This window comes from Ovis aries, chromosome 15, assembly GCF_016772045.2.
Source record: "Ovis aries strain OAR_USU_Benz2616 breed Rambouillet chromosome 15, ARS-UI_Ramb_v3.0, whole genome shotgun sequence".
Classification (NCBI taxonomy): domain Eukaryota; kingdom Metazoa; phylum Chordata; class Mammalia; order Artiodactyla; family Bovidae; genus Ovis; species Ovis aries.
Window position 1 is genome coordinate 78,445,641 of NC_056068.1, and position 63,466 is coordinate 78,509,106.

Here is a 63,466-nt window from a genome sequence, read left to right on the forward strand (position 1 = left end):
TTTATATCCTGCAACTTTACTGTATTCATTGATGAGCTCTAGTAATTTTCTGGTGGAGTCTTTAGGGTTTTCTATGTAGACGATCATGTCATCTGCAAACAGTGAGAGTTTTATTTCTTCTTTTCCAATTTGGATTCCTTTTATTTCTTTTTCTGCTCTGATTGCTGTGGCCAAAACTTCCAGAACTATGTTGAATAGTAGCGGTGAAAGTGGACACCCTTGTCTTGTTCCTGACTTTAGGGGAAATGCTTTCAATTTTTCACCATTGAGGATAATATTTGCTGTGGGTTTGTCATAGATAGCTTTTATTATGTTGAGGTATGTTCCTTCTATCCCTGCTTTCTGGAGAGTTTTTATCATAAATGGATGTTGAATTTTGTCAAAGGCCTTCTCTGCATCTATTGAGATAATCATATGGTTTTTATTTTCCAATTTGTTAATGTGGTGAATTACATTGATTGATTTGCGGATATTGAAGAATCCTTGCATCCCTGGGATAAAGCCCACTTGGTCATGGTGTGTGATCTTTTTAATGTGTTGTTGGATTCTGATTGCTAGAATTTTGTTGAGGATTTTTGCATCTATGTTCATCAGTGATATTGGCCTGTAGTTTTCTTTTTTTGCGACATCTTTGTCAGGTTTTGGTATTAGGGTGATGGTGGCCTCATAGAATGAGTTTGGAAGTTTACCTTCCTCTGCAATTTTCTCATGTCCAACTCTTTGCGACCCTATGGACCTTAGCAAGCTCTCCACTGTCCATGGGATTCTCCAGGCAAGGACACTGGATTGGATTGGACTTTAACACATTTCAATATTTCTTGCTTTGCCATCATGTCCAAATCCTCTCCAGGTCTTCTTGTCTACCTGACATATGTTTCCATGTGTCTGATACAGTCCACATGCTCTACAGCAGTGTAACTTGTTCAGTTCAGTGCAGTTCAGTCGCTCAGTCGTGTCCGACTCTTTGCGACCCCATGAATCGCAGCACGCCAGGCCTCCTTGTCCATCACCATCCCCCGGAGTTCACTCAGACTCGCATCCATCGAGTCCGTGAGGCCATCCAGCCATCTCATCCTCGGTCGTCCCCTTCTCCTCCTGCCCCCAATCCCTCCCAGCATCAGAATCTTTTCCAATGAGTCAACTCTTCGCATGAGGTGGCCAAAGTACTGGAGCAGCTTTAGCATCATTCCTTCCAGAGAAATCCCAGGGTTAATCTGCTTCAGAATGGACTGGTTGGATCTCCTTGCAGTCCAAGGGACCCTCAAGAGTCTTCTCCAATACCACAGTTCAAAAGCATCCATTCTTCGGCGCTCAGCCTTCATCACAGTCCAACTCTCACATCCATACATGACCACAGGAAAATCCATAGCCTTGACTAGGTGGACCTTAGTCGGCACAGTAATGTCTCTGCTTTTGAATATGCTATTTAGGTTATTGAGCTGTAAATGTCCATTGTTGAATATAATTCAGTAGCTATTTGTGGTTTATCTATGCTGTAACTTTTCAGTGTTCACTAAACTAAAAATTCATGGATCTTTTTTCTTTATTGATTCTTTTTTATGGCCGATTAATCTACGACCAAGTAGAAAATAACACTGCAATGAAGAAAAGATGGTTTCTTCAATAAATGGTGGTGGGAAAAAATGGATAACTATGTGCAAAAGAATGAAATTAAAACATTCTCTATCACTATACACAGTAGATTAAAGGTCGAAATGTAAGACCAGATACTATAAAACCATTAGAAGAAAATATAGGCAGAGCACTCTTTGATATAAACCACAGCATCCATCTCCTAGAGTTATGGAAATATATACTACTCTTTCTTATCCCACATTGTCCCAGGCAGCCTTAAACTTGATTTAAGAAAAATTGTGTTGAAGTAATTATAGGATCACAAGAAGGTTTCAAAACGAGAACACGGAGACTTCTGTCCATTTTAGTGCTCCTAGAGGTAAGAACTTGCGTAAAACAGTACAATATCATAACCATGAAATTATCTTTGATACAATCCACTGAATTTGTTCACACTTCACTGGACTTGCACGCACTAATTTGTGTATCTTCATTTATATAATCACATACCCTCCTCAAAATTATCATCACACAGACTCACTTCATCATCACGGATATCACTCATATCGTTTCTTCATAGTCACACCCATTGTCTCCTCTTATTTTTATCTTTAACCTAAATACTAAGCAGCTTTCATCACTATAACTTTTTTAAATATAAATTTATTTATTTTAATTGGAGGTTAATTACTTGACAATATTGTATTGGTTTTGCCATACATCAACATGAATCCATCACTATAATTTACCCATTGAATAATTTTATAAAGGAAATACCACTTGTAATCTTTCCCAATAGGTTGTGTTCATTCAGCATAATTTTAATGAAGTGCATTCATACTTTTTGTATATCAATGCCTGTTCCTTTTTCAGGGCTGAGTATTATGACATGATGGCACACCTTCTTCACTCATTGAAAGGCATGTGGGTTGTTTTCAGTATTAAACTATGTGAAGTGAGTAAGTTTACCAACTCATCAATTTGTCTTTGGTTTTGTTACTCAGCACTCTGTACTTTTCAGTATACTGATCTTGTTTATGTATTTTTTTATTTGTTTGTTTCACCAAAACATTTCATTTTGCTTGGGGCATTTAAGTGCCTTCTTAGTTTCTACTCAATTATTTTATTGTATTAATATTGGGGATATTTAAATGGTATGTGTATAAATTACTTTCTTAATGTGAAATATATTCTTTTCTCATTATGCATTCTTGTTTCCATATTTTGCTAGATTCAATTTGATACAATATTGTTTAGAATTTTGGAATATATGTTAAGACTGATAAACTGTTATTTTTTTCTTAAAATAACTTCTCCTGCACTTTTATAACAGAAAAGCTTCCCAAGTAGAGTTAGGAAATGTACCTTATCTTTAGTTTTCTGAAAGAATTAGAAGCCATTTGTTTACTTCCTTAGCCCTAAACATTATGTAGAGTTTTGCAATCAAGGCACCTGAATCAGATTTTGGAGTGGAGTTATTTTAACACAAGTTTATGTTTGAGATCATCTTAATTCTTGATTTTTTAATAGTGTGTCTTAGTGTCCAAACACATCTATATATATATATATATATATATTTAAATTATATCCTTTCATATGGTTCTGGCCTTAAGCACAAATTGCTATTTCAAAGAAATATTGGTGTTGGTAAAGTTTCCTTGTACTTTCCTTTCTATCTAACTTTACTTATTTTAAAAAATATTATTATTATATTATGCATTAAATTATATTGACATCAAAAATGTCCATTCAAATTATTCATTTGTGTATAAACTGCTATTTTTCAATGTTTGCATTCCATGAAAAATTAGCCAACTTGCTTAAATAACTGATATGTTTACTGAATATGACAAAGTAGCATAAAATAAATGAAATATATGATATATACACCTAGTCACAGTTAATTTTTAAAATTCAGATATTAGAGACTATATCTTTCTTCATTATGAAAGTTATAGTGTTAGTTGCTCACCCTGTCTGATTCTTTGTGACCCTATGAACTGTAACCCGTCAGGCTCCTCTATCCATGGGATTCTCCAGGCCAGAATACTGGAGTGGATTGCTGCTCCCTTCTCCAGAGGATCTTCCTGACCCAGGGATTTAACCCAGGTCTCCTGTACTACAAGCAGATTCTTTACCATCTGAGCTACAGGAAAGATCATGAAAGTTATAACTACTCATTTAAAATGTTTGGGGAAGAATATATAAACAAAAATATAAAATTAAGCATTTTAATAATCTCAATAGCCACTACCATCTAATGTTATTTTACTGTGTTTCTGTCAACATAATTTCCTAGAAACAAATTTTTTAATTCACTTATGTGTGTATTGTTCATACTTTTTTCCTAATTAAAAACCAACTGTAAAACCTGTTGTAAAACCTGTTTTAAAACCTGTGAGTAATATTTATTTTATGTTTGTGTGTGTGTTAGTTGCTTAGTCCTGTCCAACTCTTTGTGACTCCATAGACTATAGGCCACCAGGCCCCGCCATCCACAGGATTCTCCAGGCAAGAGCACTGGAGTGGGTTGCCATTTCCTCCTCCAAAAGGAACTATAGAAAGAAAGAAAGTGAAGTCATTCAGTCCTGTCTGACTCTTTGTGACTCCATGAACTGTAGCCTACCAGGCTCCATCATCTACGGAATTTTCCAGGCAAGAGTACTGGAGTGGGTTGCCACTTCCTTCTCTGTATTTTTATATGACATTATACGTATTTCCTTGATGCTGGGTATGATTGAAGGAAAAAGGAAAAGAGGATGAGAAAGTAGTAGATGAGATGATTAGGTAGCATCTCTGACTCAATGGACATAAATTCGAGCAAAATCTGGGAGATAGCAGAGGACATAGGAGCCTGGTATGCTGCAGTGTATGGGGTTGCAAAGAGTTGGACATGACTTAGCAGCTGAACAGCAAAAACAACATACACATAATTATTTTATTTCAATGAATATTATTTATTGAAATTTTTATGGTCAAAAAATTTTAATATAAATTTATTTATTTTAATTGGAGGTTAATTACTTTACAATATTGTATTGGTTTTGCCAAAAATCAACATGAGTCTGCCACAGGTATACACGTGTTCCCCAAGAATGTCATTTATTGAAATTTAATTGACTACATAGAAAATTCTACTTCTTTGCTGGTGGACAAAGAAGTGAGTCTACACCCTCCTTGATGCAGAGAAAATGTCTTGAATGTTAAAAATACTAAAAGTAAGCAAAGAATGGGGTTCTTTAGTGAGGATTTGGAGGAAGTTAGTCCAGGTATCATATGATATATATCAATTGCTACATTTCACATTACACATTCGCTATAAATACAGCATAGACAAAATCATGAGAATGCCTCCTTTTTACTTCTTAAAAGAGAACCTGAGTTTGCTTTTAGCACACTTTGTGGAAGAACATGAAGACTAAAATGGAGTGAATGCGCTAACACAAAACACACACAGGTACACAAACACAAATTGATACTTTAAAGTTTATTCCAAAGACTGACTATCCTAAAAGACATTTCATTCTCCTTTTGTACCTACTGTTTTTCATCATTCCTACATAGCTTACTCACCTTGACTGCTCTTATGGTGTATGTGTCTTAACTCATTCCACCGTACTCTAAAATTGATTTCATATTTTGCTTATATTTCATCTCTTGTCAAAGATGGCAAATATTTTTCCTGTTTTTTTCTTACACTAATAAATTTATATCACATAGAAGTGTGAATGGCACATAGAAGTTATTCTCTAAACGTCTAAACTGTTGTGTTCATTTTCCCCTCTGAAAACAAAAAAAATGAGATATGAAGTCCTTAACCTAATTTGTAGCAATCACATTGACACTGATCATTAGGAAAAGATGCTACATAGTTTTCTCCACATCTTCTGTAGTGCATAGTTTACATCTTTGTTTCTTAAGCTATAAATCAAAGGATTCAACATGGGAATAACAAGAGTGTAAAATATAGATGCCACTTTATCAGTGTCAAAGGAATGACTGGACTTGGGTTTAACATACATAAATGTCAAAGTCCCATAGAACACGGTGACCACTGTCAGGTGGGATCCACAGGTAGAAAAAGCCTTCCGCCTACCTTCGGCGGATTTCATCCTGAGAATAGCTGCAAGGATGAGCAGGTAAGACACAAGAACTATCGCCAGGGTGAAAGTCAAATTAAAAGCTGAGAAAATCATTATCATAAGTTCAATTTCATGTGTGTTTGAGCAAAGCAAAGATAACAAGGGGAAATTGTCACAGTAGAAATGATTGATGACATTATAGCCACAGAAGAATGAATTAAAAAGCTTTATGGTAATCAACAGAGAAACGAATGTGCTATAGACATAGGGGATCGCCACCAGCACTTTACACACCCTTTGTGACATGATGATTGTGTAGAGCAGAGGGTTACAGATGGCCACATAACGGTCATAAGACATTGTCGCCAGAATAAAAAGTTCATTAATAATGAACATGATGAAAAAACCCATCTGTGTAGCACACAAATAATAAGAGATTTTATTCTGATCCACAACAAAATTTACCAACATTTTGGGGCCCACAGCTGTTGAATAACCCAGATCAGTAAGAGCCAGGTGCCTGAGAAAGAAGTACATGGGTGTCTGTAACCTGGAGTCCACCTTAGTGAGGATGACCATGCCCAAGTTTCCCACCACTGAGGTCACATAGATGATGAGGAAGAGCCCAAACAATGGAGCCTGCAGCTCAGGGCGGTCTGTGATTCCCATGAGGATGAATTCACTCAGCACCGTTCTGTTGTGTTCTTCCATTTTATCAGAAAACATATGCTGGATAAAGACCTCAAAGTAGTAAATAGTGTTGTGTTTTAAATCCTGGTGATTCTTTTAGCATTCAAATTTAATATAAATATAATAAATTGAATTTTAAAGTTTAGATTCTATTAAAATGACTGCCTCCTTGAAGGAAAGCATACATTTATAGAAATAGAAACGGTTACAGAGAGAGCAATACAGTTGGAGAGAGGGCTAGGTTTGTCATTTTCCAATGGGAAAAATTAGTTCCCCAAAGAGCATTCAATAATATCTTGAGGCATTTTGATTGTCACCAATGGAGGAAGCAAGCTGCTGGCTTCAAATGGTTATAGTCCAGCAACACTTCTAAGTATGATACTGTATTATGGTATCCCTCAGCCAGAAAGAATTATTATGCTTCCCTTGTGGCTCAGATGGTAAAGAATCTGCCAGCAATGCAGCAGACCTAGGTTTGATCCCTGAGTTGGGAAGATCTCCTGGAGAACGGAATGGCTACCCACTCCAGTATTCTTGCCTGGAGAATTCCATAAATGGAGGAGCCTGGTGGTTAGAGTCCCTGGGGTCACAAAGAGCCCACAGACAAATACTTTCACTTTAATAGGCTTTCCTGGTAGCTCAGATGATAAACAATCTGCCTGCAATGCAGGAGACCCTGGATCAATTCCTGGATTGGAAAGATCCTTGGAGAAGGTATAGGTGAATCACTCCACTTTTCTTGGGCTTCCCTCATGGCTCAAATGGTAAAGAATCTGCTTGCAATTCAGGAGACCTGGGTTTGATCCCTGGGTTGGGAAGATTCCTTGGAGAAGGGAACAGCTACCCATTCCAGTGTTTTGGCCTGAAGAATTCCATGAACAGAGGAACCTGGCAAGCTATAGTCCATGGGGTTGCAAAGAGTTGGACACAACTGAGCAACTTTCCCTTTACTAAAACGCCAAATGGCTATTTTTGACAAACACTGACACATGTGTAGATATATAGATTGATATAAAAGTAGATAAAAGAAGCAGAAAGGAAAAGTATTAACATAACCTTTATTACTTGACAACTTTTCAATTATATATTATATGCTATCAATTCTGTAACTATAAATCTTTAATTTGTAAGCTGTCTAAGATGCAAGCATGTTTTCATGTGTACAATTATGTAAGTTAGTTCAGGTGTCTGGCATCCGTTATAATGCACCTGCATCCATGTAGCTGTGGTTTTTGGTACTTACTGTACAGTACTTTGTACTGCAATACAGCATATTTATTTCTATCCCAGGATAGAAGCAAATATACAAACAGTGGTGATGGGTGCTATAAACCTATTACAGCTCAATACTATATAGTCAATTGCGTTAGTTGGGGACCTAGGGTAATTTTGATGATGAAAAAAGAATATGTTAGCTCCTCAGTCTTGTCTGACTCCTTGTGACCCCATGGACTGTGGCCCACAGTCTCCTCTGTTCATGGGATTCTTCAGGCAATAATACTGGAATGAATTGCCATTCCTTTCTCCAGGGGATCTTCCAGACCCAGGGATAGAACCCCAGTCTTCTGCATTACAGACAGGTTCTTTACCATCTGAGACACAAGGAATCCTACTGGCAAATCAAACTTGCAAACACGCTCTCAGAAGGAAACCCATTATTATGTAGAGGACTTACTGTAATTATAATCATCCTTACATAATTACAATCATATAGTATAACATAGTCATGTTCTAACTGCATAAATTTATAAAATTCTATTTGCAATTGTGTGTAGATACATTTAGTAGCCCCTGTATTCAAACATATTTATATGAAAGACCTTATGTCTATTGATAGTACAAGATGAAATGATTAATACTCTTGACTAATATTGGACAGAGGTGTAAAAGTAAGGAAATTCTATCAAAAGTTACTAGACATTTGTCTTCATATAAGGACATTTTAAGAAATATACATAGGTTGATATCTGTTATTCCTATATTTTTGTATAAACAAAGGAATAATTTGGCAAGTGTAAATTTGTGAATATCTTTATATACATCAGCAAAATCAACCCTGTTTCTTGCAGGGTTGCTGTGAAAATAATCAAAAATAAAATATTTCAAGATATTCATGGTACCTTAAATACCCTCAAAATCAATTACATAGGAAATTTTTGTTGTTTGTTTTCAACTTCTTAGTAGAGACAGCAGGTTACCTAAAATAGATTATGCTTACACAGGTATTTATAAATTCATTTTTCTGTGATCTAATTTTTTTGTCAGAATTATCATGATGATGAATAGGTTGATACCTGTGTTCGGGTAACAGGTCCCAATTCCATGACTACAAGGGGACTGTCATTTCTTTTGAATAATATATGGACTACCTTACCTCATATATGTAACGTATATTTACCTAAAATTTTGCACATTTCTTCCCCCAAGATTATTTTCAGTGTAACTGACATATTCCACATTGTTTGTAACATGTAATATATATTTTGTCAAGGAGGAACCAAAGACATTGTAAGGAATTTGAGCAAATCGAGAGAAAGTGATGTCACTGGAATTTGTTTTATATAATGAAATTTTATAAACATTATTTTTGGATAAAGACATTGTCTACCTTATATAAAAAATAAATTTTAAATCACTATTTTGTATAACAGGATACTGGCAAAATAAAATACATGTATGTGTTAGTTGCTCAGCCATGTCTGACTCTGTGCTCCCATGGACTGTAGCCCACCAGGCCCTTCTGTCCATGGGATTCTCAAGGCAAGAAGACTGGAGTGGTTTACCATGCCCTTCTCCAGGGAATCTTCCAGACCCAGGGATAAAATCCAGGCCTCCCACATTGCTGGTAGATTCTTTACCATCTAAGCAACCAGGGTCTACCCTCATATATATACTCTTTGCTGCCCCATGAACTGTAGCCCACCAGGCTCCTTTGTCATGTAATTTCCTAATTACAAACAAAATAGTAGTGTCAGGAGTTTCTGAATTTTAATAATTGAAAAAATATTTTATTAAAAAATAAAAATATTTTATAATGTTAAATTATAAATATGTTTGTAGGAAATAAACACACCACAAGTAAATCTTGTGTACAAGGCTGTGAGCTTCTGATATCATGTCCTTGCATACATTAATTTCTTATGTCAGAAATACTGAGCTACAATTAATTTTTTTAATTAATGAAAGAAGGCATAGAAGTCTTGTTTAGGTGCAATTTTGAAAGGCTAAAGAATAAATAATTACACTGGCAAGTGTTGATTTTCCTGTAAGATAATTAAGGACTGAAAAGCTTATTAACAACATCAGAATTGTATGGAAAGCATCAAATTACTTTTTCCTATTTGCTATCTGTGTTGATTATCTGATGATTCATTTTTAAAATCTGGTCTTTGAGAAAATTATGTGTATGTGTTTTCTGTCTGATTCCACTGGAAACATGCTGTACATTATATCATCACCATAACATTAGGCATTCAAAGTCCCCTAGGCTCCAAAAATTACTTTTCACATCTCAATGAAAGGGGGAAATCCCCATTTTTCTCATCAAAAGATCAGGAAAAAAATTACACATTAATTTAAATGTTCATTAAATATACCATTTTTGAGAGGAGACTAAGAAAAGCTCAGAATCAATAACTAAAGATTTGGAAAGACAACAACCTGGAAATTGACTACTTGCCACTTCATAATTAGGCCATAATTTATTTATACATATATATAATTTCTTACTCTTTCAGTTCAGTCGCTCAGTCATGTCTGAGTCTTTGTGACCCTGTGAACTGCAGAACACCAGGCCTCCCTGTCCATCATCAACTCCCAGAGTTCACTCAAACCCATGCCCATCGAGTTGGTGATGCCATCCAGCCATCTCATCCTCTGTCATCCCCTTCTCCTCCTGCCTCCAATCCCTCCCAGCATCAGGGTCTTTTCCAGTGAGTCAACTCTTGACATGAGGTGGCCAAAGTATTGGAATTTCAGCTTCAATATCAGTCCTTCCAATGAACACCCAGGACTGATCTCCTTCAGAATGGACTGGTTGGATCTCCTTGCAGTCCAAGGAACTCACAGGAGTCTTCTCCAACACCACAGTTCAAAAGCATCAATTCTTCAGCACTCTGCTTTCTTCACAGTCCAGCTCTCACATCCATACATGCCCACCGGAAAAACCATAGCCTTGACTAGACAGACCTTTGTTGGCAAAGTAGTGTCTCTGCTTTTGAATATGCTATCTTGGTTGGTCATAACTTTCCTTCCAAGGAGTAAGCGTCTTTTGATTTCATGGCTGCAATCACCATCTGCAGTGAATATGCATCTTACTTTTTAAGCTGTCTTATCTCTCAGTTTTGTCCTTTCTTATTTAAATTGTCATGCTGAAAAGACTCTTAAGAGTCCCTTGGATTGCATAGAAATCAAACCAATCATTCTAAAGGAATCAATCCTAAAGGAATCCAACACTGAATATTCAATGGAAGAACTGATGCTGAATCTGAAACTTCAACACCCTGGACACATGATGTGAAGAGCTGACTCATTGGAAAAGATGCTGATACTGGGAAAGACTGAAGGCAAAAAAAGAAGAGGGTGGCAGAGTATGAGATAGTTGAATAGCATCACCATCTCAATGGACATGAATTTGAGCAAACTCCAGGAGATAGTTAAGGACAGGAAAGCCTGACAGGCTGCAGTCCATGGGATAGCAAAGAGTTGGATACAACTTAGCAACTGAACAAAAAATTCACATATTGAGGTCTTGATATAGAACATAAATATTACATAAACATTGTAGCACTGATGTTTCAAAGGTGGTCATCAGCAGTGGTGAAAATATTTGTATATTAATCTAAAGAAAAAGGGGAGCGGTCCTATTCTGATTGTGCATTATCAATAACAGGATGCACAGAGAAGTCAATCAGAAATCTCGATATTTTGATATGCTTGGTTATAGAATAAGTGCTCTATTGAAAATTACCAAACTACTTGTATATTGGTAAAATATGATACTACATGAAATATACTACCTGCTTACCTGTCACAAAAGGTGTGTCTTGACTTGTCCATGTGTTTCAGAATATGCATAGTGAGAGCAATTTATGGAAAATATTCACTCTCTGTGTCTCTCCCTGAGGAGATAATAAGCAACTTTGTGACTGTCCCTGAGGCATTGGAAACCTTAATGGAAACTAGGGAGTAGGTGTGTTTATTACTAGTCCAGAATGATTTGTATTCCCCCAAAGTGAGTAACGGAGAAGGAAATGGCAACCCGCTCCAATACTCTTGCCTGGAAACTCCCATGGAGGAGCCTGGTGGGCTGCAGTCCATGGGGTCGCTAACAGTCGGACACGACTGAGCGACTTCTCTTTCACTTTTCACTTTCATGCTTTGGAGAAGGAAATGGCAACCCACTCCAGTGTTCTTGCCTGGAGAATCCCAGGGACGGGGGAGCCTTGCGGGCTGCCGTCTATGGGGTTACACAGAGTCGGACACGACTGAAGCGACTTAGCAGCAGCAGCTGCTGCAAAGTGAGTGAGATCTACTTGTGTGCTTTTCTTTCTACTATTACTCTTAGTTAGCTTCCTATTGATTCTGTTTCTCTGGTGTACTCTAAATCCCACCAGACAGGGATCTAGAATAGTGTATTTTACCTGTACAACAAGCCTGTCGGTACTCCTATCGTCCGCAGTGGTCTCCTCAAGTGGGCGATGCAAAGGGATCTGTTGAATCACTGTCTTATTGTGTTACATAGAACATGTAAGCGAACTAAAAATAATAGTACACTGTGCATATGCAAAATGTTTTCTTTCACATTTCTTTCTTCTTCTTTTTTTTTAATATAGGAGATTACTCTTTTAATTTCTGTGCTGTGCTCAGTCACTGCAGCTGTGTCCGACTCTACCTGAATTTTCATAAAGGTGATTGCCCAAGCATAAGTTTTCATTTCCTCAGCTGAGTGCTCACGAGTGATTGGTATTAAACATATCCTTTTAATTCTGATGCAGTTCAATTTATAAAGTCTACTATGATATCTACTAATCTTGATATCATGATCTATAAACTAGTTCTGTAACAGAGAACAAACCTGCCTCCATGTCACGTATTCCTTCAGCTCTGAATCATATGCTCTGTTGCCTATGCTTAGTCATGTTGGACCTGCCCCTTTTCGTAAATGAATTTGCATATAGTCTGAAGTATGCATAATAGCTCCTTTTTAAAACTCTGATGTGTAAAGGTACAAAGAGTGTAACAATTGTCTTGCTGGAGGTTGGCATGAACATTGTGACCAGATCTGTGTGGACTTCTGCAAGAACACAGGATTCCTGTACCGAAAAGTTTGCAACAACCAGCCACAACCCTTTCCCTTTTATTATTAAAGAAGCCTGAAGTCTACCTCTGTTAAGATGATTCTTTGGAACATTAGTCTACCATCTTCTCTGTTTGCTGGCTTTCTTAATAAACTCACTATTCCTTGTACCAACAACTCCTCTCTCTGTGTGTTGTCCTATTCTGCAGTACAAGCTTAGGCTGGGTAACAATTCTGGGTCCCAGACAGATTTTGCCCTCTATTGTTCTCTAAAGATTTTCTGTCTTACACTTTGCATTTTTATACTTTTAATTAATTTGATTTACAAAAGGTTTAGATAAACATTATTTGTAGTTTGTTTCCCTTCAGTTCAGTTCAGTTGCTCAGTCGTATCTGACTCTTTGTGACCCCATGGACTGCAGCATGCCAGGCCTCCCTGTCCATCACAAACTCCGGGAGCCCACCCAAACCCATGTCCATCGAGTCAGTGATGCCATCCAACCATCTCGTCCTCTGTTGTCCCCTTCTCCTCCTACCCCCAATCCCTCCCAGCATCAGGGTCTTTTCCAATAAGTCAACTCTTCGCATCAGGTGGTTTCCCTTTTGAATGTCTAATTCATCTACCCCATTTTAAAATATACTGTCTTTCTTTTATTGAATTACCTTTGCACATTCATAAAGAATTAATCAGATTTCAATCTCTCCACCAGTACCAACAGTTTTTTATTACTGTAGCTGCATAGTAAGATAGTAAGTCTTAGCACAATGAGGAGTGGTCATTCTTTATTATTCTACATTTTAACATGTGTAGGGCTTCCCTGGCAACTCAGATGGTAAAGAATCTGCCTGCAGTGCAGGAGACCAGGGTTCAATCCCTAGGTCGGGAAGATCCCCTGGAGAAAGGAATGGCAACCCACTTCCATATTCTTGCCTGGAAAATTCCATGGACAGAGTAGCCTGGTGGGCTACAGTCCATGAGGTTGCAAGGTCTCACTCAGATTTAGTTATTTTAGGTCCTTGGCCCGTCATATATATTGTAGAGTAAACCCATCTGTGTCTGTAGAATATCTGCTGAAACTTCATGGACTTTGCATTAAATCTATACGTCACTTTAGAGAGAACTAGTATCTTTACCACATTTAGTCTTTCAACTGTGAACTGAGTATGCTTAACATCTCATTCCAAACATCTTTGATTTTGTTAATCAGTATTTTTTACTTTTCAATATACAGATATTCTTAATTTTTTTCTTCATCCCACAAAAGTATTCACTACACTTGGGTGATTTCCATGCTTGCTTAGTTTTTACCAAAGTATTTCATTTTACTTGAAGTGGATTAAATGGTATGGATATAAATTTATTTTTTAAAATATTAAACATGATACTTTTCAGGGATTAGCTAATCACTGATGTATTATTATTTATACATATTGCTAGATTAAGTCTGTTCAGTTTTTGTTTAGAATTTCCGAATATCTATTACTACTTGTATTTTTTTTAATACCTTTTCCTGTTTTTTATACTTTTGGAAAGCATTGCTTTAAAAGTTGGAAAATGCAATATGTTTTTTTCTTGTTTGGCTCCAAAATCACTGCAGATGGTGATTGCAGCCATGAAATTAAAAGACACTTACTCCTTGAAAGGAAAGTTATGACCAAACTATGGCCAACATATTTAAAAGCAGAGACATTATTTTGCCAACAAAGGTCCATCTAGTCAAGGCTACAGTTTTTCCAGTGGTCATGTATGGATATGAGGGCTGGACTGTGAAGAAAGCTGAGCACCAAAGAATTGATACTTTTGAACTATGGTGTTGGAGAAGACTCTTGAGAGTCCCTTGGACTGAAAGGAAATCCAACCAGTCCATTCTAAAGGAGATCAGTCCTGGGTGTTCATTGATAGGACTGATACTGAAGCTGAAACACCAATACTTTGGCCACCTAATGGGAAGAGCTGACTCACTGGAAAAGACCCTGATGCTGGGAGGGATTGAGAGCAGGAGGAGAAAGGGACAACAGAGGATGAGATGGCTGGATGGCATCACTGACTCAATGGACGTGAGTCTCAGTGAACTCCAGGAGTTTGTGATGGACAGGGAGGCCTGGCGTGCTGAGATTCATGGGGCCGCAAAGAGTTGGACATGACTAAGTGACTGAACTGAACTGAACTGAAAGAAGAGGAGAAAATCGGTTACTTCTTTTTCCTCAATATCAAATAGTCAATGCACAAGAACCTGATTTGGAGTTTGAGGGAGTTATTTTTAATATACATTTCTATCTGAGATAATCCTTATTCTGCAATTTGTTGTAAAGTGTTTCTTAGTGTACTTACATGAATACATACATACATATATATATATATATATGTTTAAATTACACCTCATATTTCTGACTTAAAGCTCAGATTGCTGTTTCAAATACAATGGTAGGGTTGTTAAAGTTTCCTTTGTATTTGTCTTTTTCTAATATTCTAGTGCTCTTTTAAAATTGTTTCTGTATTATTTATTAAATATAATTGATATTCAAAATACTCTATCAACTTATTCATTTCTGTTGGTAAATCATTGATTTACCAACTCCTCTTTTTTCAAGTATTCATATTCTATTAAAAATTGAAAAACTTCCTTAAATAAAGTTTGTGTGCTAAGTTTCTTTAGTCATGTCAGACTTTGTAAGACCAATGGACTGCAGCCTTCCAGGCTCCTCTGTCGGTGAGATTTTCCAGGCAAGAATACTAGAGTGGGTTGCCATGCCCTCCTCCAGGGGATCTCCCTGATTCAGGCATTGAACATGTGTCTCTTACATATACCTGCTTTGACAGGTGGGTTCTTTACCACTAATGCTACTTGGGAAGCCCAAATAAAGTATGGATTCACATAATACTGAAATAGAGAGTAATTTATAGAATGTATGAAATATATTGGAAACATCTGTGAATCTGAATTTTTCCCCTTTTGTACATCATTTTAAGGGGACTATTATATGAAGCACACTAAGACTGATATTAGAAAAGGTATATTGCATTATGCTTACTCAAGATTTTTCAATCCCAGATATTAGACAATTTTCTTTGTCATAAAAGTTGCAATTATTTACTAAAGATGTTTTGGGAAGAACATATAAGCAAATTTATTAAATTAAGAATACTGATAATCTCAGCAGCCATCAATAACTAAAATTAACATTTCACAGTATCACTGCCCAATATAATGTTCTACAAAGATAGTTTATGATTATAAGTACATATTTCTTAGCTATATTAATTTTCATGATTAAAAAATCAACTATAAAAGCTTATTAGTAATATTTATTTTTACACCCTGCTTATTTAACTTATATGCTGAGTACATCATGAGAAACGTTGGACTGGAAGAAACACAAGCTGGAATCAAGATTGCTGGGAGAAATATCAATCACCTCAGATATGCAGATGACACCACCCTTATGGCAGAAAGTGAAGAGGAACTAAAAAATCCTCTTGATGAAAGTGAAAGAGGATAGTGGAAAAAAGTTAGCTTAAAGCTCAACATTCAGAAAACGAAGATCATGGCATCTGGTCCCATCACTTCCTGGCAAATAGATGGGGAAACAGTGGAAACAGTGTCAGACTTTATTTTTTGGGCCCATCAGATGGTGATTACAGCCATGAAATTAAAAGATGCTTACTCCTTGAAAGGAAAGTTATGACCAACCAAGATAGCATATTCAAAAGCAGAGACATTACTTCGCCAACAAAGGTCCGTCTAGTCAAGGCTATGGTTTTTCCAGTAGTCATGTATGAATGTGAAAGTTGGACTGTGAAGAAAGCTGAGCACTAAAGAATTGATGTGTTTGAACTGTGGTGTTGGAGAAGACTCTTGAGAGTCCCTTGGACTTCAAGGAGATCCAACCAGTCCATTCTAAAGGAGATCAGTCCTGGGATTTCTTTGGAAGGACCGATGCTAAAGCTGAAACTCCAGTACTTTGGCCACCACATGCGAAGAGTTGACTCATTGGAAAAGATTCTGATGCTGGGAGGGATTGGGGGCAGAAGGAGAAGGGGATGACAGAGGCTGAGATGGCTGGATGGCATCACGGACTCCATGGATGTGAGTTTGGGTGAATCTGGGAGTTGGTGATGGACAGGGAGGCCTGGTGTGCTGCGATTCATGGGGTCGCAAAGAGTCGGACACGACTGAGTGACTGAACTGAACTGAACTGGTAACATAATTTTAATCCAAATGAATTTTGTTTATTCAAATTTATTTGACTGCATGAAAAATGTTAATAGTTTTTTAAATATTTTTATTATAAATATTTATTTATTTTTGGCTGTTCTTGGTATTCATTGCTGCATGCAAGCTTTCTGTAGTTACAACAGGTGGGAGCTTCTGTTTTTGTAAAGCACAGGCCGTAGGTATTCTGGCTTCAATGATTGTGGCACAAGGGCTTATTATATAGAGTATGAGGGGTCTTCCACAACCAGGGATCAAACCTGTGTCCCTGGCAATGGCAAGTAAATTCTTAAGCACTGAACCATCAGAGAAGTACTGATCACATGCAAAATTTTAGTCCCTGACAGTGGTTGAAGGAAAAAACCTAGTCCCTCTATGACATAAATAAAAACCATTAATGTTTAAAAAAATACAAAAAAATAGACAGAAATGTGGAGCGATTTAAGAGCATCTTGATGAAAAAGAGAGAGAACAGTAAAAAAAAAAGTTGGCTTAAAACTCAACATTCAGAAAACTAAGATCACGGCATCTGGTCCCATAACTTCATGGCAGATAGATGGGGAAACAATGGAAACAGCATTTTGAGGGGCACCAAAAACACTGCAGATGGTGGCTGCAGCCATGAAATTAAAAAGATGCTTGCTTCTTGGAAGAAAAGCTATGACCTATCTAGACAGTATATTAAAAAGCAGAGGCATTACTTTTCTAACAAAGGTCCATCTAGTCAAAGCTATGTTTTTCCCAGTAGTCATGTATGGATATGAGAGGTGCACTATAAAGAAAGCTGACTACCAAAGAATTGATGCTTTTAAACTGCGGTGTTGAAGAAGACTCTTGAGAGTCCCTTGGACTGCAAGGAGATCCAACCAGTCCATCCTAAAGGAAATCAGTCCTGAATATTCAATGGAAGGACTGATGCTGAAGCTAAAACTCCAGTACTTTGGCCACCTGATGCGAAGAGCCGACTCATTGGAAAAGACCCTGATGCTGGGAAAGATTGAAGGCAGGAGGAGAAGGGGATGACAGAGGATGAGATGGTTAGATGGCATCACTGACTCCATGGACTTGAGTTTGAATAAACTCCGGGAGTTGGTGATGGACAGGGAAGCCTGTTGTGCTGCAGTTCATGGGGTCACAAAGAGTTTGACATGACTGAGCAACTGAACTGAACCTGAATGGCAGTTTGGAGTAAATCAGTACAGACTTCATAACTTGCACATCAATTGTTACATGTCCCGCTATACTTTCGTTTGAAATACATCATAGACCAACTCATGGGACTGACACATTACATTTCTTAGAAGAGGAACTCAAATCAATGCAGTGAGATAATGTATCCTTATCATTGAATGTGCATATCCTATAATGTACACTAGTAATCAATCAAATTTGAGGAAAAAAAGCAACATGAAAGAGAAGCAACAAATATAATTTATCATACAGTGGACCTCTTATCCAAATATAGTTTGCATATGACCCTCATATGGTCAGTTTGCAAAATGACCTTTAGATAAGAACTATTTAAAATAATTTTGTCTCTAAGAAATTTGTCTTAATTGATATATTCATAAGTATAGACGAAAAGACTGAATAAGACAGAAACTGATGCTTTGCTGATCTGAGTTGTTAAAATGCCATGGTGTTGAGTGAATAGGTTCTGTAGGACTCATATGTGGTAATAAAAAAACTGAGGAGGAAAAAACAGGACCTAAGTTCCCCACGTGGAAGGAGGGTGTTTGAGCAAATTCATATGACTATTGAGTTTAAGTCATCCTACTCCAAGGAGCTTGCTTGAAACCACAAATAAGCTTGCTCTTCAGATGAACCATGACACACAAAGATAACTTCAATGTTTATTCTAAAGTTTGAGGATACAATGAATCATTTAAATTCCCCTTTTGTACCTACCATTCTCTCTCTCTCCCCCATAGCATGCCCATTTTCCTTGACTATTCCATGGTCTATAGTTCCTAATTCATTGCACTACACTCTAAAAATTGATTTAACTACTTTGGTTATGTTTCATTTCTTTTTCTCAGAAATGGCAATTTTTTTTTCTTCTGTTTTTCTTACACGAATGGATTTATAGCCCTTCAAAGTGTGACTGACATGCAAAAGCCATTCTCTAAAATATGTGAACTCATTTATATTTTTTTTTCTTCTGAAAACACGGACAGTAAAGTATAAAGTCCTGAAACTAATTTACAGGAATCACATTGATAGTGATCTTTAAGGAAAAAAATATTTCATAATTTCATCCAAATCCTTTGTAGGGCATATTTTACATCTTTGTTCCTCAAACTGTAGATCAAGGGATTTAACATGGGAATAAAAAGGGTGTAAAATATAGATGCCACTTTATCAGTGTCAAAGGAATGACTGGACTCTGGTTGCACATACATAAATATCAAAGTCCCATAGAACACGGTGACCACTGTCAGGTGGGATCCACAGGTAGAAAAAGCCTTCCGCCTACCTTCAGCGGATTTCATCCTGAGAATAGCTGTGAGGATGAGCAAGTAAGACACAAGCACTATTAGGAGAGAGAAAATCAAATTAAATCCTGATAAGACCAGGATAATTAATTCAATTTCGTGTGTGTTTGAACAGAGCAGTGATAATATGGGGAGACTGTCACAGTAGAAATGACTGATGACATTATAGCCACAGAAGGATGAATTAAAAATGTTCACAGTGACTAGAAGAGAAACGAATGTGCTATAGAGGTAGGGGATCACCACCAGGGCCCAACACACCCTTTGTGACATGATGACTGCGTAAAGCAGGGGTTGACAGATGGCCACATAGCGGTCATAGGACATTGCCGCCAGGATAAAAAGCTCACTAATAATGAACACGATGAAGAAAGCCAGCTGTGTGGCACACAAACGATAGGAAATTTTATTCTGACCCACAACAAAATTTACCAACATTTTGGGGCCCACAGCTGTTGAATAACCCAGATCAGTAAGAGCCAGGTGCCTGAGAAAGAAGTACATGGGTGTCTGCAGCCTGGAGTCCACCTTAGTGAGGATGACCATGCCCAAGTTTCCCACCACTGAGGTCACGTAGATGATGAGGAAGAGCCCAAACAATGGAGCCTGCAGTTCAGGGCGGTCTGTGATTCCCATGAGGATGAATTCAGTCAGCACCGTTCTGTTGTGTTCTTCCATTTTATCAGAAAACCTATTTTAATAGAGATATCGTATAGTCAATGATATCATTAATGAAATTTAGTGATTTGTTTTAGTTTACATACATGACATAAATAAAATTAATTTAAATTATATTTTAAACACAAAGAAAAATTCTGCATCTTCTAAATAAAACATACAAATTAAATAGAAATAAAAAAGAGAGGTAAATATACATCTGGAGAGAGAGAGAGACCTGTAGTTTTTCACTGGTGAGATTAACCCCCCCAAAGAACATGTAACAATATTTTGAGGCATTTCAGTTGTCAGCATTGGAGGTAGTTAGAAACCAGTGACACTGATATTTATCCTAATATATTAGGGCTGCCCCCCAAAACAACAAGGGGGCTTCTCCAATGGCTTAGTGAGTAAAGAATCTGCTTAAAATGCAGGAGACTCAGAAGACATGCGTTCAATCCCTGGGTTGGAAGATACCCTGGAGGAGAAAATGGCACCCCACTCCAGTATTCTTGCCAAGAAAATTCAGTGGGTACAATCTGTGGGGTCACAAAGTGTTTGATGTAGCAACAAGGAATTATACAGCCCAAAATGCGAAAGGGCTAAGACTGACCAGAGTTGGTAGATGTGGGGATATAGATATGGATTGATATAAATATAGATGAAGGAAACATGTCTAAAAAACTTTATAAATTTTAGGTGCTGTTTTATAGGTGAAGGTAAACTTTTCTGTCATCTTTTTGTATAATGACCATCACACCATTATATTCACAAAATTAAAGTCACATAATATTACATACTACACATGCTAAACTTTACCTCATAAAAAATGAAACCCAAATTGCAATTATGTGTGGAAAGATTTAAAAGCCTTTATGTTAAAATAAGTTTATCTGAAAGCCCTTATGTCTACAGGGGGTGCAAGATGATAAAATTAATACATTTGACCAATATTGAACAGAGGTTTAAAAATAATGGAGTTCTAACATATCATACCACACTGTTTTTTTTTATTATTTTTTTTACAAGGAAACATTCCATATAACATACATGGGTTGATATAATCTCTGTTATAGCTATACTTTTTGTATATGCAAACGAGTACCCTGGTAAATATGGTAGGTTATTTCAATCTCTTTCTTGCTGCATTGTTGGGAAGATATATGAGATTTAAACATTTAATTGCATTTATGTTATCTGAAAATACCCTTCAAATGTCTAATACATAGAATTTCTGTGTGCATTTGCTTTTAATTTCTTAGTGGGAAAAGCACGCTACCTGAATTGGACTCTCCTTACACATGCACGTATAAATTATTTTTGTGTGACTTCCTTCTTGGGTGTATGATGGTGAATAGACTGAGGGCTGTGTTACCCAGGAAACAGCCCTCAGTGCCCCCACTCCCCTCGTGACCCCTCCCCATGACTGCAACTGGGACCATCAGTGAGCTCTTGCTCAAGGTATTTTAATCTGCTATATAACTTAAAATATGTAATATATATTTACTTAAAGTGGAACATTTTTCTTCCCCCCCAACTGCATTTTCATTAAAACTGACATATACTGAATTATTTTTAACACAGACAGTATATTTAGCCAAGGAGAAACCGAGGTCACAATGAGGAAACTGAGCAACTCGAGAGACTGTGATGTAACTAAAATTGGATAAAAGAGTTCTCTATAGAAAAAGAAAAGTTTTTAAATTATTATATATTATACAATATCGTACTGAAAAAAGTTAAGGATACACAAGCATACATCTATATCTATCTATATATATTTATATGTATCATATATTTCCAGAATGTTATTTCATCTGCTTTCACATTAAGGCTGCATTTAACATCCATACAACATTAAATGCAGAGGTATAAGTACAGTGAATTAAAGATATATATGAATATTTCTAAAAAACATCATTCTTATCATGAATATCACTAAGAAAACAAAATGATACCAGAGTAGAATGTAGATTTTTTTAACGTAAAAGAATTGACTGAGGTTTGCAATACTGTACAGCATGTGGTGATCAAAACCATCCCCAAGAAAAAGAAATGCAAAAAGGAAAAATGGTTTTCTGAAGAGGCCTTACAAATAGCTGAGACTAGACTAGAAGCTAAAGACAGAGGAGAAAAGGAAAGATATAGCATCTGAATGCAGACTTCCAGAGAATAGTAAGGACAGATAAGAGAGACTTCCTAAGTGATCAATGTAAAGAAATAGAGGAAAACAATAGACTGGGAAAGACTAGAGATCTATTCAAGAAAATTACAGATACCAAGGGAATATTTCATGCAAATATGGGCACAATAAAGGACAGAAATGTTGTGGACCAAACAGAAGCAGAAAATATTAAGAAGAGCTAGCAAGAATATACAGAAGAACAAAAAAAAAAAAAAAAACCTTAATGACCCAGATAACCAAAATGGTGTGATCTCTCAAAATACCAGCTAATTTGCAAAACTCCGCAGTGGCTGCAGGACTGGAAAAGGTCAGTTTTGATTCCAGTACCAAAGAAAGGCAGTGCCAAAAAATATTCAAACTACCACACAATTGCACTCATCTCACATGCAAGGAAAGAAATGCTCAACATTCTCCAAGCTAGGATTCAACATTACATGAACCGAGAACTTGCAGATGTTCAAATTGAATTTAGAAAAGACAGAGGAACCAGAGACCAAATTGCCAACATCCATTGGATCATAGAAAAAGCAAGAGAACTACAGAGGAGCATCTACTTCTGCTTCACTGACTGTGCCAAAGCCTTTGATTGTAGATCACAACAAACTGTGGAAAATTCTTAAAGAGATGGTAATACTAGACCACCTAACCTGCCTCCTGAGAAACCCGTATGCATGTCAAGAAGCAACAGTTGGAACTAGACATGGAACAACGTGTCCTTTGCCAACAAAGGACTTTATAGTCAAAGCTATGGTTTTCCAGTAGTGATGCATATATGTGAGAGATGGACCATAAAAAAGGCTGAGCACTGAAGAATTGACGCTTTTAAACTGTGGTGTTGGAGAAGACTCTTGAGAGTCCCTTGGACAGCAAGGAGACCTAGCCAGTCAGTCTTAAAGGAAATAAATCCTGAATATTCATTGGAAGGACTGATGCTGAAGCTGAAGCTCCAATACTTTGGCCACCTCATGTGAAGAGCTGACTCATTAGAAAAGACCCTGATGCTGGGAAAGATTGAAGGTGGGAGGAGAAGGGGACCACAGAGGATGAGATGGTTGGATGGCACCACCGATTCAATGGATGTGGGTTTGAGCAGGCTTCAGTAGATGGCAAAGGACAGGGAGACCTGGCATGCTGCAGTCTGTGGGGTCACAATGAGTCAGGCACAATGGAGTGTCAACAACTAAAACAAAAGCAATAGCGAGAAAAATAAAGTCATTTTTTTTAATGTACTACTGCTTTACTAAAAATAAATAAATAAGAATTAAAATTGATACAAGAAAAACAAGTATCAGGATTCTCTGTGAACTCTAGGAAAGTAAATAAAAATATAATATTCATAAAATTAGGTTATGTATGTGTTGATTCGAAAACCACATTTATCTCATCAAATATGTTGCTCATAAGGTTTTGAACCTCTGATGTCCTAACCTATCCCCATATACATGGTTTCTTATATCAGAAATATGGCACTACAAATAGGAAACCATGAAGTGACATAAATCTTTGTTTAGTTTGCTTATGAAAGGCTACAGCAAAGAAAAATAAATAAATAAACTACACTGGTAAATGCTGATTTTCCTGTAAGGTAAGGCGGAGGGGGGGAGAGGAGCATTGAAGAGAATCGTTTGTTTGTTTGTTTCACCAGCTTCAGAATTGAATGAAATGTGTGAAATTACTTTTCTGTAGTTTACTACCTGTGCTGGGTTGCAGATTCACCGTAACACTGGGTACTCAAAATTCCTGGCCTCCAAAAATTTCTTTCCACATTGCAATGCAAGATGGAAAACCCTGCTTTTGCTCATCAAAAGGTCAGAAACATTCCCATTAATATATTGATTTAATTATTCATTAACAACACAATATTTTGAGAACGCAATAAGATCCCAGAGTCTCTAACTGACTAAAGACTTGGAAGAACACCCAACCATAAGAACACCCACCAGCAGCTTTGTAATTCTGACTTAATTTTTTTAAAATTCCTGAATCTTTGGGTTTTCTCGTCCCACAGTTGTGTCCTTTCTTATTCATACAATTAAGCATTTATAGAAACATCTGTTCCTATTGCTCAGTCCCTAAGTCATGTCAGTCTCTGTGACCCCATGGACTGCAGCACACCAGGCCTCCAAATAGTAAATAATATGACACTGACATTTCAAAGATGCTCCTTAGTATTTGTGAAAATATTTGAACAGTTATAGGCAGGGAAAGGGATGCAGTTCTATTCTGCTCATACATTATCAGTAGAAAGTTGTACATGGAAAAGAGCCAAATACCCTCATGATTTGCTGTGATTTGTCATAGAATAAAACTGCTATCTTGCAAATGTCACCAAAGCTATCCATCTATTGTTAAAATAAGGCACCACATGAAATATGCTATTTACCTGTAATGAAACCTCTGTTTGACTTTCTCATGTGCTTTGCAACACAAATAGTGAGAACAATTTATGCATTTTTCTCTCCCTCTCTGACTCTCCCTGAGGAGTTGCCAAGCAATTTCTTGACTGTCCCTGAAGCATTAAAATATAACAATGCAAGTACTGAGGTGTTTAATAATCCAGAGCAGTTTGTATGTACCTGTAAATAAGTTACATATATTGGTTTCCTATTTTTTACCCTTTATTAATGTTCCCTTTTTTCCTGCTTTGACGGTTAATTTCTGTACCCATTTGGCTAGGCTGTGGTGCCCAATTGTTTAGTTAAATATCAGTCTAGTGTCACTGTGAAAATTATTCTTTTTAAAATTTTTATTAACTTTTAAATGAATAGACATTCAGTACAGCCAATTGCTCCTCAAAATATAGGTGGGCTTCATCTAATCATTTGAAAGTCTTCAAAAGCAAATATTGAGGTTCTTTAAAGGAAAAACTGTCTGTCTCTAGACATTATGTAAGTAATTAAATAAACTGAAAGTAACAATGTGTCATGTAGATTTTATATATATATAAAGGACAGGGGGCTATATTTAATATCCTGTAATAAACCATAATGGGGATATATATATATATATATATATATATATATATATATATATGCTGCTAAGTTGTTTCAGTCGTGTCTGACTCTGTGCGACTCCATAGATGGCAGCCCACCAGGCTCCCCCATCCCTGGGATTTTCCAGGCAAGAACACTGGAGTGGGTTGCCATTTCCTTCCCAATGCATGAAAGTGAAAAGTGAAAGTGAAGTCGCTCAGTTGTGTCTGACTCCCAGCGATCCCATGGACTGCAGCCCACCAGGCGCTTCTGTCCATGGGGTTTTCCAGGCAAGAGTACTGGAGTGGGGTGCCATTGCCTTCTAGTCTTTATTTATTTCCAAGCTCCAAACTGATCCTTCCCCCCGCTTTCCACTTTGGGAACCATAAGTTTTCATCCATGCCTCTGAGTTTATTTCTGTTCTGTTACTAAGTTAGTGTGTAGCATTGCTTTTAGATTCCACATGTAAGTGATATCATGCGGTATGTGCCGTCCTCTTTCTGACTTCATTTGGTATGATACACTCAAAGTGTATCAGTATTAATACAAGTGGCACTATTTCATTCTCTTATTATGGCTGAAGAGCATTTCATCATGTACATATACCACATCTTTATCTGTCCATCCCTCAGTGGACAGGTGTCTTCCATGTCTTGGCTATTCTTAATGGTGCTTCTATGAACCTTGAGGTTCATGTATCTTTTTGAATTGCTCTTCTCCATATATGTGCTCAGAAGTGGGATTGCTGGATCATGTGGCAACTTTAGTGGCACAGGGACCTCCATACTGTCTTCCATATGATGGTGATGGTCATTCAGTCGCTAATTCATGCCTGACTCTTGAGACCCCATAGTGGCAGCACCAAATTTTATTTTCACCAACAGTGTAGGATGATTCCCTCTTCTTCAAACCCTCTCTAGCATATACTCTTTGTAGACTTTTTAAATGATAGTCATTCTGAACAGTGGGAAGTGATATCTTACTGTAGTTTTGATTTGTATTTCTCTAATAATTATCAAAGTTGTGCATCTTTTTATATGCTTATTGGCCATTTATATATCTTTTTGGAGAAATGTCTATTTAGATCTTCTGCTCATTTTTTGACTGGGAGCAGTCTTCCCCTAAATATACACATATTCCATTCACTCAAATTCTCAAGAGTTTATTTAAGCATCATTCTTAAACAAGGCCACCTGACAACTTTAATCAAAATTTAAGCTCCATCCTGGATATTTCTTCTTTTTCATTTTAACAATGCTCAACAACATCAGTCATATTTACAGCTCACTTTTCATTCTGCAAATTTTCTGTATTTTCTCTAAGCCTCATGAAGAATGAGTCTTGGTTGTTAAAAAGCCAATGCATGTTTAATTTCTTGAATGAATCATTTATGTATTATTTATCAGCCATTCTTTTTTGTACCTTTTACTCTGCTAGCACTAAAGAAAAACTGTGAATGTACTATACATTATCTGGTTTATAAAAATAAGTGTTTTAACAAAGAGACACATAATAGGTCACCCATGAGAACACGTGGGAATGGCAGATGAGGGCCTGAAACTAGGCATGGGTGAATATCTGAGCAGGGATAGGTCATCTGTTAATGATATATGTTCTTTCAGAGTAATGAATAGTTTTCTTTATTTCTATGCTTCTCGTACATCAGTTCTTGTTCATCCAATAGAGGTAAGTTTACAAGGCTTAAACAATACCAATAATAGTATACATTCACTAATACATTGCCCATTGTTAGCATATCCTAGAGTGAATTTTAAATAGTATATTTGCAAATATTTTCCAGTTTTTAGACAGGGCATTTTTCACCTGTTTGTTCCTCAAACTGTAAATCATTGGATTCAGCATGGATACTACTAGAGTATAGAATAAAGATGCCATTTTATCAGTATCAAAGGAATCACTGGATTTGGGCTGCACATACATAAAGAAGAGAGCACCATAGAACATGACATTCTCTGTCAAATGAGACCCACAGGTGGAGAAAGCCTTGTGTCTGCTTTCTGCCTAGTTCACCCTGAAGATGCAGATAAGGATCCAGATATAGGACACGAGAACTATCAGAGATGAAACCAAACTAAAAATTGAAAAGATCAGAATTATCGATTTAATTTCATGTGTGTCTGAACAGAGCAAAGATATCAAGGGCAGACTATCACAATAGAAATCCTTAATGACATCATGACCACAAAATGATGAAATAAAAATTTTTATGACGGTCAGCAGAGACAAAAAGAGGCTGTATAGGTAGGGAATGGCCACTAGTGTGTGATGTAACCTTTGTGACATGATGCTTGTGTAGAGCAGAGGGTTACAGATGGCCACGTAGCAGTCATAGGCCATAGCAGACAGAATGAAAATTTCACTGGTGATAAACCAACTGAAGAAAGTGAGTTGAGTAACACACCAATGATAAGAGATTGTACGTTGATCTATGGCAAAATTTACTAGCATTTTGGGTCCTACAGCTGTTGAGTAACCAACATCAGTAAAAGCCAGGTGTCTGAGGAAAAAGTACATGGGTGTGTGTAGCCTGGAGTCTATCGTGGTGAGAATGATCAAGCCCAGGTTACCCCCCACTGAAGCCATGTAAACAATGAGGAAGAGTCCAAACAAAGGTGCCGCGAAGGGAGATCAGTGATTCCTACGAGGATGAATTCATTCAGCATCATCAGATTGTGTTTGTCCAGTCAGGCCATTCGGGAAACATAAACTGGAAATAAATATAAAAATAATGATTAACCCTCATGAGCTATGATGAGATTATCATTGTAATAAGTGGTTAAAATCTTAAATCTTATGTTTATGGTTTGTTAATTTAATTGGCAGCTCAGTTCTCTCTCTCCCAAGTCACTTAGCTCCTGACAGGTGTCTTAGACATGACACATAAACAGTACAAAAAACAAAAATAAATAAGTTGACTTCATCTAAATGAAAATTAAAGCAAAGTTTTGTCTGTCAAAGGACATTCTCAAAGTATTTTAAAAATGTGACCTTCACAATGGAAAAAGTTGGGAATCATATGTCTGATGTGTCTAATACATTAAATATACAAAACACTTTTATAATTCAACAACAGAAAAAACACCCAAATTAAAAGCAGACAAAGTATGTGATTTCTTGCAGGAATTTCTTGCAGAAATTTCTTGCAGGAGATATACAAATGGCCGAAAATCACCTGAAAATATGTACAAAACACAACGGGCAAGGGCGAACATTGGACCTTCACTGTATACACCAAGTACAGAGGTTAGAGAAGCTAAATCATTTCTAATCCTTCTCCCTCACCCACCTCCGCTGATGCCATCAACTATACCTTTCTTTTTTTTTTCAACTATACCTTTCAACAATAAATGCATGACAGTAAATGTAATCTAAAAGAGAGATCAAAAATATGCATTTAAATGCATGTAGTTAAACATCAAAGTAATTTTCTGAAAGAGAATAAAGTGAGTTTTGGAAAGAGCTATTAAATAAATAAAGAATGGAAAATAACCTTAATTTTAAGTAAAATATACATTCCTGCTTCATAATTTTGAAAGGACTGTCCTGTGAGTAAATCTGTATTTGTACAGATTTTCTTTTTCATTCCACTCTCCATTAGATGTGCAGTTAGTTATTTAAGGGGTGATTTGAAAGCCTCAAAGATTTGTAGGTGGGAGGGAGTGAGAGTCCTCTAACTAATTAGATATTATGGTGTGATGAAGTCACAATGTAGTGAAATGGATACTTTAATATTTTATTTTGATCTCACCTCTAGCAAAAAATAAAAAATGATGACTTTCAAATGGCACTGATCCTTGCAATAATATGGATAAATCTGGGAAACCCATAGTATATTAGAAGCAGATAAATTACAAGGACTATAAATATATTGATATAATGCCTTTAATTCAGACATAGTTGGAAAACACTGTGGGAATGTGTCATTATTTGGTGTGAAAATTTTGAAATAAATTCCATTTATATCAAATCTATATCATATTTATATATGATTTTGTATCATATGATATCAAATAACATATTTCACATCTTCATTAACGGTCCAAGCATAATCATGAAAATCTTAAAAGGTGGAGTTTCTTAATAATATTAACTCCCTTTCCAAGGGTTGCATTTTTTTTCACTATTCAAAGAGTACAAGCCTATAACATCAAACTAAATGTGTATCATTCATCAAAAAACATAATAAAGATGTATGTTGTTGTTCAGTCACCCATTGTGACTGACTCTTTGCAACCCCATGGACTGCAGCATGCCAGGCCTCCCTGTCCTTCACCATCTCCCAAAGTTTACTCAAGATCATGTCCATTGCATCAGTCATGCCATCCAGCCATCTCTCATCTTCTGATGCCCTCTTCTCCTTCTGCCCTCACTCTTTTCCAGCATCAGGGACTTTTCCATTGAGTCATCTGTATGCATCAGATGACTGAAATACTGGAGCTTCAGCTTCAGCATCAGTCCTTACAATGAGTATTCAGTTGATTTTCCTTAAGATTGTGTGGCTTGATTTTGCTGTCCAAGGGACTCTCAGGAGTCTTCTCCAGCACCACAGTTCTAAGGCATCAATTCTTTGGTGTTTTGTCTTCTTTACGATTCATCTCTTACAACCATACATGACCACTGGGAAGACCATAGCCTTGATTATATGGACCTTGTTGGCAGAGTTATATCTCTGCTTTTCAACACACTATCTAGTTTTCTCACAGCTTTCCTGCCAAGGGCGATCATCTTCTGATTTCATGGCTGTAGTCACCATCCGCAGTGATCTCAGAGCCCAAGAAGAGGAGATTTGTCGCTACATCTGCCTCTCCCCCTTCTGCTTGCCATGTACAATGTTATGGACCTCTGCCCATAGTTCTTCAGGCACATTGTTTACTAGATCTAAGGCCTTGAATCTATTAGTTATCTCCACTGCATATGCACAGAGGATTTGATTTAAGTCATACCTTAAAAACAAACATTCAGAAAACTAAGATCATGGCATCTGGTCCCATCACTTCATGGCAAATAGATGGGGAAAGAGTGGAAACAGTGAGAGACTTAATTTTGGGGGACTCCAAAATCACTGCAGATGGTGACTGTGGCCATGAAATTAAAAGATGTTTGCTCCTTGGAAAAAAAAGTTCTGACCAACCTAGACAGCATGTTAAAAAGCAGAGACATCAGTTTTCCAACAAAGGTCCATCTAGTCAAAGCTATGGTTTTTCCAGTGGTCATGTATGGATATGAGAATTGGACTATAAAGAAAGCTGAGCATGGAAGAATTGATGCTTTTGAGTTGTGGTGTTGGAGAAAACACTTGAGAGTCCCTTGGATTGCAAGGAGATCCAACTAGTCCATCTTAAAGGAAATCAGTCCTTCTTTTACAAGTTTCATTCTTTCACAAGTGGTTGACCAGTTTTTCCCAGCACCACTTGTTAAAGAGATTGTCTTTACTCCATTGTATATTCTTGCCTCCTTTGTCAAAGATAAGGTGTCCATATGTGTGGATTTATCTCTGGGCTTTCTATTTTGTTCCATTGATCTATATGTCTGTCTTTGTGCCAGTACCATACTGTCTTGATGACTGTGGCTTTGTAGTAGAGCCTGAAGTCAGGCAAGTTGATTCCTCCAGTTCCATTCTTCTTTCTCAAGATTGCTTTGGCTATTCGAGCTTTTTTGTATTTCCATACAAATCTTGAAATTATTTGTTCTAGTTCTGTGAAAAATGTGGCTGATAGCTTGATAGGGATTGCATTGAATTTGTAAATTGCTTTGGGTAGTATACTCATTTTCACTATATTGATTCTTCCGATCCACGAACATGGTATATTTCTCCATCTATTAGTGTCCTCTTTGATTTCTTTCATCAGTGTTTTATAGTTTTCTATATAAGTCTTTAGTTTCTTTAGGTAGATATATTCCTAAGTATTTTATTCTTTTCGTTGCAATGGTGAATGGAATTGTTTCCTTAATTTCTTTTCTACTTTCTCATTATTCGTGTATAGGAATGCAAGGGATTTCTGTGTGTTGATTTTATATCCTGCAACTTTACTATATTCATTGATGAGCTCTAGTAATTTTCTGGTGGAGTCTTTAGGGTTTTCCATGTAGAGGATCATGTCATCTGCAAACAGTGAGTTTTACTTCTTTTCCAATTTTAATTCCTTTTATTTCTTTTTCTGCTCTGATTGCTGTGGCCAAAACTTCCAGAACTATGTTGAATAGTAGCGGTGAAAGTGGACACCCTTGTCTTGTTCCTGACTTTAGGGGAAATGCTTTCAATTTTTCACCATTGAGGATAATGTTTGCTGTGGGTTTGTCATAGATAGCTTTTATTACGTTGAGGTATGTTCCTTCTATCCCTGCTTTCTGGAGAGTTTTATCATAAATGGATGTTGAATTTTGTCAAAGGCCTTCTCTGCATCTATTGAGATAATCATATGGTTTTTATTTTCAATTTGTTAATGTGGTGAATTACATTGATTGATTTGCGGATATTGAAGAATCCTTGCATCCCTGGGATAAAGCCCACTTGGTCACTTCCTAACACCGCACACAAAAATAAACTCAAAATGGATTAAAGATCTAAATATAAGATCAGAAACTATAAAACTCCTAGAGGAGAACATAGGCAAAACACTCTCAGACATAAATCACAGCAGGATCCTCTATGATCCACCTCCCAGAATTCTGGAAATAAAAGCAAAAATAAACAAGTGGGATCTAATTAAAATTAAAAGCTTTTGCACAACAAAGGAAACTATAAGCAAGGTGAAAAGACAGCCTTCTGAATGGGAGAAAATAATAGCAAAGGAAGCAACTGACAAACAACTAATCTCCAAAATATACAAGTAACTTCTGCAGCTCAATTCCAGAAAATAAACAACCCAATCAAAAATGGGCCAAAGAACTAAATAGACATTTCTTCAAAGAAGACATACGGATGGCTAACAAACACATGAAAAGATGCTCAACATCACTCATTATCAGAGAAATGCAAATCAAAACCACAATGAGGTACCACTTCACACCAGTCAGAATGGCTGCGATCCAAAAATCTGCAAGCAATAAATGCTGGAGAGGGTGTGGAGAAAAGGAACCCTCCTACACTGTTGGTGGGAATGCAAACTAGTACAGCCACTATGGAGAACAGTGTGAGATTCCTTAAAAATTGCAAATAGAACTACCTTATGACCCAGCAATCCCACTTCTGGGCATACACCGAGAAACCAGAATTGAAAGAGACACATGTACCCCAATGTTCATCGCAGCACTGTTTATAATAGCCAGGACATGGAAACAACCTAGATGTCCATCAGCAGATGAATGGATAAGAAAGCAGTGGTACATATACACAATGGAGTATTACTCAGCCGTTAAAAGAATTCATTTGAATCAGTTCTGATGAGATGGATGAAACTGGAGCCGATTATACAGAGTGAAGTAAGCCAGAGAAAAACACCAATACAGTATACTAACACATATATATGGAATTTAGGAAGATGGCAATGACGACCCTGTATGCAAGACAGGAAAGAGACACAGATGTGTATAACTGACTTTTGGACTCAGAGGGAGAGGGAGAGGTGGGATGATGTGGGAGAATGACAGTCTAACATGTATACTATCATGTAAGAATTGAATTGCCAGTCTATGTCTGACGCAGGATGCAGCATGCTTGGGGCTGGTGCATGGGGATGACCCAGAGAGATGCTATGGGGAGGGAGGTGGGAGGGGGGTGCATGTTTGGGAACGCATGTAAGAATTAAAGATTTTAAAATTTAAAAAATAAAAAACTAAAACTTAGGAAAAAAAAAAAAGAAATCAGTCCTGAATATTCATTGAAAGGACTGATGCTGAAGCTGAAACTCCAATACTTTGGCTGCTTGATGCAAAGAACTGACTGAGAAGACAGTCAAGACAGTGGAGAAGACACTGATTCTGGAAAAGATTGAAGGCAGGAGGAGAAGGGGATGACAGAGGATGAGATGGTTGGATGGCATCACTGACTTGATGAACATGAGCTTGAACAGGCTCCAGGAATTGATGATGGACAGGGAGCCCTGGTGTGGTGCAATCCATGGGGTTGCAAAGAGTTGGACATGACTTAGGGACTGAACTGAACTGATAATTGCCTGGCCTAGTGGTTTTCCCTGCTTTCTTTAGTTTAAGCCTGAGTTTTGCTATGAGAGCTGATGATCTGAGTCACAGTTGTTTCCAGGTCTTGATTTTGATAACTGTAACAGCTTCTACATCTTTGGCTAAAAGAATTTAATTGATTCTAACACCGAAATAAAAAAATATATATGTTCTACTCATAATTGGAGATTGGAATGCAAAAGCAGTAAGTCAAAGGAAGCTGGAGTAACAAGCAAATTTGGCTTCAAAGAATAAAATGAAGCAGGCTACTCTACAAAAATAGTCTACAAAGTTACTATTTCTGTATGCTGACGTTATAGCCATCAACCTGGTAAAATTAATTTCTTATTTCTAATATTTTAGCTTGAAATTTATTTTTTTGGATTTTTAATTAACATATCCAAAATAGAATAACTGCTGTGTTATTTTTGTTTCCCCAAGCTTAAAAATGTTTGTTTCATAATTTGACAGAAATTTGAGATGGCAGCAGCCATAAAGGGGATATGGCTAACGTTTCATTAAGGCAAATATTTTTGATGTATTGCTCATTGTTGTACTCGCCAGCAAAAGAACACTAACTGCCATCTTCTACTTAGCCAGTATGATGGGCACTAGTATTTAAATGTTATGTAATACACAACACACACACACACAAAAAAAAAACATTTTATTAAAAGACACAAGAATGTCTTTAAAAAATATTTAATGATGGATGTAGTAAAAAAAAAAAAAGGCTTCCCTTCAGTTGAAACATAAATACTTGGCAAAGTGAGAACAGTGATCTGGACTTGAGTCTCTTGCACTGAAACTTGAGGTTAAACCAAAGTTGACACCAGAAGAATGATCACAACGTGAACATCTACAGTTGACACAAGAGAAACCATTCCTAGTGTGCATGACCTTCACAAATTGCTGCTTTTGAGTAATTTGTCACATAAAATGAACAGTTGTCTATAATCTAATTTATCGTGCATGCCTTCTATACTTACTTTTATATAGGGATTTTGCAGAGATTTTTCCACATCCTATGCAGAGCACCTTTTACTTCCTTGTTCCTCAAGCTGTAGATCACAGGGTTCAGCATGCGTATGACCAAAGTGAAAAATACAGAGCCCATTTTGTCAGTATCGAACGAGTGGCTGGATTTGGGCTGCATATACATAAAGGCTAGAGTGGCATACAGTACAGCCACCACTGTCAGATGAGAGCCGCACGTGGAGAAAGCCTTCTGCCTGCCCTGCGCAGTGTTCATTTTTAGGATGGCCTTAAGGATCAGTATGTAAGATACAAGGACTATCAGAAAAGATGAAACCAAGTTAAACACGGAACAGGTCAATATGAACAGCTCAATCTCCCATGTGCTTGAGCACAGCAAAGTTAGCAAGGGGAGACTGTCACAGTAGAAATGACTAATGATGTTATAGCCACAGAAGGATGAAGTAAATATCTTGATGGTAGTTATCAGAGAAACGGAGGCACTGTAAACATAGGGGACTGCAACCAGCACCCAGCATGCTCTCGGGGACATAACTACTGTGTAGAGCAGAGGGTCGCAGATGGCCACGTAACGGTCATACGCCATTGCCGACAGGATGAAAAGTTCACTGATGATGAACAGGATGAAGAAAGTCAGCTGCATAGCACAGCAATGATAGCAGATTGTGTTTTGATCAGCTACGAAATTTACCAGCATTTTGGGTCCCACCGATGTGGAATAGCCAAGGTCGATGAAAGCCAGGTTTCTGAGAAAGAAGTACATGGGTGTCTGTAGCTTGGAGTCCACCTTGGTGAGAACGATCATGCCCAAGTTTCCCACCGCCGACACCGCATAAATGGTGAAGAAGAGCACAAAGAAGGGAGCCTGCAGCTCCGGCCAGCCTGTGATTCCTGTGAGGATGAATTCACCAGGCACGGTTTGATTTTGTTTATCCATCCAGCCCACCAAGGGAAGTAACTGTGGGAAGAACCGTAAGAATAGACGTTGGAATTCAGAAGATACCATCTGATGAATGTTTAGTAGGCAAAGCCATTATGTGTAAGATGAATCTAATTATTTTCAATAGAATGATTTAAAACAAGGCTCAGGATGCTTGGGGCTGGTGCACTGGGATGACCCAGAAGGATGGTATGGGGAGGGAGATGGATGGGGTTCAGGATGGGGAACACGTGTACACCTGTGGCAGATTCATGTTGATATATGGCAAAACCAATACAATATTGTAAGGTAATTAGCCTCCAATTAAAATAAATAAATTTAAATTAAAAAAAAAAAAAGACTCACCTCCATCACTGAACCTGGAACCAAATTTAGAAACCATTATAAGGTAAAATGGACTTTGCTGGTGGATCAGCGATACAGAATCTGCCTGCAATGCAGGAGAGGTGGTTTGATCCTGGAAGATCCCCTGGAGAAGGAAATGGCAACCCACTCCATTCTCCTTGCCTGGGAAATCCCATGGAAGAGGAGCCTGGCAGACTACAGTCTATGTAGTTGCAAAGAGTCAGACACAACTAACCACCACCACCACCATCATAACCTAACATATATAATAGTCATTTTACTCTGTGTCATGTACTGATTCTCATTACAAAATATAGACAGTTCCTTCACGGCTGCTAACAAACTATCATTACAAACATTTGGACAGAGTGGGAAACCTGATTTTTTTTTCAAAAATATTTTTCAGTTGAAATACATATAATTGTTAAAAAAAAAAGTATCAAATTTTAGAAATAATCATAATACAAAGTAACAGTACTTTCTTTCTTTCCCTTGGAACTTCAGCCCCAGTCTCTGAAGAAACTTATTACTAACTTATTTAATAGACTTTGATTCAGTTCTGTTTAGTGTAACGCCACATATTCAAACATTATTTTCATTCCAATATCCGTTTTGTAAAAAATTGTACTAAATTGATTATAGAAAATGGTGAAATTAAATCTTTAGCTCATACATATAAAAATCAGTCACAGGCTGGTCAAGAACTTGGTATTAAAAGAAAAATTTTAAACTCATGGTGCTGAAACTGAAGCTCCAATATTTTGGCCACCTGATGCAAAGAGCCAACTCATTGGGAAAAACCCTGATGCTACGAAGGACTGAAGGCCAAAAGAGAAGGGGGAGCAAAAGATAAGATGGTAGATGGCATCACCTACTCAATGTAGGTGAATCTGAGCAAACCACGGGAGACAGTGAAGGACAGAGGAGCCTTGCTGCAATCCTTGGGGTTGCAGAGACTAGAACAAGACTTAGGGACTGAGCAACAGCAAGTTAAAAGCTAGAACTTCTGGATGTCACTAAGCAAATATAAATTTCAAGAACATCAGAATATAAATTTGCTTAATTTGGAAGATTAAATCTGCCTCATACAATTCATTCTTTCTAAAAATCTATTCACAATATTAACAAATTATTTACAAAAAAAGGTGAAAACAAACATTCATTCAATTCAGTTTAGTTCAGTTCAGTCGCTCAGTCATGTCCAACTCTTTGTGACCCCATGAATCACAGCACCCCAGGCCTCCCTGTCCATCACAAACTCCCGGAGTTCACTCAGACTCCCATCCATCGAGTCAGTGATGCCATCCAGCCATCTCATCCTCAGTCGTCCCCTTCTCCTCCTGCCCCTAGTCCCTCCCAGCATCAGAGTCTTTTCCAATGAGTCAACTCTTTGCATTAGGTGACCAAAGTACTGGATTTCAGCTTTAGCATCATTTCTTCCAAAGAAATCCCAGGGCTGATCTCCTTCAGAATGGACTGGTTGGATCTCCTTGCAGTCCAAAGGACTCTCAAGAGTCTTCTCCTACACCACAGTTCAAAAGCATCAATTCTTCAGCACTCAGCTTTCTTCACAGTCCAACTCTCACATCCATACATGACCACTGGAAAAACCATAGCCTTGGCTAGATGGACCTTAGTCGGCAAAGTAATGTCTCTGCTTTTGAATATGCTGTCTAGGTTGGTCATAACTTTTCTTCCAAGGAGTAAGCGTCTTTTAATTTCATGGCTGCAGTCACCATCTGCAGTAATTTTGGAGCCCCCCAAAATAAAGTTTAACACTGTTTCCACAGTTTCCCCATCTATTTTCCATGAATTGATTTACAAAAAATGTAAAAAACAAACATTCATTAGCAGCAACCAAACAAGAAAGAGGGAAAAATCTAGGGCTTTTAGCTACAAAATTATACTCAAGGAAAAGAATTTTTCCACAGAAGCTTGTGTATTGTGGCAAACCTTTTCATCCAAATTATGTTGTACTTTACAAATCCTTGGAGTTCTGAAACTCAACTGAGTTTATTTTTTTTTAATTTTAAAATTACCTTTTTTAAAGCATTTTGAGATAAAGTCCTATGGTATTGAAAACAAGACAAGCTTTCAATTTATGGGCATATTTATGACTTGGAGGAGTTTGGCTTCCTAACTGTGAAAGTGACACCCGACCTTATGTTTCTAGGTCTTCATGTGATGGATTCAAGAGCAGGATGGTTTATTTGTGGTTAGAGGGCTCCTCAAGTATAATCAGAGGAATGTTCACTTCTCTACGTAACAACAAGCTCTCATCTTCTTCTTATTATGACATACTGTCATCTGATTCTCCCCACATCACCCCTACCCAAGCATCAAAGCAACAACTGGAAAAAGAAACAGGAAAGTTGAGCAATAAGATTGACTCTTCTCTGATAGAAGCGCAAACTTCAGAGTTTCACCAGGACTTGGAGAATGAAACCTATTAATGAAACCTATTAATGATTATCTTATGCAAACTCAAACACCCAGTCTTAGCTATGTATTCTGAAACTTCGCAAATAGTCTCAACTGAGAAACATGGATTGGTCAGATTGAGAATATTATCTTTCAAAGAGCAGACAAAAAACTAAGGAGGATAAAAAAGAAGAAGAATCTTGAATGGGTCTTAAAGTAGGTCAGGGTCAGAAGTCTTTAGGTGAGTTAACATCGGCAGAAATATTTACACACATTAATTTAAAAGTATAAAAGGACAACAATACTTTCTCATTCAATACAGCTAATAAGGCCCAAAGTCCTTATCTTCCCTTTCCTTATTTTGTAAAATACACCATATTTTCTCAATCAGGGAGCACTAACTCTGCAATTATGTAGCATTAGTTAAGGGCATAAAATCAGTCTAAATCTTTTCCAATTACATCTTTGGAATTTGGCAAATCCTCCTTAAGAAACACCAAAATTTTCTAACTTAAGATATCCAGTATTATACTCACCAAATGTGGGATTCAGTGTTGATCGCTAGACCACTATTATATGGCTTTTTATAATTCATGAAGATTATTTAAAACTGTACCACTTCATTATAATGATATCCCATGATGTTAGATTCTCAAACGTGCAGAAATTCGATGAACTGGGTAACAGTTTTTTTTACTTGTGCTATATACCTGGGAGCTGTGAAGAGGTGTAGGGAGATCTTCTGCCCTCTTCTTCTCATCCTTCAAAAAACAATTCTTCCTATTCAATTTCGATGTGTGCAGTTTGTAACACAAAACACAAGAGATCAAGAAGAAAGCTTCTCTTAAGGCATTTAGATTAATGAGAGTGAAAAGGCAATACCCTAGGCTAGATTATGAAGTGTTTAAGGTGTGGCAAATTCACAAATACTGAAACTATAAAGCATGCACTAGATTAATAAATCTTCCAAGGAGTGATGTTTCTTGACTCTTATTGGTATTGATTTTAGACTCAGTTTTGCTCCACTATATATATATAATGCTTCCAAGCCTTCAGCCTCATTATCTGTATAAAATTAAACTTGATACAAAGGTGATAGGGTCAAAGTCATCCTATTATGGTGGTGTGGAGGACGTAGTACCCAGAGTCCAAAAGTCTATTTTGGAAACCAGGGAAGAGCAAAAGTCTCCTTCCTGTTACATGAGTTTGAAATGGCCAGGTCAATGTAGCCCACACACTCGTGTTAGCAGAATTTACTGACATCTGTGTGAGGAGAGAATACCTGCAAACAGGAAAGAATAAATTAACAGCTTCATCTCTGTATAGAAGCTGGTTTTTCCTGAATGCCTCTAAAGACAAAGAGCAGAGGAGGTTGGCCTTTTTGGGATCTCAAGGTCCTTCTGCCTGTGGGTACGGTGGGGGCTGGTGAAGGAACTGTGACTCTGAAGGCAAATTATAGAGATGTCAATGTGATTACTCAACATAATATTGATGAAGAATGACCCGGAGAAGGAGTGAAAGAGGAACCAATGGCAGCTTCTCAGAAAATGTTTTTAAAAGTTTATTCTGTGTTATTTTGCCTTTTCCATCAACTTACTCCTGCAAATATCACTGAGCAGGCACGGCTGTCTCCCACGCTCTGTGTTTGAGGTCACCTCTGAATTGACCTGGGCTTCTCTGCTGGCTCAGACCATAAAGAATCTGCCTGCAATGTGGGAGACCCCGGGTCGATCCCTGTATGGAGAGATGCCCTGGAGAAGGGAATGGCAGGGCACTCCAGGATTCATACCTGGAGAATTCTGTGGAGAGAGGAGCCTGGGGAGTTATAATCCATGGGGTCGCAAAGAGTCAAACATGATTGCTTGACTGACACTCTCTTTTTCTTTCTGATTTGACCTACAAGCCAAGATGATTGTTTTCTGACATGCTGGTTGCTTTCCATCTCTAGTATTTGACTTCATTTCCTGAGGGCAAGGGATCTTGTTTGGACACCACCTACAGCAGTTTGTAAGGGCCTGAGATCTAATGTATTAAGAGAAATATTAACTAATAAGTGACAGGACTCAATGGATAAAAAACACAAGCTTTTCTAGCCCTCTTTTATGCAGGAAGCTAAAGGTATGACCAACCTAGATAGTATATTGAAAAGCAGAGACATTACTTTGCCAACAAAGGTTCACCTAGACAAGGCTATGGTTTTTCCAGTGCATGTATGGATGTGAGAGTTGGACTGTGAAGAAAGCTGAGCACCGAAGAATTGATACTTTTGAACTGTGGTGTTGGAGAAGACTCTTGAGAGTCCCTTGGACTGCAAGGAGATCCAACCAGTTCATTCTAAAGGAGATCAGCCCCGGGCATTCTTTGGAAGGAATGATGCTAAAGCTGAAACTCGCATACTTCGGCCACCTCATGCAAAGAGTTGACTCATTGGAAAAGACTCTGATGCTGGGAGGGATTGGGGGCAGGAGGAGAAGGGGACAACAGAGGATGAGATGGTTGGATGGCATCACCGACTTGATGGGTGTGAGTCTGAGTGAACTCCGGGAGTTGGTGATGGACAGGGAGGCCTGGTGTGCTGTGACTCATGGGGTCGCAAAGAGTCGGACATGACTGAGCGACTGGACTGAACTGAACTGAAACTATCTTAAGTAATTGAGATTCAGGTGCATGCAGCAGTAGTTTTTCTTTATTCCGTACTTTGTTAGCTTTCTCCCTAATCAGGGGAGTCTCACGTTCCTTACCTACCAGGGAATGTTTAATTTTAAGGAAACCTGTATGTTGTTTTCTGTTTCTCAAGGGCCTTCTGTTTCTTGTCAGTTCCTGGAAAACAGGAATGAGCAGAGCTGCTCGCATCTCTCAGGGCTGAGGTCGTGAGATGGAACACATACGTGGGTTCCTTTCAGTAAACTTTTACTTTTCGGTAGAACTACTTAGTCATGTTCCTATTTCCGATACATGGGTTGTCTCATGGCCCTGTGATGATTGTTATTCCCCTAGTTACTGTGGTTATGCACTTGGTTTCAATGTTCTTGCTCAACTTTATTTTTCTGCCTAAAGCTTCCTTGTATAACAATATATAAGCACATGCCGCCATGATTAAAGCACCCTTGTTCCACCAAACACTTGGGTCTCCCATGGCCTTCTTTTCATCACCTTCTTTTCATCAACTCCTGTCCCCAGGTTCTGGTCTGTCAAGACGACCATAACACTTATCCCTCATTTTTGCTTCCTAAAATCCTCTATGAATAAACATTAAAAAGTTCAGCTCCTTGACTCAGAGTCTTCCTTTGAAATTTACACTCTGACCAACACTGTCTCTTATATATTAACATAAAGAGGCACCATATATATATATATATATATATATATATATATAGCACAAATAAAACTCCATGGAGCCATGATAATGATAATAATATCGTGTTGCTGTATAACTGAAAGTTCTGGCAGAAACTTACCATCTGAGGCATAAACGGTTCTTTAGTATCAGAAACTCCAGTCTGCAATCAGCATCTTTGCATTAACAGCATTTTACGTGGAGGTTTCAAGAAATACCTACACTCCCTTCAGAATGTTTATGGTTTTAGAATCCCAGTATAGAGTTAATAACAAATAGAAAAAAAGATTATTTACTATTTGCAAATAATACAATAACTGAGTTTACTCTGTAAATTTCTCCATAAATCAGTTATGACAAGAGAGTATTAATATTCATGGACTAATGTATTGGGTCTGGCATCAGTGACTAAATTCATCTATAATTTTAAACTGAAGATATAAATCAACAGTTGTCACTGGAGCTAATCTAGTAATCAGCCATCCACTCACCAAAAACAAGGAATGCCTTCTTGTTCGGCCATGTGGTTAGTAGTCTGATTGAAGTCAGAAGAATTTATGAATGTCCTTCCCCTTTGAGACAGTCCCCTAGAAATCTGAATGCAATTTCTTGATTATTCCCAAAGCATCTAAGAACACGAAATGAAGCCTCTATAGTCTTGGTTAATTATTTTTGATTTCCCTATTGAGGAAACACTCTTTTAGATGCAATTCACATGCTTTTTTATTGTTTATTTTATTGCACTCACTCAAATATCTGGATTTCAGTTTATCATTTATTGGATAAGTCCTTTCAGTTCAGTTCAGTTCAGTCGCTCAGTCATGTCCGACTCTTTGCGACCCCATGAATCACAGCACGCCAGGCCTCCCTGTTCATCACCAACTCCCAGAGTTCACTCAGACTCACGTCCATTGAGTCTGTGATGCCATCCAGCCATCTCATCCTCTGTCGTCCCCTTCTCCTCCTGCCCCTAGTCCCTCCCAGCATCAAAGTCTTTTCCAATGAGTCAACTCTTCTCAGGAGGTGGCCAAAGTACTAGAGTTTCAACTTTAGCATCATTCCTTCCAAAGAAATCCCAGGGCTGATCTCCTTCAGAATGGACTGGTTGGATCTCCTCGCAGTCCAAGGGACTCTCAAGAGGCTTCTTCAACACCACTGTTCAAAAGCATCAATTCTTCGGTGCTCAGCCTTCTTCACAGTCCAACTCTCACATCCATACATGACCACAGGAAAAACCATAGCCTTGATTAGCCAGACAATCACCCATAAATTACTTCAATATTCAGTATTTTCCACCATGGCTTCTGCCCAAATTTTATGTCTGAGGATAAAGACAAAATTCTTTAAACATGTCCTAGAGTGGTTCTAAAGACTCAGAAGGAATACAAATTATGAATATGTGTGTAACTAATTTTTTAAGGGACTACATTGAGTTAATCACACACTAATTCTGTATCCTATAATCCTCTTCAATCCTCATTTCCCATCCTCACTCCAGTTCTCCTTCCTCATACAGGCACCTTCTCTATGAGAGCTGCTATATGCTCTTAAAAAGAAATACAGCCATATAATGTAAATATGGTATACCTTTTAATGTGCACTCATGCTATCATTCAGAGAAGGTGATGGCACCCCACTCCAGTACTCTTGAATGGAAAATCTGACAGAGGAGCCTGGTAGGCTGCAGTCCATGGGTCATGAAGAGTCGGACACGACTGAGTGACTTCACTTTCACTTTTCATTTTCATGCATTGGAGAAGGAAATGGCACCCCACTCCAGTGCTCTTGCCTGGAGAGTCCCAGGGATGGGGGAGCCTGGTGGGCTGCCATCTATGGGGTTGCACAGAGTTGGACACAACTGAAGGACTTAGCAGCAGCAGGAGCATGTTGTCATTTAACTTGCTTTGATGCTTAAAGAGTCCCATTCAACTCTATATTATTGAAGCACATTCATTTTACTGCGTGTGGAGGGGGATTGTGGGTGTGTGTTAGTTGCTCAGTCATGCCCAATTCTTTGCAACTCCATAGACTGAAGCCCACCAGGCTCCTCTGTCTGTGGAATTTTCTGGCAAGATTACTAAAGTGGGCATGTATTCCCTTCTCCAGGGGATTTTTGTAACCTAGGGACTGAACCCAGGTCTTCTGTATTGCAGGCAGATTCTTTATCATCTGAGCCCCCAGAGAAGCCCCATTTTAGTGAGCTAGTGAAGTCACTCAGTCATGCCCAACTCTTCGCGACTGCATGGACTGTAGTCTATCAGGCTCCTCCATCCATGGGATTTTCCAGGCAATAGTACTGGAGTGGGTTGCCATTTCCTTCTCCAGAGACCGTCTTAGTACAAACCCAACACTATGTCTCTCCTTTTTGTTTTGTAAAATTACTATAATCTGGGCCTCCTTTAATTTGAAATCTTTGCTTCCATAGTACTGGGATTCAGCTAGTTACCAACTCTGGAATTTTATCTGTGCCACCACAGTTAATGAGTTTATGTGTGTGGTCCCCACACATCCATGAATGAACTTTTCTGTGATATATTGGGTTAGTCCAAAAGTTTGTTTGCTTTTTTCCCATAAAATAACTCTAATAGCATTTATTTATCTTTAATTTCATTTGAAACAATTTACTTAGATTGTATCAAAACAGCTGTCATTGAATCGCCAGTCTATGTCTGACGCAGGATACAGCATGCTTGGGGCTGGTGCATGGGGATGACCCACAGAGATGTTATGGGGAGGGAAGTGGGAGGGGGGGTTCATGTTTGGGAACGCATGTAAGAATGAAAGATTTTAAAATTAAAAAAATAAAAAACTAAAAAAAAAAAAAACTGGTGAATGTTTGTATAGCCATTTTAATATTGAAGATGGAAGCAAAAAGCAACATTTTGGCATATTATGCTTTATTATTTCAAGAAAGATAAAAGTGCAACTGAAACCACCCCCCTAAAAGATTTGTGCAGTGTATGGAGAAGGTGCTGTGACTGATCAAATGTGTCAAAAATGATTTGCCAAGTTTTGTGCTAGAGATTTCTTGCTGGACGATGCTCTACTGTTGGGTGGACCAGTTGAAGTCAATAGCGATCAACTAGAGACATTGAGGACAATCAACATTATACCACATGGGGGACAGCAGACATACTCAAAATATCCAAATCAAGCACTGAACATCTTTTGCACAAGCCTGGTTATATTAATCACTTTGATGTTTGGGTTCCACGTAAGTTAAGTGAAAAAAACCTTCATGATCATATTTCCGCAAGCTACTCTCTACTTAAACATAATAAAAACATTTTGTTTTTTAAAAAAAATTGTGGTGAGTGATGAAAAATGGATACTGTACACTATTGAGGAACACAGGAAATCACAGTGCAAGTGAAATTAACCACCATCAACCACACCAAAGGCTGTTCTTCATTCGAAGATGATGTTGTGTATATGGTGGGAGTAGAAGGGAGTCCTCTATTATGAGTTCTTTCTGGAAAACCAGATGCTTAATTTCAACAAGTACTGCTCTCAATTAGATCAAGTGAAAGCAACACTCGATGAGAACCATCCAGAATTAGTTAACAGAAAACATTTAATCTTCCATCAGGATAACGTAAAGCCACATATTTCTTTGATGACCAGGCAAAAACTGTTACAGCTTGGCTGGGAAATTCTGATTCAACCACTGTATTCAGCAGATATTGCACCTTCAGATTTCCATTTATTCTGCTGTTTATAAAATTCTCATAATGGAAAATATTTTCAATTCCCTGGAAGACTATAAAAGGCACCTGAGACAGGTTTTTGCTCAAAAAAAATACAAAAGTTGTTGAGAAGATGGAAATATGAAGCTACTTAAAAGGTGGCAGAAGGTAGTAGAATGAAATGGTGGATACATTGTTCAATAATGTTCTTGGACAAAATTAAAAATATTTCTTGTATTTGCACTTAAAAACTGAGGAAACTTTTTGACCAACTCAGTATCTCCTAGAGTGAGTCCCTGATAAGAGAAATACAAGCAAAATATATTTAAATTAATATGAATCTATGCCAAGATTTATCAGTATACATTACATCATCACTACACAAAACTTTATACTTTGGACATCCAACTTATGAATATGTACAATTTGTTCACATGATAAGGGACTGTAAAAAATAATTATTAAACCAGATTCAAATTTTTAGAGCCAAAATTGCTTTCTTATCTTAATACATTATTTTTTTAGTAATCATCCAAATGATTTGGAATAGAATGATATACTAAGCACTATCCATGCCAACTGATACAGATAACACACATTTTAAAATAGCTTTAATATCCAAATGTCTATAATAGTGATAAGACTGACAGTTTTAAAAAATGCTGAAGAAATAATCATCGAAGTGACACAAAATCCGCCACATACATCCTGAGCCGAGATTGACTGGCCATCAAATCGTTTTAGTTTTCATTTTGACCACTTCTACCTATATATCCAATTTTCAGTTCAGCCTACTTATCTTTTGAATGATTTCTTTGAATGGACTTTTTCATTTCCATAAAAGTGGCTTGTGGAAACAGCCCTTTGGAAAGTAGAGATGCAGGTATGGCAATGTAGACAAATGGAGTCAATGCTTGTGGACTTTCAGGGTGAGAGTGATAGCTGCTCAAACTAAACTTATCCATAATATTTCATATTCTTTTTTCAATTAGTAACCTCTTCTGACCAAGAGACAATCTTAACTTAGCTGAAAACCTTAAAAAATCTTAACTGAAAATCTTAACCTTAAAATCTTAACTGAAAACCTTAAAACTTAAGTTTGCTTTTAAATGAAAAAGAAAAGAAAAAGAAAACATAAGTGGGACCAGTTTCTATTATCTTTTTGGTTATTGAACTAGAAACTTCTTTTAAAACTGAGTGTTTTGAGACATACATAAAATAATGGAGATACACGATCACAGTCCTTCAAAACAAAAGGGATTACTGAGAAAATGGCAGGGTCTTTTAGTAGGTTTTTGGATTTAAATTTGTAAAATGGCATTTGTTAGTCTGAATTTGGGAAATTTGATTGCCTTTTCTTATTTTCATGATCTTGAAAGGATTTATTTATGACCTCCACCTCCAAGATTAAGACACTTGCGGTGCTTTCTGCCGAGGGCATCCTTATATTACAGAGCTGGGCTCAAGTTATTATACTTACTGTCTCTATTGCAGCTACAGAATGAGAGGTCCTTCTGGTTGCTGTTCCAAGTCTTTCCTAAGCTTGGGAGATGGGAGGGAGGTTCAGGAGTGAGGGGCCATATGCTTACCTGTGGCTGATTCATGTGACATATGGCAGGAACCAACACAACATTGTAAAGCACTTATCCTCCAATGGAAATGTTAAAGCGAAAAAGAGATTTGCCAATGTGGTTAAGTAAAGGGCCTTAAGTGAGCGAGTCGAAAGTAGTCACAGGGAGAGAAAGATGCAAAAGTTGGAAGCAGAGATGTGTCAGTGAAAGCAGAGGTTAGAATGATGGCTTTGTTGGATGGAAGGCGAACGCCGGGCAAGGTATATGGAACCTGCAGGAGCTGGGAGAGGCAAGGAGACAGACTGAACCCTATTTGGGTCCTGAAAGGAATACAATCTTCTGATACCTTGATTTTAGGTCTGGATGACTCATTGTGAACTTCTGACCTCCAAAATTGTGGGACAAGAAGTTCACATTGTCTCAAGCTGCGAAATTGGAGATGATTTGTTATAGCTCCATTAGGAAGCTAATACAAGTGATAACATAGTTATTTTAGAAAATACATATATATCAACCAAATTAAGAAGTAGGAAACACTACAGTGTTCATTCTTAACTTCATTTCAGTTCAGTTGTTCAGTCATGCCCAACGCTCTGTGACCCCATGCACTGCAGCACGCCAGGACTCTCTGTCTGTCACCCTCCTGGACCTTGCTCAAACTCATGTCCATTGAATCAGTGATGTCATCCAACCAGCTCATCCTCTGCCATCTCCTTCTCTACCTTCCTTCAATCTTTCCCAACATCCCTTTCCGATGAGTCAACTCTAAATCAGGTGGCCAAAGTATTGGAGCTTCAGTTTCAGCATCAGTTCTTCCAATGAATATTCAGGACTGATTTCCTTGACTTAAATTCCTAACTTAAGTTAATAAAATAGATTGCAGATAATTGGTAGAAATACAAGCGTGAGTTTAGTCCTGTTGCTCTGTTTCTGTTGACCTAACCAGACTCAAAGAGAATTGTTTTCTGCTATAAAGTAAACTTTTCTGATTGCAAGTACCTAGGTTGATGAAGCTAAATAAAACTGTAATAAAAGAAAACAAACATTCCCTATGGACTTTTATATGATTATAAATAATAAAATATAAAATTCTAAAGGCTAATGATACCAAGTTATTACTGGCTTTGTCCTTGAAGACCAGAAATGTACATTATATATGACAATTTTTCCATCTTCAAATAATCTACTTACTTGTGAGTAAAGTTGAAAATTAACTCATGAACTTGACTCTCACTAAAAGAAGTATTTGCTGTTATGATCTTATAACAAAAACTTTTTAATGTGAGTCTATGTTACGAAAAACAATTATATATTTTATATTTGAATGAAGATTGATATTTTGCTTTATGTATATGTACAAAACAAAAAGGATGAAAAAATAGAATAGTTTTATATGTATTTTTAGTCAGTTTTGCAATATGTCCTATTTTCATGTATATCTAAGCATTCTATATTCAACATTTATTTCCCTGTACAAACTTATTATTTTTTCAGATTTATTTTAAATGCGAAATGACAATTGGCTGAAAAGCTTGACAAACTGATGGGTAAATACTACAAAAAATTATGAAACTTTTAGTAGTTGAAGAAAAGATACTTGTGACAAGGAAGATAATCTAACTCATAGCAAATATCCAAAACAGTTCCTACAGGCATTCATTGCTATCTTCTATATTTAGAAATTCTGAAAACCTTTTATATACTTATATTTTATTTTTTAAAGTATTTATTTTCAAATTATTTGTATTATTTATATTAGTATATTTTTTCACTTAATGCATTTTGTATGGAAAATTATATTTAAAGATGAGATTAAAAGGATTAATATTTTTCCTTAAAATTAATGGAAATTTTATTTATTGCTTCATCGCTTAGCAAAATTTTCAGGAACAAATAAAACCTTTTACTGGAGATAGTTGCAGTTTTAACTTTACACTGATTGGAATAACTGACATGGGTTATCCAAGAATCTCTTCAATGCATCTTTCACATCCTTGTTCCTCAGGCTATAAATGAGGGGGTTCAGCACTGGAATCACCAGGGTATAGAAGACTGAGGCCATCTTATCAGTATCTAATGAGTGGTTGGTCCTTGGCTGCAAATACATGAAGAGTAGTGTCCCATAGAACACAGTGACAGCTATCATGTGAGACGCACAGGTGGAAAAGGCTTTGTGTCGCCCTTCTGAAGAACGTATCCTCAAAATAGCAAGGATGATGTTGAAATAGGATGTTAGAACAACAATCATAGAGAAAAACAAATTGGTCCCTGAAAAGGTAAACACTGCTGTTTCTGGAATGTAAGTATCAGAACAAGACAATGCTAACAAAGGGACATTATCACAGTAAAAATGGTTGATCACATTGGACGAGCAATATGACACGGAAAACACACAGGAGGAGACCGTCAGTGCTGTGGTCAGACTGTAGGAGTAAATAAGAGCCATCAGGAGAAGGCAGATCCCTGGAGAAACCACCGCCCGGTAGAGCAGGGGGCTGCAAATAGCCACATAGCGGTCATAGGCCATGGCAGCCAGCACGAAAATCTCAGCCACGATAAAAACTAAGAATCCACCTAGCTGGGCTGCACATCCGTAATAAGATATGGTTTTCTTTGCAACCAAGAAGTTAACCAACATTTTGGGGGCAATGACAGAAGAATTGCCCAAATTTATGATAGCCAAGTGCTTGAGGAAAAAGTACATGGGGGTTTGAAGCTGAGAGTCCACACTGGTGAGGATGACGATTCCCAGGTTCCCTGCCAGGGTCAGTCCATAGACGATCAGGAACACACAAAAAAAGGGAATCTGGAGTTCTGGACGGCCTGAGACTCCCATTAGAATGAATTCAGTCACATGAGTGTGATTCCCTGGAGCCATTTATTTTGCTGATTTCCTCTTTTAATGGGGAAAATAGAAAGGGAATAACAGAGGACAAAATCATAATTTTTCTGTTAGATGTCAGATTATTAAATGTTTCATTTAAAGTCAGTTTACTTCTGTTCAAAAATAGTTAAAATTCTCAGATCTTCCTTGTTTTCCCCTCTATCTTTTCACAAAATTCAGGTATACTAACTCTACAGAGATCCGTTTCAGGATCTTATAACTATTTGACCAAAATATTAATGTATTATTCACTGAAGGATATGGTTTATATTGAATAAATGCATATTATTGTATTATGCCATTACATGTATTCATATTAATATTATTAATTATATTAACACATATTTAATGAATATTTAATTAATACATATTTAATACACATACACTTGCCTCTGTGTAGGTATTTCCAGTGATTAACAAAAGGTACCTAAAATATGTTGATGAGCTAGAGAAATATCCAGTTATTTTTTATTATCTCCTACATGTCATCACCTCAGACCAGGCTTTGCCATCCTTTCTGGGAATTTCCATTTTTCTATGGGGAACACTTTCAGTAATGCAGTTTTATCTTTAATAATCATTACCACTTCTGCTTCAGTTGCCCACAGGCAGTCTTATATTTCAATATTGTTCCTTAGCATCAGGGAGAAATTCTTCTGAAACTTCTTTCCTTTATCTCATTTCCTTTCTTCTGCCAAATTAAAAAAAAAAACAGTCCTGTCTTATCATTCTGATTTCTAATTGCTCTCTCTTCCCTATTGTTTTATTTTAACAGCCATTTTTTTTTCCTCCTTTCCAACATATACCCTATCTCCCTTAAATGGTTTAAAGTCCATTTTGATTTTTAAAAAGCATACTGTGGGCAGTTTAGATTTTGTGAAAATTCAATCCATTTGTTTATTTATACAGATAAATGAGTAGAAAGCTTAACATTACTTAGTATGTAGTATACACTTCCCTGGTGTCTCAGATGGTAAAAAGACTGCCTGCACTGCAGGAGACCCAGGTCCAATTCCCTCTGGAGAAGAAAATGGCAATCCACTCTAGTATCCTTGCCTGGGAAATCCCACGGATGGAGAAGCCTGGCAGACTATAGCCCATGGGGTCGCAAAGAGTTGGACATAACTGAGTGACTTCACTCTGTTTTCTTTCTTTCTTTACTCTGTGCCCAGAGGTATGTGAAGCATTTTGAAATAATCATTTTATTATTTTGCAGGAGCGTCCAGGAAGATGGGGTTTTTTGTTTTTGTTTTTGTTTTTTTTTTTGGTCTGTTGAGACAATTTAGGCCAAGTGAAATTAAGTTACTCAGTGTCTGTATAGGATATCAGTTAATAACATGGTTTTATAATTTTTTTATATTGCTTGTTTGGCCTATTAGTCTTTTGGTTATTTGTTAGTCCACCAATTATTAGTTGTGTGATTTTTACCAGGTAATTGTGTCTTTGTGCTTTGTAAATTAAATGAGGTATTTTACACGTAAACGCAGTTCTCACAAAGCGGAAATAATGAACCTCACATAACTAGCCACGCAGCCTTCAGCACTTGCAGCTTGAGGCTCAGTGGTTGGAGCCTGCTGGCTCTAGAGCACAGGCTGAGTAGTCGTGGTTCACGGGCTTAGTTGCAGCACGGCATCTGGGATCTTCCCAGACCAGGAACTGAACCCGTGTTCCCAGTATTGACAAGCAGATTTTCAACCACTGAAACCACCAGGAAAGTCCGTTGAATAACTTTTTAAAATGTGGTTTCTCATTTCAGTCCCAGTAACTCATTTTCCCTTACTGGAAATTTTATAGTTGAGATGAAAATGTTAAGTGAATTATAATTTTGTATTTTCAAAACACAGGGACAGATCGTATCTATCTCTACAGTAATTCAAATCCAGATATGCTTTTATACGAGCTGACTCTCTTACATATGCCTTTTTCATTTCTATTAAGTAAAGATACTCTGCTCCATACATCACATATGTGTCTAATGAGTTGATCTGATTGTTGCACCATCTATGCCTTATTTCTTGCCGTTTACCACTGTGTTTAAAATAAATGCATCAGTAAGCTTTTGATGGCAAACATAATGGCAGCACTTAAAGCAAAATGTTCATTTGCTATACATAAAGCAAGTCAGTGCAAGTTTCACTATGATATAATATATCCAATAAACTCATTCTTAATTTAACAAGAATAAAAAGAGTGTCAATAACAGAAAATATTGTCTAGTCTCAATTTGTGCGGTTAGCTTTTAAAATGGAGAGACCATGATATGCATCATGGTCTATTACTGGTTACCACTTATATAATATAAAGAATGCAAAGCTTTTTCATTGGGTAAGTACTCGTCACTAAAATAAAGTTTTTATAGAAGAGCCCCAGTTTTCACCTATGTATTCACAATCTTGTTTGACAGAATTTGCTACTGATGGTAGCTATTTTAATTCTTGAAAAATAGTTTTCTCAAATTTATTTTCAAAATGAACTATTTTGTAGATTTTCTAAAACAACAGATTCTCAGTGAATAAAATTTTTAAAAATACAAATGTTAATCATTTATCTCAAAATGTGAATGAAAAATAATATTGCAAGTTATTTTTTTTAAATAGATGCTGATGTGATTTCAAGAGTATGTTCCATTGGTCTCTGACTATGGAATTTTTCCTAAATGGGTTGTGTTAGGGACAAACGCTGCATCTCAACATGAGCTCTCAGTGTCCACCAGCAATAGAAAATGACTGTTTACTCCAAAACTCTTGCCGTCTGAAGGTTTATCACACTGGGCAACACAAAAAACAGGAAGGGAAGAAAAACTTGTTTTTATTGGCATTAGGTAAGAATAGATCTTACTTGGAGACATAGAATCTTGTATAGACATAGCGTTTCCAGTGTGGTATAGTGCGCACCCTAAAACATCCATCAATTCTGCAGAAAACATTTCTTTATAAATTAAGGTAAAATATAATTCCTTAGTCACACTTTGTTATTCTGTGCAAAAGGTCAGTCTATCGGTGGAAATGCTAGAAAATACGGTTTATGCTGTATCACCAGCACTTCCACTTTGCAATCAAACAGCAGGTCGAGAAGTGAATGACTTGAAAAGAGAACAAAGTGGATATAACTTCAATTCTGATTGCAGTTCACTACTTTTTATCTTTTTGTTCCCTCTTGGCCATGCTCTGAAAAGCATGCAGGATAGATATTACTCCCCCGATTAGGAAATTGAACCCATGCCTTCAGCATTAGAGTGTGGAATCTTAACCACTGGACAAGTGCCAGTTCTGATTTGAATTGAATAAGTTTTCAATATCCTTGCTTGTCTCTCCCAGAATTTGTAATAAACAAGATTTTTAAGTTTACCTACCTGAACAGAGAGTGCTGGGGAGACCTGCTCCTGAGGCCTTGGCCTGAGTTGCACTAACTGGTTTATGTGCTGTGCTCAGTGGCTTCAGTCATGTCTCATTCTCTGTGCCTCTTTGGAGACTGTTCCTGCCAGGCTGCTCTGTCGGGGGCATTTTCCAGGCAAGAAAAATGGAGTGGGTTGTAATGCCTTCCGCTGGGAGATCTTCCCAACCTAGGGATAGAACCTGCATCTCCTGTGTCTCCTCCCTGGCAGGATAATTCCTTACTATTGAGCCACCGGTGACTGAATTATACAAGATTCTGAAGTCCCTGAAGACCTTCACAATGAAATCTCCATTCATGGCCTAGTTCCTGAACAGGAGAACCAGAATCCCCTGGCTCAGGCCAGATTCCCCAGAGAAAGAATGACAAACTGAATATTCATTAGTCAAGTCTGTGCAAAACTGCCCCCCAAAGTGAAAATGTGGAGACTGCTTGTGGGCATGCTTGGATAAGCACATTCAATAACTGCTGCCTACAGTGATTTCATCTTTTGATTGGTTTAAAATGTACCTCTACATCTTCTGACATTTTCTGAGAGTGTTGCCTCTGGCCCTGGGATGGAGAAAATCCAATGGCTAGAAAACACAGAATTCTGATCCCAATGTTCAACTTAATGTGAATGTTGGAAGTAGAACCAACTGCAAAGCCTCCATTTTTGTTTCAACAATAAACCCTGCCGTATTTGCTGCATATTAAGAAAAAATCAGACAATTTCAACATAAAGTCAAATGGGAATGGTTGTCAAGACAGTGAATATCAACTTTTAATTGAAATTCTTAGAGTAGCTCTCATACGTATAATTGCTGTTGTTTAGTTAACTACTTCTTTTACAACTTTTCACTTTCATTGACGCTTTATTTGACAACTTGATCTCAATTGTAGCCTGCTATTTACTGCATAAGAGGTATTTTCTATCACAGAATTACAAAATTTCACTTTCAAACTATTTGTAAGAAGCACACACATATAAATAAGCAGAAAAATGACATTATGGACACTATAATTCGATCACTCACGTTAAACCATAGATTTATCTTATTAGGTTTATTATTTTAAAGTAACACAGAATTACATGTAAGCCAAATTTCCATCAGTCCAGCCTCTCTCAATCCCATTCCATCCACGTCATCTAGAGGAAATAACTATTGACTAATACAATATGTCTGACTCTTTGCAACCCCATGGACTATAGCCTACCAGGCTCCTCTGTCCATGGGATTTCCCAGTCAGTAATAGTGGTGTGGGTTGCCATTGACATCTCCAGTGGATCTTCCTAATCCAGGGATCAAACCCATTGCATTGAAGAGGATTCTTTACCACTGAGCTAGCAGGGAAGCACTATATACATACGTGAAAAGTGAAGTTGCTCAATAGGGTCTGACTCTTTGCAAACCCATGGACTGTAGCCTACCAGGCTCCTCCATCCATGGGGTTTTCCAGGCAAGGGTACTGGAGTGGGCTACCATTCCCTTCTGCAGGGGATCTTTCTGACCCAGGGATCGAACCCAGGTCTCCCACGCTGCAGGCAGAGGATCTACCATCTGAGTCAACAGGGAAGCCCCATATACATATTAAATATGTACGTATGTATAATTGTTAGTTATGTGGTTTTAAAATTGATATGAGAGAATTTAAGATATTTATATATTTATGTGATTGGTTATATACATGTGTATTCTTGCCACCTCTTTTTAATATCTTCTGCTTCTGTTAGGTCCATACCATTTCTGTCCTTTATTGAGCCCATCTTTGTATGAAATATTCTCTTGGTATCTCTAATTTTCTTGAAGAGATCGCTAGTCTTTCCCATTCTATTGTTTTCCTCTATTTCTTTGCGTTGATCGCTGAAGAAGGCTTTCTTATCTCTTCTTGCTATTCTTTGGAACTCTGCATTCAGATGCTTATATCTTTCCTTTTCTCTTTGGCTTTTCACTTCTCTTTTTTTCACAGCTATTTGTAAGGCCTCCCCAGACAGCCATTGTGCTTTTTTACATTTCTTTTCCATGGGGATGGTCTTGATCCCTGTCTCCTGTACAATGTCACGAACCTCATTCCATAGTTCATCAGGAACTCTATCTATCAGATCTAGGCCCTTAAATCTATTTCTCACTTCCACTGTATAATCATAAGGGATTTAATTTAGGTCATACTTGAATGTTCTAGCAGTTTTCCCTACTTTCTTCAATTTCAGTCTCAGTTTGGCAATAAGGAGTTCATGATCTGAGCCACAATCAGCTCCCGGTCTTGTTTTTGCTGACTGTATAGAGCTTCTCCATCGAGGTAGAAAGAATACACAGAAGAACTGTACAAAAAAGAGCTTCACAACCAAGATAATCACAATGGTGTGATCACTCATCTAGAGCCAGACATCCTGGAATGTGAAGTCAAGTGGGCCTTAGAAAGCATCACTACGAACAAAGCTAGTGGAGGTGGAATTCCAGTGGAGCTATTTCAAATCCTGAAAGATGATGCTGTGAAAGTGCTGCACTCAATATGCCAGCAAATTTGGAAAATTCAGCAACGGCCACAGGACTGGAAAAGGTCAGTTTTCATTCCAATCCCAAAGAAAGGCAATGCCAAAGATGCTCAAACTACCTCACAATTGCACTCATCTCACATGCCAGTAAAGTAATGCTCAAAATTCTCCAAGCCAGGCTTAAACAATATGTGAACCGTGAACTTCCTGGTGTACAAGCTGGTTTTAGAAAAGGCAGAGGAACCAGAGATCAAATTGCCAACATCTGCTGGATCATGAAAAAAGTAAGAGAGTTCCAGAAAAACATCTATTACTGCTTATTGACTATGCCAAGGCCTTTGACTGTGTGGATCAAAATAAACTGTGGAAAATTCTGAGAGACATGGGAACACCAGACCACCTGAACTGCCTCTTGAGAAACCTGTTTGCAGGTCAGGAAGCAACAGTTAGAACTGGACATGGAACAACAGACTGGTTCCAAATAGGAAAAAGAGTGCATCAAGGCTGTATATCATCACTCTGCTTATTTAACTTCTATGCAGAGTGCATCATGAGAAACGCTGGACTGGAAGAAACACAAGCTGGGATCAAGATTGCTGGGAGAAATATCAATAAGCTCAGATATGCAGATAACACCACCCTTATGACAGAAAGTGAAGAGGAGCTAAAAGCCTCTTGATGAAAGTGAAAGTGGAGAGTGAAAAAGTTGGCTTAAATCTCAACATTCAGAAAATGAAGATCATGGCATCCAGTCCCATCACTTCATGGGAAACAGATGGGGAAACAGTGGAAAGTGTCAGACTTTATTTTTTGGGCTCCAAAATCACTGCAGATGGTGACTGCAGCCATGAAATTAAAAGACGCTTACTCCTTGGAAGAAAAGCTATGACCAACCTAGATAGTATATTCAAAAGCAGAGACATTACTTTGCCGACGAAGGTCTGTCTAGTCAAGGCTATGGTTTTTTCCTGTGGTCATGTATGGATGTGAGAGTTGGACTGTGAAGAAGGCTGAGTGCCGAAGAATTGATGCTTTTGAACTGTGGTGTTGGGGAAGACTCTTGAGAGTCCCTTGGACTGCAAGGAGATCCAACCAGTCCATTCTAAAGGAGATCAGTCCTGGGTGTTCATTGGAAGGACTGATCCTGAAGCTGAAACTCCAGTACTTTGGCCACCTCATGTGAAGAGTTGACTCATTGGAAAAGAGCCTGATGCTGGGAGGAATTGGGGGCAGGTGGAGAAGGGGACAGCAGAGGATCAGATGGTTGGATGGCATCACCAACTCGAGGAACATGAGTTTGGGTGAACTCCGGGAGTTGGTGATAGACAGGCAGGCCTGGCGTACTGTGATTCATGGATGACTGAGTGACTGAACTGACTGAACTGAACTTTCACAGGTATTCTCAGACCCTTCTTCATGACTATGTCCTATGTTTCCTGTCTCCCCTAAGCACCAACAAGGTTTTGCTCTAATGGTTTGGACATGAATGTTTTGTAACCACTTGAACACTCAAGTAAGCATAATTTGGAATTACAGGTGACAATGCCCCACAGGGTAAGCTTTGTCTAATAAAAATGAGAGCTGGCAGAAAAATTCCTTTTTCTATCTTGCTTCCTTGAAAACTGGTACGTGGTTGATGTGCTTGCCTATTTGTTTCAACAAAATTTTTTTTGAAAAAGTTTTTTTTTATTAGGTTTCATTATACCTGAAAGCTTTATTTTTTGTGATATAAATTTGGTTAAATGCAAGATATCAATGAGTTCAGAAATGTTGATAACTTAATAGGTAAAATGCTGCAAAAAATAATAAAACTTTTAATAATCAAACAAAATGTCAACATGTCTCTTGCAAGGAAGATGATCTGACTCTTAACAACCATCCAAGAATTGATTCCAACATAAATCCACCTTAACTATCAGGATTTTTCTTTCTTGTGAAGAAAGAAAATATTTTCTTGTGAAGAAAAATATTTTTATAATTTTTTAACAAGAAAGAAAAATCTTGACAGTTAAGTTGGATTTATGTTGGAATCAATTCTGGATGGTTGTTAAGAGTCAGATCATCTACAATATTATAAAGTAATTAGCCTCCAATTAAAATAAATTTATATTTTAAAAAATTATAAAAATATTTTTCTAACATATATTTTATTTTAGATTGTATTTATTTCCCAATTATTGTGTATTATTTATGTTAGTATGTTTTCTTTGAACAATTAATGGCTTTTAAAATGGGGAATATTGGGTACTTGAAGTTGGAATGAAAAGGACTAAGCTTTCTCTGTTGATATTAATGGAATTTTTAACAACTTACTACCTCTTCACTTAGCAGGATTTAATTCTTAAATGAAGATAGCTGTTGTTTTAAATTTGCATTAATCTGAGTGACTGACTTAGGTTATCCAGGAATCTCTTCAACGCATCCTTCACATCCTTGCTCCTCAGGCTGTAAATGAGGGGGTTCAGCATTGGAATCATCAGGGTATAGAAGACCGGGGCCATCTTATCAGTATCTAATGAGCGGTTGGTCCTTGGCTGCAAATACATGAAGGGAAGAGTCCCACAGGACACAGTGACAGCCATCATGTGAGACGCAGAGGTGGAAAAGGCTTTTTGTCACCCTTCTGAAGAACATATCCTCAAAGTGGCAAGGATGATGTTGAAATAGGATGTTAGAACAACAATCATAGAGAAAAACAAATTGGTCCCTGAAAAGGTAAACACTGCTGTTTCTGGAACGTTAAGTATCAGAACAAGACAATGCTAAGAAAGGGACATTATCACAGTAAAAATGGTTGATCACATTGGACGAGCAATATGACACGAAAAACACACAGGAGGAGACCGTCAGTGCTGTGGTCAGACTGTAGGTGTAAATAAGGGCCATCAGGAGAAGGCAGATCCCTGGAGAAACCACCGCCCGGTAGAGCAGGGGCTGCAAAGAGCCACATAGCGGTCATAGGCCATGGCAGCCAGCACGAAAATCTCAGCCACAATAAAAACTAAGAATCCACCTAGCTGGGCTGCACATCCGTAATAAGATATGGTTTTCTTTGTAACCAAGAAGTTAACCAACGTTTTGGGGGCAATGACAGAAGAATTGTCCAAATTGGTTATAGCCAAGTGCCAGAGGAAAATAACATGGGGGTTTGAAGCTGAAAGTCCATGCTGGTGAGGATGACGATTCCCAGGTTCCCTGTTACAATCTGTCCATAGATGACCAGGAACACAGGATAGAGGGATCTGGAGTTCTGGACGGTCTGAGATTCCCATTAGAATGAACTCAGTCACTTGAGTGTGATTCCCTGGAGCCATGTATTTCGCTGATTTCAACTTAGTGGGGAAAATGGAAAGTGATTAATAGACTGTAAAGTGGTCTCTATTTTTCTTGCATGCCATATTGTTAAGTATTTCACTTAAAATGAGTTCACTTCTGTTGACAAACACTTGAAAGTTTTGGCACTTTCTCAATTGTCTTTTCCCTTCATCTTTTCATCAAATTCAGAAATACAAACTCTCTAGAGTTCCATTTCAGGATCTTAGAACTGTCTGACCAAGCAATTGATGTATTTATGTACTATAGGATATGGTTTTTATTGGATAAACATACATAAATTGCATCATGAGATGTATTTATATTTACATGCACGTGTAAATTATATTAATGTCTCATGCAAATATGCTGCTTGTATATGTATGTTGGAGAAGGAAATGGCATTCCAGTAACCTCGCCTGGAGAATCCGTGGACTGAGGAGCCCAACAATTTATAGTCCATAGTGTCGTGGAGTCAGACATGGCTGAAGTGGCTTAGCACTCGTAAAAATATGCGGCATCTATATATGTGTAGGTGTTTATTTATATACACATGCATGCCTCTCTGTGTGTTTGTGTTTCTTGAGATAAAATAGAGGTCCTATAAGAAGTTGATGAGCTCAAGTGACATCTAGTTATTTTTCTCTTAGCTGCTACAGGGCTTCCCACCCTCTCATATATTGTCATCATACTGGTTATTTTAGTATTTCTGTGGAAAACTTATTCAATAGTCTGCTTTTTCCTTAACAATAATTACAATACTCCTCGGATTCAGCTGCCACAAGCAAATTTACACTTTGCTACTGTTCATTCTTAATATCATTCAGACATTCTGAATCTGCTTTTTGGAAATTACCTTTCCTTTCTTTTGTAAAATAAATTGCTCTTATCTAATCTGTCTTTTAGCAGCTCAATCTTTTTATTTTGTTCTGGCAACCCTTTCTTTCTTTTCCTATTTAAAGAAAAGCTGTATGTTTTTTCTTTAAATAACTTAAAGTCCATTTTTATTTTTTTTAATACATAATGTATAGTTTCGATTTGTTAAAGGTTGATCAGTTTTTTTGCTTCTATATGGAAATCATAGTCTAACATTATTTAATAGTACTGTAGTCCACGCCAACACATACAGAGGCACTTTGAATAATGATCTCTTTGTTCTGCAGGAGTGTCCCAGAATGTGTGTATGATTAATTATTTATATGTCTGATGAGATAATCTAGGCTCAGTGAGATTCAGTTACTCAAAGAGCCTCTGTGTGTGTGTGTGTGTGTGTGTGTGTGTGTGTGTGTGTGTGTGTGTGTGTGTGTGCGTGCATGTCTGTTCAGTTGCTCAGTCATGTCCAGATCTTTGTGACTCTATGGACTGCAGCCCACCAGGCTTCTCTGTCAATGGGACTTTCCTGGTGTGAATACTGGAGTAGGTTGCCGTTTCCTCCTCCAGGGGATCTTCCCAACCCAGGGAACAGAATCTGTATATCCTGAGTCTCCTGCATTGCAGGCAGATTCTTTACCAGTGAGCCACCAGGGAAGCCCAAGAGCCTTTATAGGATATTTATCAGTAGTCTGTTTCTATGATGTTTTGGGTGTGTTTTTTGTTTGTTTAGTCGGTGGTTAGTAGTTAGCACACTTACTAATGAAAAAGTAAAAGTCGCTCAGTCATGACCAACTCTTTGCGACCCTATAGAAGATAGCCTGCCAGGATAATCTCTCCAAGTAATTCTCCAGGCAAGAATACTGGAGTGAGTAGCCTTTCCCTTCTCCACTGTGTTGGCAGGCAGATTCATTACCACTGTGCCACTTGGGAAGTGCCTAAGGATATCTATTCCATACATTAACCTGAACCCAGGCCTCCCGCATTGCAGGTGGGTTCTTTACCATCTGAGCTACCAGGGAAGCACTTTACTAATAGCCACATGATTTTTCCAAATATTTATAGTTTTGTGTGGTATGGCTTAAATGAGATCGTGTACATATGTATGTTATTTAGCACAGAGCCTTGTGACAATGAAAGCAAAATAATTTGTACCAGAAGTTACTGATATTAATGTGTTTTAAATGATTTTTGAAATGTGATTTCTTATTTCAGTTCCAATAACTCATTCTATCTTACTGAGAGTTTTCATAGTTGAGAAAGAAATAGCAAATGAATTATAATTTTGCATATACCAAACACTGGAACACATGGTATCTAACTATATATTTAGCAACAACAACACAAACCCAGTGTACTCTCCCTCAACCTGATTCTCTCTTAAATCTGTGATGTTTTTGTTGCTCTTGATTGTTTCTCTTATTAATATCTACCCTGTATCTGCTGTGTTGGCAGGCAGATTCATTACCACTGCCCCACTTGGGAAGTACCTGAGGATATCTATTCCATACATCAGCTCTATGTTTCATAAGCTGATCCAATGGCGATGCAACAGCTGTCCCTTATTTCTTGCCTTCTAACAGTATATCTAAAATATATGCATAAGTAAGCTCTTGATGGAAAACATAGTGGCAACCGTCACTCTAATTAAAGTATTTATTTGCTACACATATAGCAACTCAGTGTATGTTTCACTCAGAGATAATATATATAATAAGTCCATTCTTAATTTAACAAGAAAAAAGTATTAACAACAATTATTGTCTACTCTGAATGTGTGTAATCAGCTTTTTAAAAGGAGAGCATTTTTATGTGGGAGAGAACTGTATAAGGAGAGAATCTTATATTTCAAAGACACTTGAGTTTCTGATCTAGTGTGAAGTGTCCAGTTCCATGGCAGAAAACATTCCCTTATAGTTCAAAGTAAAATATACTTCCAGGATTATTCATTATTCTGTACAAATGCTCAGAGTTTAATAAAGCAATAGGAGTTAGTTGTTCAGTCATGTACAACTCTGATCCCAGGGACTATAGACCGCCAGGCTTCTCTGTCCATGGGGTTCTCCAGACAAGAATATTGGAGGAGGTTGCCATTTCCTTCTCTATAATCTATCAGTAGGGTTTTAAAAATCATTGTATTTATATGTATTATCAGCACTTCTACTTAGCAATCAGTGGGCAGAGACGTGAGTGACTTGGCAAGAGAATGGACCAGATATCATCCAGTATCCTTGTTCTCCTCTTCTGAAATTTGAAATAAATAAGGTATTTGATTTTACTTCCCTGAGCAGAGTGATCTGCCCAGACCTGCTCCGGAGGCCTTTGCATGAAGTGTGCTAACTGGTTTATACAAGTGTTTGAAGTCTCTGAAGACCTTCACACTGAAATCTGTGTCATGGCCCTAGTCCCTAAACAGGAGAATCAAAATTCCCAGTACAGATTAGGTCCCCCAGGGAAGTAAGGAAAAACTGAATGTTTATTAGTCAAGCCTCTATGCAGAAATGTCACGCAAGGTGAAAATCTGTCGATAGCCAGGGAGTATTCTTGAAAACCGCTGATTAACTATTGCATCCATTCATTCCAGCCTTTTTTATTCTGAATTTTACCCCTAAATTGCTTGGAAGTTTTGCCTCTGGCTCTTGAATGGAGAAAAGCACAGGATTCTGGCTCCAATGTTGAATTTTAACGTACATATTGGAAACAGAGCCAAATGTAAAGCCTACATTCTTGTGTCAAGATAAACCCTGGTGTATTTACCACAAGAACCAGACAATGTACAACAAAAAAGCAAAAATCTTGCCATGTGTGCTTACTTACTTCCATTTTCACAACTGTGAATGTAAAAAGGCACGTCAAGCACCTCGTAGCAAAGCTAGTATGTAGTTGTATACTTTCCAAAATAACATTTCAATATTGAAAGAGCTACATTTTTATTCATATCTGTGGATTTTAAAATATGAAAACATGATAAAGAATGTAACAAATAGTAAACTGTAAAATAAACCACTTTAGTTGACATGGTATTTTAACATGATTAATTTAGCCAACAACTGAATGTAATAACTTGTAATGTAATCCCATTTTAGGGAAAAATTTTTAGCTTAGACTCTGTATTGAAGGAGGTAGCCCTATTAAAACTAAATTGGGTGCTTGATTTGGTATTGGAGCTTCAGCTTCAGAACCAGTCCTTCCAGTGAGTACTCAGGGCTGCTTTCCCTTAGGATTGACTGGTGTAATCTCCTTGCTGTCCAAGCAACTCTCAAGAGTCTTCTACAACTTACTTGAATGCATATAAACATTTAATTCTCACACAGTAAACTGCTAGGTTTCAGTGTCATAGCTCATGTTAATACCTTCCTTTTCATGCAACTCTTGTGCTTGAACAAAAAGTGTTGATTCCAATAATAGGCCAATGTTTTAAAGTGTCCTGACATTTCAGAGATACTTATTGTGGGATTAATAGAGTAATTTTGTGATATTATTTTGTCAAATTATCATCTATTCGTCTTTCACTGCTTTCTTTATTTTAGCTTGTTTATTGCTATTTCTATGCTTTATTTCAGGAAGCATTCTGGAGGATATTCTGGCTTATTAATGAGAATTTTCTTCTGCCTGATGTATAATTTCTATTCAATTTTTTAATTACTTTATAAAGAGAAGTAATAGTTCACAGCAAAATTAAGAGGGAGGTACAGATATTTTACATGCATGCCCCTTATTAATATTCTGCATCAAAATGGTATATTTTTTACATTTGATAAGCCCACATTGACACATCATAATCACTCAAAGTCCATTATTTACATTAGACTTCACTATTGGGGCTGTATGTCCTATGAGTTTCAGAAATACATATAATGACATGAATCTATCATTGTATTCTTATATAGAATTGTTTTCAATGCCCTAAAAGTCCTCTGTGCTCTAT

The 63,466-nt window shown here is 37.5% G+C and overlaps 4 protein-coding genes and 2 pseudogenes across 5 annotated transcripts; all 6 read right to left on the reverse strand.

The window, feature by feature from the left end:
* Positions 1–1,513: 1,513 nt before the first annotated feature.
* On the reverse strand, positions 1,514–6,383 carry LOC101109389 (olfactory receptor 8K3-like). Of its 2 annotated transcripts, XM_042232811.1 has the most exons (2): positions 5,458–6,383; positions 1,514–1,541 (listed from the first exon to the last, which is right to left on the reverse strand). In XM_042232811.1, the coding sequence occupies exons 1-2, from the start codon at positions 6,381–6,383 to the stop codon at positions 1,514–1,516; spliced, it is 954 nt and encodes a 317-aa protein (XP_042088745.1). The 2 variants fall into 2 exon arrangements, with proteins under 2 accessions (XP_042088745.1, XP_004016825.3); XM_004016776.3 differs by lacking the exon at positions 1,514–1,541 and having other exon boundaries at positions 5,427–6,383.
* A 12,722-nt stretch (positions 6,384–19,105) lies between these two features.
* Positions 19,106–20,038, reverse strand: LOC101109120 (olfactory receptor 8K3-like). The gene has a single exon (XM_012096436.3). It carries the CDS (start codon positions 20,030–20,032, stop codon positions 19,106–19,108), a length of 927 nt encoding a protein of 308 aa, XP_011951826.2. The 5' UTR covers positions 20,033–20,038.
* A 6,879-nt stretch (positions 20,039–26,917) lies between these two features.
* LOC101108858 (olfactory receptor 8K3-like) lies at positions 26,918–27,873 on the reverse strand (annotated as a pseudogene).
* A 6,425-nt stretch (positions 27,874–34,298) lies between these two features.
* Positions 34,299–35,240, reverse strand: LOC114118327 (olfactory receptor 8K3-like). Its single transcript, XM_027979074.1, has one exon. It carries the CDS (start codon positions 35,238–35,240, stop codon positions 34,299–34,301), a length of 942 nt encoding a protein of 313 aa, XP_027834875.1.
* Positions 35,241–48,533: 13,293 nt separating this feature from the next.
* On the reverse strand, positions 48,534–49,481 carry LOC101102512 (olfactory receptor 8J2-like). Its single transcript, XM_004016474.3, has one exon. It carries the CDS (start codon positions 49,479–49,481, stop codon positions 48,534–48,536), a length of 948 nt encoding a protein of 315 aa, XP_004016523.1.
* An 8,238-nt stretch (positions 49,482–57,719) lies between these two features.
* Positions 57,720–58,670, reverse strand: LOC101108338 (olfactory receptor 8J2-like; annotated as a pseudogene).
* Between the last annotated feature and the right edge of the window lie 4,796 nt (positions 58,671–63,466).

What these genes read in the sequence shown, in the direction of transcription:
- LOC101109389 (XM_004016776.3), bottom strand. Translation starts at nt 6,383, where the DNA reads ATGTTTTCTGATAAAATGGAAGAACACAACAGAACGGTGCTGAGTGAA.
- LOC101109120 (XM_012096436.3), bottom strand. Translation starts at nt 20,032, where the DNA reads ATGGAAGAACACAACAGAACGGTGCTGACTGAATTCATCCTCATGGGA.
- LOC114118327 (XM_027979074.1), bottom strand. Translation starts at nt 35,240, where the DNA reads ATGGATAAACAAAATCAAACCGTGCCTGGTGAATTCATCCTCACAGGA.
- LOC101102512 (XM_004016474.3), bottom strand. Translation starts at nt 49,481, where the DNA reads ATGGCTCCAGGGAATCACACTCATGTGACTGAATTCATTCTAATGGGA.